This window comes from Peromyscus eremicus, chromosome 1 (assembly GCF_949786415.1).
Source record: "Peromyscus eremicus chromosome 1, PerEre_H2_v1, whole genome shotgun sequence".
Lineage (NCBI taxonomy): Eukaryota > Metazoa > Chordata > Mammalia > Rodentia > Cricetidae > Peromyscus > Peromyscus eremicus.
In genome coordinates this window covers 76,347,813-76,416,809 of record NC_081416.1, presented here as the reverse complement: position 1 = coordinate 76,416,809, position 68,997 = coordinate 76,347,813, and the positions used below count along the sequence as shown (strand labels likewise).

Sequence of the window (68,997 nt, the reverse complement as noted above, 5' to 3'; positions counted from 1 at the left end):
CAGCCTCCAGATTCCTGCCCCACTTGGGTTCCTGTCCTGACTTCCTTTGATGGTGAACTGTGATGTGGAAGAGTAAGGGAAATAAACCCTTTCCTCCCCAACTTGCTTTTGGTCATGATGTTTCATCAAAGCAATAGCAACCTTAACTAAGACGGCCACCATTACACTAGCATATCTTGCAGGCAGGACACAGTTACAGATGAGAGTGTTTGTGGCTGGGTTGGTATTTGTTTCTTCTTTGACACTGTGTGGAGTAGCTTCCTGTACAAAAGACACTAGCATGTAGGGGGAGGGCTCTATGGAGGCACCAGTTGACTTCTCCATGTTCAGTGAGTTGTGTAGAAGTTATCTTCAGCAAAGGGGCCTAACCATCAGTTTGTGGAGAGAAAACCATAGTCTTGGCAAGAGCCTAAGTTATTTGGGGATTCCCATGGGATCCCTTTGGCCAACAACTCAATGAGATGTAGCCCATTCCCAGTACTGAAAGCTTCATTTGGTGACGAGATGTCCAGTTGGGACTCTGTCTTCCCTGTTATTGGCAATTTCATTTAAATCACCTTCATATATGTATATATTTTACAAAGCTTCTACTGTATTAGGATTTATACTACCCCTCAAATGGCCCTTAATTTCAGCTGTCTCTTCCATATTCCCTTTCTCATCCCCCTCCTCATCCCGCCCATTTGATTCTCAGGTCCCAGTGTTTCACCATCCATCTATACTTATCTATTATTCTATTTCCCTTTCCTAGGGAGAGCTGTCTGCCCCGCCCCAACACACCCCATCCCTTAACCTATATCTAACTTCTGTGGTTCCACAAATTGTAGCTTGGTTATTATTGACTTAACAGCTAATATCTACATATAAGCTAATACCCATTTGCCTTTCTGGGTCTGGATTACCTCACTCAGGATTTTTTTCTAGTTCCTTCCATTTGCCTGCAATTTTTTCTTGCAGTAGATCAATTCCCATCTTCATGAGAAACCACCACACTGATTCCCATAGTGGCTGTGCAAGTCTGCACTCGACCAGCAATAGATGATTGTTTCCCTTACTCCACATCTTCACCAGCACCATCTATTACTTGTTTTATTGATCTTAGCCATTCTGACAGTGTAAGATGAAATCACAAAGTAGTTTTGATTTGTATTTTCCTAATGACTAAGAATATTGAACATTTCTTTAAGTGTTTCTCAGCCATTGGAGTTTCCTCTTTTGAGAATTCTGTTTAGATTTGTACTCCATTTCCAAACTGGGTTATTTGTTTTCTTGATATCTTTTTTTTTTTTTTTTTTAGTTCTTTATATATTTTGGATATTAGCTTTTTTTTTTTTTTTTTTTTTTGAGACGAGGTTTCTCTGCATAGCTTTGGAGCCTGTCCTGGAACTTACTCTGTAGCCCAGGCTGGCCTCGAACTCACAGAGATTCTCCTGGCTCTGCCTCCTGAGTGCTGGGATTAAAGACATGTGCCACCACCCACCACCCGGATATTAGCCTTTTACTGGACAGGTACCTGGTAGGTCTTCTTCTACTCTGTAGGCTGCTGCTCTGTCGTAGCAATGGTGTCCTTTGCTGTGCAGAAGATTTTCAGTTTCATGAGGTTCCGTTTATTAATTGTTGATCTTTGTGCCTATGCTAATGGTGTTCTGCTCAGAAAGTCTTTTCCTGCACCAGTGAGTTCAAGGCTATTTACCACTCTCTCTTCTTTCAGGTTCAGTGTACCTGGACTTATGTTCTGGTCTTTGATCCATTTGTGCAGGATAAATAAGAATCTATTTGGATTCCTCTACATGCAGATATCCAATTTGACTAGGACCATTTGTTGAAGATGCTCTTTTTTTCCCCCAGTGTATATTTCTGGTTTCTTTATCAAAATTCAGGTATCCATAGATGTATGGATTTATGTATGAATCTTCAATTTGATTCCATTGATCAATGATTATGTATTTATGTCAATGCCATGCTGTTTTTATTACTATAGCTCTGCAGTACAATTTGAGAGCAGGGATAGTGATACCACTAGCATTTCTTTTACTACTTATTCAGTATTATTTTAGCTATCCTGAGATTTTGTGTTTCCATATGAGGCTAAAAGTTGCCCTTTCAACATCTTCAAGGAATTGTGTTAGAATTTTGGTATGGGATTGCATTGAAACTCTAGATTGCTTTTGGTAGGATGGCCATTTTTACAATATTAATCCTATCAATCCATGAGCATGGTAGATCTTTCCATCTGATATCTTCCTCAGTTTCTTTCTTTAGTGTCTTAAATTTTTTGTTATACAAGTCTTTTACTTGCTTGGTTAGATTTACCCCAAAATATTCACAAGCTATTGTAAAGGGTGTTGTTTCTCTGATGTCTTTCTCAATCTCTTTGTTGTTTGTGTATAGGAAGACTACTGATTTTTGTGAGTTAATTTTGTATCCAGCTACTTTGCTGAAAGTGTTTATCAGCTGTAGGAATTTCCCAGTGAAATTTTTTGGTCACTTTGAAGTGTTGATCTAATTATTCTTTATCAATAAAAACTCGGGAATCAGATATCAGGGTAAGAACCTGAATGATTAGAGAAGAGCCAGAGAAGTGACCAGTGACCTCTTCTCTCTATTGTTCCTTGACCCAAAAAGGCCAAGACCCACTCTCAGCTCCACCCTACTACTTCCTCAGTCCTCCAAAACCTCTACGGTTAATTTTGGTCAGCTAGTTGCTAGCTCTGCCCTCTAATTCAAACCAAATTTTGCAGTCTTGGGAGCATCAGAATGCAGTTAAAATATCACATACATTTCCCCTTTTGTCTAAACAAAAAGAGAAGGTTTTAACTCTGATACAGAAAAACTATATATAATAGGAGCAATTATCAGGTAAGAATCACATTCACAATATCCAGTCCATTTGCATTTGACAAATTCATAGAAAATATTCCATTATCTATCCTATCATGGTGAGCCCAAGTTTTATACCTAATTCACTTTCTATCCTAACTTGTATTAGCAACCCAAAACTATTTTTTTAGACCTCAAAACATTTTCTTAAATAAACAATTTAAGCTTTTATGTCTATCAACCTTATACACTTTATACCTCTTTTGTGAGTTTCTTTTCTGAATTTGGAAAGAAGGAAAATTGTACCTACAACTATCTAGTCTTTAACTCCATCAGAAACCCAAGAAGGATATAATATTACCTGAGTAAACAGGAAGTGCAGAGCAAGCAAATTCCAAAACTATAGAAATGACAGAAACAGCTGGCTGCCTGGACAGTCACCCAAGGTTCCTCTGCAATGTTGGGGCATCCATCTTTGGCCTACAGGCCTAGAATAGCTGACAAACTTTTCTGTAAAGCAGGAATTTTGGGGCTGGAGAGATGGCTCAGAGGTTAAGAGCACCGACTGCCCTTCCAGAGGTCCTGAGTTCAATTCCCAGCAACCACATGGTGGCTCACAACCATCTGTAATGAGATCTGGCACCCTCTTCTGTGTACATAATAAATAAATAAATCTTAAAAAAAAAAGCAGGAATTTTGAAGGACTGTCCCATTTTTGTCTTGGAAAAGTTTGCCAGTCCTTTCTTTTGTGTCCTGCTTGTCCAATTAGGACAGCATACTTTCAGCAGTCAAGGCAAGAGCAGTTTCTTGCCCAGTGGCTAACTTTTGCCATAAAGAAAGCAAACTCTATATGGAGGTTCTTTGATGCCCATCATCTTCTCTGAAGCATGTTGGTGCTGCCAGGAGCAAATGTGTCTCACTGTCATGAAAAGCTTTACGTTATTAAAACATCTTAAATTCCATATTCTGTAGGTCTCTGAACTGTTTGAAGACCACCTGTCCATCTAAAATATAACTCTGTTTGATCTTGAAAACATACCTAATATAACTACAAGTTTGATTGTTATAGGTGACTAACTACTAACCTGCATTTCTTTGTTATTCTAAATAGTTTGTAATAATAACTTTCAAGGACTAGAAATTTACATTACCTTGTTAAGTGAGCTGTAAAGATACAATACCTTAAACAAGAGTAGAAACACATGAACAGTATGTTCTAACAAAAACAGCCTTAAATTTGTATCAATATACAAACATACCTTAAACAAGAGTAGAAACATATATGCAGTATAACAAAAATAATCTTAAATTTGCATCAGTATATAAAAATCCATACCAACGTAAAATATTTAAAACTGGTAGTTGCTTTTTTAGTTTAAAAGTATATTCAATAATCTACCCTTTTATCCTATCACTTCTAAATCTCCTCTTTTTCTTTGGAGAATGAGATTCCTAAATCTAATCTCAATTGTCCAGCTTTTTCCTGACTGTTACCAATAACTTGTAACCAACCCCCCTAAATGAGGACAAATATCCATAACCCATTGAATGACCAAAAACCACCCACCCCATCTCTTAGGAATATGGGTGTCATGTTCTCTAGATTGCTTTTGTTATCTGGGAGGTGATGGCATTTCTAGGAGATCCTGAGAATATTGAGATAATGGTCAAGTCCTGGGAGAACTAGCTGTATCATTTGTTGCCAGTCTCTGTGTAATGGGAAAGTGTAGGGCTTATCTGAAGTCCTGGCTGGAATAGTACATGAGGCTGGACCATATCATCTAGCCACCTTGAAATTGTCCTTAGTAGTTTGTAGTCCAAAGCTGATCTTTGGGTGGCATTTGTCAGCTTAGTGGCATTACTATAATCCAGGTGGAATCGTTGTTGTGGCTTCCCATCATCCTTTTGGAGACTTCAAAGGTTGCTGTTAAGCATGGTCATGGTTCACTGCAGAAAACTTAAATATTTAAAATGTCAGATCATGAAGAGGTTAAAGGACCATAATCCATTAAATACACTCTTCTACTTCTCTAGCACCTGTATGCCACCATGTCCCATCATGATGATAATGGACTAAACCTCTGAAACTGTGAGCCACCACAATTAAATATTTTTCTTTATAAGAGTTGCCGTGGTCATGGTGTCTCTTCACAGCAATAGAAACCCTAAGACAGTCATTAAATTAAGAACAAGCAAGGGTGGGATGCATGGGAAGGGATGGAAGGTAGAAATGATGTAATTATATTTTAATTTAAAAAAATAAAGACTTTAAAAAATAATGCAGTAATCCAGCCTTTGTGACACACACCTTTGATCCCAGCACTCAGGAGGCAGAGGCAGGAGGATCTCTGTGAGTTCTTGGCCAGCCTGGTCTACTTATTTAGCTCCCTGCTAGCTAAGGATACATAGTGATACCTTGTCTCAGAAAAATAATAGGACCATCCTTGTGCTCTCTGAAACTATCCTGTCATTGCTAATTATGTCAGTGGGCCTGCTTGGCGATGCTGGTCCATCGTGCTTAACGGTGAGTGAAGGCAGGGTCTTGACTGAGTTCCCAGCTCTGCCATCCACCAACAGTGTGAGCTTGAATAAGTAGTCACTTCACCTCTCTGCACCCCACTTTCTCATGTTACAAGTGAGAACAGCAGTGTCAACAACACTTCATGAGATGCTTGTAGGCCTGTGTGAGCTCATGGGAAAACGCCTTCGTAATAAATGTCACCTTTGATGGTGTTATTCAGATCTGGCCTTTGATCTTTTATATTGCATTATGCAGCAGGTCCCAGGCATTGGAGTGCTCCTAAGACTTGTTAAAATACAGATGTTCCTGGATGTGGTGGTGGTTTACACCTGTAATCCCAACACTCTCAGCACTTGGGAGGCTGAGGCAGGAGGAGGAACCTGGGCTACACAGCAAGATCCTGCCTCAGTCAAACAAAGAGCTGGAAAAACCATTCACTCCCCCCCACCCCCCGCCCTTTCTGAGCTCATCCCAAATCAGTAATTGCAGTGATGTAGGTACCAAAAATATACATTTCCATCATCCTTTGGTAAATTTTTGATTGTTTTGTTTTGTTTTTAACTGACTTAGGATCCTAAGAGGGGTATGACGAAACACACACATATGCACACAAAGCCACTATTACTGGAAGCACACTTTGAGAATTACTGAATTATGCTTTTCCTCCTTTAAAAGACTTATTTGGTTGATGTGTATGTGTCCAAGTGTATGGGCACCATGTGCATGCACTGCCTGTAGAGACCAGAAGAGCACAATGAATACCCTGGAACTGAAGTCACAGGCAGTTGTAAACCACCTATCTGGGTTCTGGGAATTGAACCTTGATCTTCTAGAAAAGGAGCAAGTCCTATTGACGACTGAACTATCTTTCTAGCCCTATGATTTTCCTTAAAAAAAAAAAAAGAAAGAAAACTTTATATATACATTATTTTTTTCTTTTCATGTCAACAAATATATACATATTGTCTTCAGGCCGAGAACTTTTAGGCAATGGGAAAAAATTCCCTCCTCTTCCTCCTTCTTTCTTTCTTCTTTTTCTTTTTCTTTTAAGAAAAGATCTCAGCTCCAATCTTTGTTCACTTCTTATTGCTGGAATTTCATATTCATTTCTTCTTGTTAGATGACCAAACTGGATGATGGTAGAGATGGTAAGCCGGCATTTACTCAGCCCTGCCCTGTTCCGCCCCAGGAGCGGACAAATTAACAACTGAGCAACTTTACCATCAGCATTTATTTGCTTAGTCCTTTTCACATGAGCCATCTATAAAAGCATTAAAAACAATATGTAGCTGGGCGGTGGTGGCGCATGCCTTTAATCCCAGCACTCAGGAGGCAGAGGCAGGCGGATCTCTGTGAGTTCGAGGCCAGCCTGGGCTACCAAGTGAGTTCCAGAGAAACCCTGTCTCGAAAAACCAAAAAAAAAAAAAAAAAAAACAATATGTATAGGATTTTAAGAGGTAACTTTAGGTAATACTATGGAGTATTTTTATAAAATTATAAAAGGAGGACCCTTTTTTATAGATCCCAAGGAACATGTTAATGCAACTTGCCGATTATTAACAGTGAGAAACAATTACCTGTATTTTATTTAGTGGAAAAATAATTTTTATAGGCTCTTTATCAGTAAGAGATCATTTTTATGAGCTTTTACCTAAGTAACCATACTTTCTAATAACTTAACAACTCATTCTGCTTTATAGATATAAATGTAGATGTAACTCATTCTGTGTTACATTTTTATAGAATTTAACCAAGAATTTCTAGAAAGCTACTTAAAAAGCAAAGCCAAATTTTCAGTAATAATAAACAGACAATAGCATACCCAATACTATAGTTAAAAACCATGAATTTTGTTCTTTTAGTTCATTTGCTATGAAAACTAAACATTCATTTAGACATTAGACAAATCAAGAGAAGAGAACATCCTCTATACAAGGAAAGACTAACATCTCTGGAAATTCAAACAGCATTGACTTAGTACCTTATGCCTTGACTGCAATTGTTTCTTACTATAAGTTGGGCTTGATTAAAATTTTTCCTTTCTCCCATGAAGGGACCATTGATAATGAGTTATTCCCACTATTAGGGAAAAATTAAAAAACATTCCCAATGGAAGGCTCTTTAATATTGAGTTATTCCCACTCAGAGGGAAAAGCAAGAAACATTTAAGCAAAAAGACAAGAAAATTCTAAGCTCTAGGCTCGCTGTGCTGGCTCAGGCTGCAGCAGTGAGGTCCCTGCTGTCATTCTTCATAATTCCGCTGCCACTGCTCTGTGCTGACAGGCCAAGTGAGGCCAGAGAGAGAGAGCTCTGAGTTTTGGTGATACTCGATTTTTTTTTAACTATTTATTTATCTTTATTTTATATGCATTGGCGTATGCATGTATGTCTGTGTGAGGGTGTCAGATCTTAGAGTTACAGACAGTTGTTAGCGGCCATGTGGGTGCTGGGAATTGAACCCGGGTCCTCTGGTAGAGCAGTTGGTGCTCTTAACCACTGAGCCATCACTCCAGCCCGGATACTCAATTTCTTATACCAGAAAGAACGTTTTTCCCCCCCTCTACTTTTACAGGGAAGAGGCTAGTTTTTTTGTTTGTTTGTTTGTTTACAGGGCCTTTTAACTTTTAGGCCTTGATTCAATATTTCCCCCTTTTTAAATTGGAAAATCCTTTTCTCTTGATTAAGCATTTCTCCCATTTCTATCGGGAAATTTCCTTTTCTTTCCTTTCCTTCCATCTGCTCTGTTATGAAGATTTTTTTTTTCTTCTCTTCCCTTTTCTCTACTTAGAAAGGGCCTTCTTCTTTGATTTATTGGCTCAGGGGCCATTTTATTTTTATCTTTAAAAATTGTGCAGTTACTGCTTTTTCTTTTAACAAGCATTTTAGCAATTATACATTTTGTTACTCCTGAGATGGGGAGTTTAAATTCCCCATGACCCTGCCAATCCTGGAGTCCTTTTACCCTGAGAGCAAACTTCCTCCAGTCCTTAAAAGTGTCCTGATCCTCTGTCCTGCAAGCCCCACATTGGGCACCAAAATGTTGTATATCTGGTGTGGGTTTTGAGGGTCCATGGAAAGATGGCACAGAGCACTCTAAGGATGATTTCCAGCCTTTCCAGCTGCAGGAGGACCAATATCTCCAGATTGACTCACTGTAGCTTAGCAAAGGGTCCTTTTATTGTTAAACAATCACACCTTTAGCTAGTCAATTCCGTATACCAAAACCTCTTATCTAAGTTCCCCAAAGGAACAATGCCAAATGCAAATTCTCAGTAAAGAAGTACCATAGTTTTCTGGGTTGTGCCTCAACTAAGACTACATATGCTTTTAACACCTAGGAAACTCAGATAAGACTTCAAACAGAAGGTAACAGATGTTAGCATTCAAGCATTTACACTGGCCTGCTCTCAGGGACCTAGCAGGACATGTCAGCAGCAGCAGCCATGATATGACACTGTAGCTAATACAGCCACTAAGTAGAGCATTGTCCTTATGCACATTTCCTAAGGCTGGCCTCAAACTCCCTAAATAGTTCATGATGACCTTGGAAATTTGATCCTCAGGCCTCGACCTCTCAAGTGCTGGGATTACAGGCATGAGCTACTAAGCTTTGGGATTTAGGGAGTGTTGTTTTTGAGACAGGGTCCTGCTATGTAGCCCAGGCTGGATCAGAACTTCCAATTCTCCTGCCTCAGCTTTCCAAGTGAGATCTTACATTCCTATACCACCACATCTGCTGGCAAATTTGCTTTAAAATGAAATTAATGGGTGTTTTTTTGTTTGTTTGTTTGAGACAGTGACTTACTATGTAGCTCTGGCTAGCCGGGAAGACTCTTAATGTAGACCAGGCTAGACTGGGATTCAGAGAAATCTGCATGCCTCTGCCTCTCAATGATTAGATCAGAGGTGCTATCAGCCATATCTGGCTTTCCTGTGGGTGCGGAGGCTGTGAACTCAGGTCCTCTTGCTCTCACAGCAAGTGCTCTCTCTCACCCCCGATCCATCTCTCCAGCCTCTCACGTTTGCCCCCTCCCCTGGAATGGCTGCCCCGTCCCGCACCCCCACCATCTGTACTCCACATCTTCAGCAGCACTTGCTGTCATCACTCTTCATTCTGAGAGGAGTGTGTCGATAGCTCTCTGGCTTAATTTGCATTTCTGTAACAGCCAATGATTAAAAAAAATAGCTAAGTCCCTTTTCATGAGAATATTTGCCACCTGTGGCATCAGTGAACAACAGTCTGTCCTTCAAACATGTTTAAACTAGACCACTCTAAACCAGATGAGACTTAATTCATGCGTTGGGAAGATCACTGTGGCTACATTTAAAATTAACTAAAGGGGCAATTAACTAATGTGACAGGGCAAGACAGTGCAGAGGTTCCTCTAACTTGTCTTCTTGCTGAGGCCATTTTAGGTTTAATTAGAATTTGATCTCCTTGATGGGAAACCCTGTGGAAAGTTAATCAACACTACTTGAGGAACCTAAGACCAAGACGCCTCAGCTAACGTAGCTTCAGTTAAACTGCCTGCTTGTGCAAACCCTCCAGCTAACTGCTTATCTTAGCTTCTGTTAAGCCAATTGTGCAAAACCTCTCCCTGCAGTTGAAGAGCACAGTAACAGGATGCAGTTTTTTGCTTTTAAAAGCCCCTTGCTCTGAAAGCTCAGTACTACACTTGGGTCCCTGAGTGTGGTCCCAGCCTGCTGGAGTAAAGACTTTCAGTTGGCTATACACTGTATCTAAGTGATCCATCATCTCTGGTGAGCCCCTGTATCACTAAAAGCCCACCAGTAGGCACATGGGGGCAGGGGAGGCGATGAGTTATCTTGCCAGTTCAGGAGAGGTGATGGGTACTACAACTGGGTGTTAGTGATCAAGAAATGAAGAACGCATCCTGGTATAAGTACATTGGCAAAGGTGAGTGACTGATCTCCCAGTTTAAGTGCCCCAATCCCTAGGCCCTAAGCCCCACAACACATCCTGTGCTCCCCTCCCTCCCATCTCAGCCCCAGCAGCCAGCCAGCAGGTAAGAGTCCTGTAGGCAGACTGCTACACCACCTCTGCCACCCACTGGACCCTGTAACCTACAAGACCCATCCTGCCGCCCCAAACCACCCAAAACCACCCAGCCTATCATCCTTCCCCTGGCCAACCATCCCTTGCAAAATCATCAGCCCCTAGAGGCACAAGCACCACCTGCACCAATTGGAAGAAGAGCAGCGCGCCATGAACAGCCCTCTCCAGCAATATCAGCAAATCCTATAGGCACAAACGCCACCCACACCGGTTGAAAGAACAGGCACAGGAAAACCTACACCAGTTGGAAGAACAGAGCCCATAGACATAAGTAAAGCCCACACCAGCCAGAAGAACTGGACAATATGCTAGATCTAGACACCCAAACCCCCACAAACCTCAGCTGAGACAACCCTACTGGACCTGACAAACAGCCAATCACCAGAACCCTTGGTCACTCAGGGCAAAAGACAATAGAGAAACAAAAGACCCACCCAACAAAGTCATCACAAGAATCAACATCTGTAACACCTGTACCTATAATTATCCCAAACCCAGATGGGTAACTGACAGTGTAAAAATACATTCAACAACACGAAGAACAATATGGCACCTCCAGAACTTAGTGATTTTACAACAGCAAGACCTAAACATCCCAACACAGATGAAGCAGAAGAAAACGACCTTAAAAATAACTTATGGCCGGGCGGTGGTGGTGCACACCTTTAGTCCCAGCACTTGGGAGGCAGAGCCAGGTGGATCTCTGTGAGTTTGAGATCCTTCTGGGCTACAGAGTGAGTTCCAGGAAAGGCTCCAAAGCTACACAGAGAAACCCTGTCTAGAAAAAAAACAAAAAAAAACAAAAACAAAAAAAAACACCCCACAACTTTATGGAAATGATAGCAGCTGTTAAAGAGGAAATGAAAAATTCCCTTAAAGAAGTGCTGGAGAGAGGGCTCAGAGGTTAAGAGCACTGGTTGCTCTTCCAGAGGTCCTGAGTTCAATTCCCAGCAACCACATGGTGGCTCACAACCATCTATAATGAGATCTGGTGCCCTCTTCTGGCCTGCAGGCATACATGCAGGCAGAACACTATATACAATAAATAAATAAATCTTTTTTTTTTTTTTAATTCCCTTAAAGAAATGGAAGAAAAGACAAAAAAATTGGAAGAAATCAATAAATCCCTTAAAGAAAGCCAAGAAAAAACAATCAAACAGGTGAAGGAAACAGCTCAAGACTTGAAAATTGAAATAGAGGCAATAAAGAAAACATAAACCGAGGGAATTATGGAAATGGAAAATCTGGGTAAACGAACAGGAACTATAGATGCAAGCATAACCAACAGAATACAAGAGATGGAAGAGAGAATCTCAGGCATTGAAGATACAATAGAGGAAACAGATTCATCAGTCAAAGAAAATGTTAAATCCAACAAATTCTTAACACAAAACATCCAGGAAATTTGGGACAGCATGAAAAGAACAAACCTAAGAATAATAGGGATAGAAGAAGGAGAAGAATTCCAGCTCAAAGGCACAGAAAATATATTCAATAGAATTATAGAAGAAAACTTTCCCAACCTAAATAAGGACATGCCTATGAAGGTACAAGAATCTTACAGAACACCAAATAGACTGGACCAGAAAAAAAAAAAGTCCCCTCACCACATAATAATCAAATCACCACTAAACATACAGAATAAAGAAAAAGTATTAAGAGCTGCAAATGGAAAGGGTCAAGTAACATATAAAGGCAGAACTATCAGAATAACACCCGACTTCTCAATGGAGACTTTGAAAGCCAGAAGGTCCTGGACAGATGTTTAGCAGACACTAAGAGACTGCGGATGTCAGCCCAGACTGCTATACCCAGCAAAGCTTTCAATCATCATAGATGGAGAAAACAAGATATTCCATGACAAAACCATATTTAAACAATACCTATCCATAAAGCCAGCCCCACAGAAAGTACTAGAAGGAAAACTCCAACCAAGGAAGTTAGCTGCACCCATGAAAACACAGGCAATAGATGACCTCACACCTGAAAAGCACAAAGAAAGGAAACACACACACACTACCACCACCACCAACAACAAATCCAAAAAAATAACAGGAATAACAATCACTGGTCAATAACATCTCTTACTATCAATGGCCTCAATTTGTCTATAAAAAGACACAGGCTAACAGAATGGTTATGAAAACAGGCTCCATCCTTCTGCTGCATACAAGAAACACACCTCAACTTCAAAGACAGACATTATCTTGGAGTAGAGAATTTGGAAAAGATTTTCCAATCAAATGGACCTAAGAAACAAGCTGGTGTAGTTATCCTAATATCTAACAAAACAGACTTCAAAGTAAAATTAAAGAGATGGAGAAGGACATTTCACATTCATCTCAGGAAAAATCCATTAAGATGAAGTCTCAATTCTGGAATTTGTATCCCAAATACAAGAACACCCACATTTGTAAAAGAAACATTACTGAAGCTTAAATCATACATCCAACCCCACACACTAATAGTGGGAGACTTCAACACCCCACTCTTACCAATGGACAGGTCTGCCAGACAGAAACTTAACAAAGAAATAAGGGAACTAAAAGAAATAAGGGAACTAACAGATGTTATGACTCAAAAGGACTTAGCAGACTTCTATAGAACATTTCACCCAAACAAAAGAACATACCATCTTCTCAGCACCTCACGGAACCTTCTCTAAAACTGACCACATACTCGGTCACAAAACAAATTTCAACAGATGCAAAAAAACTGGAATAACCCCCTGTATCTTATCAGATCACCATGGCTTAAAATTAGAATTCAATAACAACACAAATTGCAGAAAGCCTACAAACTCATGGAAACAACGCTCAACTGAATCACTGGGTCAAGGAAGAAATAAAGAAATTAAAGACTTCATAGAATTCAGTGAAAATGAATGCACAACATACCCAAACTTATGGGACACGATGAAAGCAGTGCTAAGAGGAAAGTTCATAGCACTAAGTGTCCACATAAAGAATCTGGAGAAATTTCACACTAGTGACTTAACAGCACACCTGAAAGCTCTAGAACAAAAAGATGCAAACTCACCCAGGAATAGAAGACAGTAAATAATCTGAGGGCTGAAATCAATAAAATAAAAATAAAAAGAACAATACAATGAATCAATGAAACAAAGAGTTCGTTCTTTGAGAAAATGAACAAGATAGACAAACCCTTATCCAAACTAACTAAAAGGCAGAGAGAGAATATCCAAAGATATTAACAAAATCAGAAACAAAAAGGGGGACATAATAACAGACACTGAGGAAATCCAGAGACTCATAAGGTCATACTTCAAAAACCTGTACTCCACAAAATTGGAAAATCTAAAAGAAATGGACAATTTTCTCAATAGGTACCACACACCAAAATTAAATCAAGATCAGATAAACAATTTAAATAGACCTATAACCCCTAAGGATATAGAAGCAGTCATTAAAAGTCTCCTGACCAAAAAAAGCCCAGGGTCAGATAGTTTCAGCGCAGAATTCTACCAGAATTTTAAAGAAGAGCTAATACCAATACTCCTCATATTGTTCCACACAATAGAAACAGAAGGAATATTGCCAAACTCCTTTTATGAGGCCACAGTTGATGCAAAAAAATGATCTACCATAATCAAGTAGATTCATCCCAGAGATGCAGGGGTGGTTCAATATATGAAAAATCTATCAATGTAACCCACCATATAAACAAACTGAAAGAAAAAAAACACACACGATCATCTCATTAGATGCTGAAAAAGCCTTTAACAAAATCCAACACCTCTTCATGATAAAGGTCTTGGAGATATCAGGAATACAAGGAACATACCTAAACATAATAAAAGTAATATACAGCAAGCTGACAGCCAACATGAAATTAAATGGAGAGAAACTCAAAGAGATTCCACTAAAATCAGGAACAAGACAAGGATGTCCACTGTCTCCATATCTATTCAATACAGTACTCGAAGTTCTAGCTAGAGCAATAAGACAACAAAGGGAGATCAAGGGGATACAAATTGGAAAGGAAGAAGTCAAACTTTGACTATTTGCAGATGATATGATAGTATACATAAGTGACCCCAAAAATTCTACCAGGGAACTCCTACAGCTGATAAACCCTTCAGTGATGTGGTGGGATACAAGATTAACTAAAACAAAGAATCAGAAGCCCTCCTATATACAAATGATAAATGGGCTGAGAGAGAAATCAGAGAAACATCACTCTTTACAATAGCCACAAATAATATAAAATACCTTGGGGTAACTCTAACCAAACAAGTGAAAGACTGTATGAGAAGAACTTTAAGTCTTTGAAGAAAGAAATTGGAGAAGATATCAGAAAATGGAAAGATCTCCCATGTTCTTGGATAGGTAGGATTAACATAGTAAAAATGGCAATCTTACCAAAAGCAATCTACAGATTCAATGCAATCCCCATCAAAATCCCAATGCAATTCTTCACAGACTTGGAAAGAACAATATTCAACTTCATATGGGGAAAAAAAAAACACAGAGAGCTAAAACAATCCTGTACAATAAAGGAACATCTGGAGGCATCGCCACCCCAACTTCAAGCTCTACTATAGAGCTACAGTAATAAAAATAGCTTGGTGTTGGCAAAAAAACAGACACATTGATCAATGGAATTGAATCGAAGACCCTGACATAAATCTACACACCTATGAACACCTAATTTTTTACAAAGCCAAAATCGTACAATGGAAAAAAGAAGGCATCTTCAACAAATGGTGCTGGCATACCTGGATGTCGACATGTAGAAGAATACAAATAGATCCATCTATTGCCCTGCACAAAACTCAAGTCCAAGTGGATCAAAGACCTCAACATAAATCCACTCACACTGAAACTGATAGAAGGGAAAGTAGGAAGTATCCTTGAACGCATTGGCACAGGAGACTACTTCCTGAATATAATACCATTAGCACAGACACTGAGAGTGACTATTAACAAATGGGACCTCAGGGCTGGAGAGAAGGCTCAGAGGTTAAGAGCACTGGCTGCTCCTCCAGAGGTCCTGAGTTCAATTCCCAGCAACCACATGGTGGCTCACAACCATCTGTAATGAGATCTGGTGCCCTCTTCTGGCATACAGGCATACATGCAGGCAGAACACTGTATACATAAATAAGTAAATCTTAAAAGATAATAATAATAATAAAATAAGTGGGACCTCCTGAAACTGAAAAGCTTCTGTAAGGCAAAGGACACTGTCAATATGACAAAATGGCAGCCTACAGAATGGGAAAAGATCTTCACCAACTCCACATCTGACAGAGGGCTGATCTCCAAAATATATGAAGAACTCAAGAAACTAGACATCAAAATACCAAATAATCCAGTTTTAAAATGGGGTACAGATCTAAACAGAGAATTCTCAACAGAAGAATCTCAAATGGCTAAAAGGCACTTAAGGAATTACTCAACATCTTTAGTCATCAGGGAAATGCAAAATAAAATGACTCTGAGATACCATCTTACACCTGTCAGAATGGCTAAGATCAAAAACACTGATGACAGTTTATGTTGGAGAGGATGTGGAGTAAGAACACTCCTCCACTGCTGGTGCGAGTGTAAACTTGTACAGCCACTCTGGATGTATGGCAGTTTCTCGGAAAACTAGGAATCAATCTACCTCAAGACCCATCAATACCACTATTGGGCATATACCAGAGGATGTTCAATCATACCATAAGGACACTGGCTCAACTATGTTCATAGCAACATTATTCGTAATAGCCAGAACCTGGAAACAATCTAGATGCCCCTCAACAGAAGAATGGATGAAGAAAATGTGGTAAATCACAATGGAGTATCACTCAGTGGTTAAAGAAAAAAATGACATAATGAAATCTGCAGGCAAATGGATGGAATTAGAATAAATCATCTTGAGTGAGGTAATCCAGACTCAGAAAGACAAACATGGTATGCACTCACTCATAAGTGGGTAGTAGATGTAAAGCAAAGGATAACCAGGCTAAAATCCACAGCCCTAGAGAAACTAGGTAACAAGGAGGACTCTAAGAAGGACGCATGGATCAGCCTGGGAAAGGGAAACGATGAGATCTCCTGGGTAAACTGAGATGGGGATAGGTGGTAGGGGAAAAAGGATCATGAGGGATCAGGATGGTCGAGCTGGAGAAGGGATGGAGAGGGAGAGCAACTTAAGAGACATCTTGATAGAGGAGGCCATTATGGGGTTAGGGACAAACCTGGTGCCAGGGAAAATTCCAGGAATCCACAAGGATGACCTCAGCTAAGACTCCTAGCAATAGTGGAGAGGGTGCCTTCTGTAATCAGATTGGTGACTACCCTAATTGTCATCATAGAACCTTCATCCAGTAAGTGATGGAAGCAGATGCAGAGATCCACCGCCAAGCACTGGGCCGAGCTCCAGGAGTCTGTTGAAGAGAGAAAGGAAGGATTGTAGGAGCCAGGGGTGTCAAGACGGGAACCCCAGAGACAGCTGATCAGAGCTCATGGGAGCTCAGGGACTCTAGGGAGCCTGCATGGGACCGACTTAAGCGCTCTGCATGTGGAAGACAGTTGTGTAGCTTGGTCTGTTTGTGGCCCCTAGCAGTGGGGACCAGGGTCCGCTCCTGGCATATGACCTGGCTTTTTGGAACCTATTCCCTATGGTGGGATGCCTGGCACAGTCTTGATGCTGAGGAGCGGGGAGGCGCTTAGTCCTGCCTCAACTTGATATGCTATGCCGTTATTGACTCCCATGGGAAGCCTTATCCTTTCTGAGTGAATGGGGGTGGGGGGTGTTTAGAAAGGAGGTGGGGGGTAAGGAACAGGAGGACAGAAGGGAGGGGAAACTGGTCGGTAAGTAAAAATAAAATTTAAAAACTTAATAATAAAAAATATTACAGATCTTTAGAAAAAAAAAATAACTACACTGGCGTTAGTTTACAGGACTTCCAAGTTCAAGCAAGCGTCCTTGAAAGAAAACCGGTTTGGAGGCAGGGGAATCCATTCTCTGTACTTGTTTGAATTGCTGTGACCCTCCAAAGCGAGAGGTCGTACATAATGAGAGATTGACCTAGACCCAGGCTGAAGAGGAAAGATTTACAGCTCTGGGAGTGGAGAAGGGGATTTGCAGGAAGCCGTATGGAAATGGGGGTGGAGACACGCAGGTCTCGCACCTCTCCACTGACTGCGCCAGGCTTCAGAACGCCGACCCAGCCCTGGCCGGCGGGGCGGAGGTGCTGGGAGGGCTGGGCAGCGCTTCGCTGTAACGCGAGCCGGGCTGCGGCGGAAGGGCGGCCGAGCGGAGGGAAGGGGGAGGCCGCGTCCTCCAGGGCTAAGGCCCGGCGTCCCAGGACGTAGGCTCGAGTGGAGTCTTAGGAGACACCAGGGAGGACTGCCGCAGATCCGGAGCCGTCGGGTCTTCCAGGAGGCGTGGAAGCGGGGGGAACGCGAGCACGCGGCCCGACAGAGGCGGGGCCCAAACCCCGCAGCCACTCGAACGCCTTCGGCGTCTCTCGGCACGACGCCCACCTCCACCTCCGCGGCCCCTTGGACCCGATCCGGAAACAGCCGAGCGGATCCGGAAACAACCGAGCGGACCCGGAAGCGGGAGTGCCATCACCAGAGAGTGCGGGAATCCGCCGTTTGGGCTGAGACGATGGCAGCAGCTGCGCCGGCAGCCCTAGGTGAGGACCGGCGGCGCGGGCGGCCAGGGGTCGGTGCGTGAGGGCGCCGCCATGCACGTGGGTAGCAGGAGGCTGGGGGCGGGGCCGAATGCGGCGGCTGGCGGCAGCCGGCCAGGCGGAGGCTTGGGAAGGGGGCGGGGCACAGCACCCGCCAGGGTGGGCGGGGTCCTGGCTAGTGGCCTGGGCGTGGCCTGAGGGTTGAACAGGTAAGAGGTGGGGAGGAGCGGGGAAGGGGGCGGGGCCACTGGGAGGAATTGGACAGTCGAGCTAATAAGTACACTACTAGAGGCGGGAAGGGGCCGGGCCAGTGGGTTGAGTGGGTTGAGGCGAGTGCAGATGAAGTCTGGGACCGGGTTACCGGATTGCTGGGTGGCCTGAAGTGTGAAGAGACCTGCGAACCGTGGGAAGAAAGGTTGGTCCCTGTCCCCCCACAGCGCTGCATCCCCAGCCCCAAGATGGGCAAAAGGACGCGTCCGAGTCAAGTGAGCTCGGACGGCTTCGTGCCGAACTGGCCAGTGCACTGGCAGAAATGGAAACCATGAAGGCTGTAGCGGAGGTGAGCGAGAGCACCAAGGCGGAGGCGGTGGCCGCAGTGCAGAGACAGTGCCAAGAGGAGGTGGCTTCCCTGCAGGCCATCCTGAAAGGTGAGGAACCCATCCCCAATACACCCACCTTCCCGACTGTCAACCTCTGTCCCTCTAACAGAGAATACAGAACGAGAAAGGCTTCAAGTGAGCTTCATGTAGCTCAGAAGAGAGAAGTCTGTTTGAGGAGAAACACAAGTGTTGTCACATCAGCTCTTGTCAGCCACAGCTAGGTGTAGCACTCACCTTTACGCATTTTCTCACGGTTGTCGTTTCTCGTCCTTGAGGATGTCAAACCAGCCCTGAATATGAGCCAGAAACTTGTCATTTCCCTCAGGGCCTCAGGGCTCTAGACTCAACCTGTTCTCTCTGAGTTTAGTCCTGTGGTTTCCTTCCAAAGCACCCGCTCAGCACCCTACACAAATACATGCATCTCCTTCCTTTTCTTCCTCTGCCTCATGGCCTCTGTGGATAGATAGACACCAGCTTTCTTGGTCCCAGGTTCCTCACCTTTTCCTATTCTCCACCCTTCTCTGGGCTGAGGCCAGAGTCCCTTCAAGGATGGCAGACCTGCCCTTACTCTGTGTCCTGCAGTAGTATTACTATGGCCAGTTCTATTGAACTACTGCCCCATCCTCTTATAGATCTCCCTCTGTGGTCTGCCCTTGACCTTGGCTTCCAGAGTAAACTGCCAAAAATTCTCATCTCACCCTACCAGGCATGGCAGTTTATCTGTAATCCCAGCTCTGGAGGTTGGAGATTGACATATCCCTAGAAGCTTGCTGGCCAGCCAGTCTAGCCAAGATGGAGAGCTCCAAAGTCAGTGGAGACCCTATCTCAAAAAATAAGGTAGAGAGCAACTAAAGAAAACACCTGATTTTGACCTCTGGCTTGTGTGAGTGTGCACACTGTAAATGTTCCAGCTGGGATGAAAAGGTATCCTGGCAGTCAGGAGCCAAGGAACACCACAAAGTCATTGTAAGCATAGCTGCTTACAGCTCTGCTCCAGGTAAAGGGTTCCCGGATGCAAGTGTAACAACTCTGCTCCAGCAGGGGAAGGTTTCCCCAGCAAAAGTTGTTACAGCTCTGCTGGAGCAGAGTCAACGGAAGTTGTTATAACTCAAGTTGTTATAACTCGGCTCAGGTGCCCTGAATGCAACAACTCTGCTCCACTAGAGGAAAGTATCCCTAGCAAAAGTGTTACAGTTCCGCTCTGCTCTGCTTCTGCAAAAATTGTTACAGCTCTGCTCCCCAAGGGAAAGTTTCCCCAGCGAAAGTGTTACAGTTCTGCTCTGCTCTGCCCCCATGAAAATTGTTACAGCTGGGCTCTGCTCCAGCAAAAATGTCACATTGCACAACAAACCTCACTCAAAAGATTTATTGGGAAGGTCGAATCCAGGAGGGTGGCTGCCTCCTGTAAGAACAGTAGCAAACTGAAGAGGGCCATAGACCTTATATAGGATGGGGGGGGGGTGTCCTTGGGATTAGTGGATTTTGTTTGTTTGTTTTTTTGTTTTGTTTTTGTTTTTGTTTTTGTTTTTCAAAACAGGGTTTCTCTGTGTAGTTTTGTGCCTTTCCTGGAACTCGCTTTGTAGACCAGGCTGGCCTCGAACTCACAGAGATCCGCCTGCCTCTGCCTCCCGAGTCCTGGGATTAAAGGCGTGCGCCACTACCACCTGGCAGGATTAGTGGATTTTTGTGGCCTGATTCCAGGACAAGCTCAGGGATTGGTGGGATTTCAGTCCCTGGTCCTGGGGTCAAGTCAGAGTCAGGGTGTTTTTTTTCCCTTGACTCCTTTTTATCCTACACACACACCAAAGAAAAAGGTATATCCTAAGTTATAACCATGGCTTCTCTTTATTCAGCACTTACTACATGCCAGACACAAAGCTAAATGCTCTATAATCTTTTTAGTTTCTTTTACTTTTATTAGTTAACTTTTTGAGACAAGGTCCAGGCTGGTTTCAAACTGTATGTAAACTTCTTCCTCTTTTTTTTTAATTTAAAATTAGGGGTGTGTGTGTGTGTGTGTGTGTGTGTGTGTGTGTTCCATGCTGGGCTACACATGTTGGCTCAGAGGACAACTTTATGGATTCAGTTCTCTCCTTCCACCTTTGTGTGGGTTCCAGATACTGAACTCGGGTCATCAGCCTTTCACGACAAGCGCCTTTAACCACTGAATCATCACGATGGCCTTCAGCCTGTGATCTCTCTTCTCCATGTGCTGGGATTAAGGCCTGCATTACCACTCCTGGTTTTATGCAGTACTGGGAATCTGACCCAGGGCTTTGTGTGTGCTGGGGAAGCACTCCACCCCCTGAGCCATATCCCCAGCCCTATTTTTTTTTTTTTTTTCCTGGCAGGATCTTACACTGTCACCCAAGCTAGCCCGGAATTCATTTTATAGTCCAGCATAGCCTTGAACTCAAGGCAACCCTCCTGCTTCAGCCTCCTAGGTACTAGAGTTCTGGGTAGGAGCTACCATCCTTGGCTGTGTTTAATCTTCTTAACAAACTCTTGGAAGCAGGAGTTAATATCTGACTGTTTTACAGAAAAAGCACAGAAACACAGACAGATTCACTTGCATGGAGTGATAGAGCCACATAGCAGCAGATGTGAACCCAGGCAGTCTGGCAACTTCTGTATCTAATGCTAGTTCATGTTAAGATAATGCCCTGGGGCCAGTGAGGTAGCTCTGTGGGTAAAGCTTGATGACTTGAGTACAGTCCCCGCAACCCACAAGGGGGAAGGAGAAAGTCAGCTCCTCAGGGTGTGCTCTGACCTCTGCCCCTTACAGCAGAAACCAGAGAACCTGCCTGAACATGGTAGAAGGCCATAAATAAATTCAGAATAAATAAAGGAGCCAGGCATGGTGGTACATGTCTTGAGTCCCAGTACTTGGGAAGCAGAGGCAGGGAGATATCTTTGAGTTCCAGGCTAACCTGGTCTATAGAGTGAATTCCAGAGCTACACAGTCAGACACTGTTTCAAGAAAATAAACATTGGCTCGGCATGGTAACACACACCTATAATCCTAGCAGTTAGGAAGCAGAGTCTGAAGGATCTCTGCTTTGAAAAAATAAATAAATAAATAAATAAATAAATAAATAAATAAATAAATAAATGAGTAAGTAACTGAGAAAAAACAAAATGTTAATGTCTACGTAACACCACCTCCAGATGCCAAAAATCTATAGCTTATTTTCAGACCTCTTGGTTTGGCTTTCAAAGCCTCCAGAGCCAGCCACGTGGTTTCACTTTTGCTCTCTTCCCTACATCCCTTGTGCACTCTTATGTTTGGGCTCTTCCGGTGTGCCAGCATGTCGAGACACAACAGCCCATGCTGACCCTGTTGTTCGGTCTTCCATCCCTTATCTCTAGCCAGCACCCCTTCCTGGCCAGGCTCACAGGACACCAGTCCTTCTGGGATCCATCGTTTGGAGAGTGGGCCTCCTCACCCCACATCCTTGCTATTGTCATGGTTATCTTCACTGAGCCGTGAGCACCGGGTGGTGGGCCTGTGTGATTAATTGCTGTATCTACAGAGCCTAAAGTAAATATTCATCACTATTATCAAATATTGATTGTTCGAGACGTGTTAATAGGAATATATATATAAGGTCTTCAGCATTGGTTATGCAAATAACTGGGCAGTCTCTGTTTCTGCAGATCAGATTTTTCCTTTTTTCTGTATGCGTTTGTACAAGTTTGTATGTGTGTACTTGTATACAGTTGTGCATACATGTGCACACTTCCATGTGAAAGCCAGAGGTCAGTGTAGGTGTCTCCTCAGTTGTTCTCCACCTTATTTTTACTTATTTATTTGTTGGTTTATTATTTTTGAGGCAGGGTCTCTTACTGAGTCTGGAGCTCACCATTCAGCTAGGCTGACCTGCCATTAAGCCCGACTCTGCCTCCTCACCACTTGGGTCACAGGCACGTGCTGTTGTGCATCTTTGGGTTTTTTTTTTAGCCTTTATTTATATTTTATGTGTATGGGTGTTTGGCCTGAATGTATATCTGTACTACTGCGCACAGGGCCGTCAGAGGCCACAAAAGGGTGTTGAATCCTTTGGAACTGAGTTACAGATGGTTGTGAGCAGCATGTGGGTGCTGGGAATTGAACCTGGAGTTCCCTAGAAGAGCAGCCACTGAGCTCTGTTTTGTTTTTTTTGTTTTTGTTTTTGTTTTTTTTTCTAAATGTGGATACCTGGGATTTGAACTTAGGACTTCATACTTACATGCTCAGTACTGTACCAACTGAGCCATCTTCAGCCCTACATTTGTGATATTTTTAGCTTAGTTTAGTTTTATTTGTTTGACACCAGGTCTCACTATGTATCTTAAGCTAGCCTCAATCTTAGAATCCTCCTGCCTCAACCTCCCAAACACCAAGATTCCTGCCCTACCATAAAGGTTTGTTGTTGTTGTTGTTTTATTTCTGTTTTGTTTTGTTTTTGAGACAGAATCTTTCTGCATAGCCCTAGCTGTCTTGGAACTCACTGTGTAGACCGTGCTGGCCTTCAACTCACAGAGATCCACCTGCCTCTGCCTTATGAATGATAGGATTAAAGGGTGTGCCACCATGCCCAGCTTTCGGCTACCATAATTGATTCTTCAGTGGTACAGTTTACCACTGCATAAGTCACAGAGAAAGTGACAATTTCCATAATAAGAATTCCAGCTTGCTGAGTGGTGGCACACAACTTTAATCACAGTAATCAGGAGGCAGAGGCAGGTAGATCTCTGTGAGTTCAAGGTCTACAGAGTGAATTCTAGGACAGCCATAGCTACACAGAGAAACCCTGTCTAAATAAATAAATAAATAGATAAGTAAATAAATAGAAATTCTAGCCCATACTGCAGTCAGAGTCTGCAGTTCCTGTCACAGGGTACATAAACAGGACTTTGAACTGTATTTGACTTGTCTTGGGGTCCAGGTCCTGTTTTAGCCACAAAATCAAGATAATATCACACTGTGCTTGAGAGGGAAGGTACACCCATCAGCCAGCTGTTGGCTATTTGGAAATTGTTGGTCACCATTCTACCCAAGTTGGCTATCTCAGAAGGCATCATTTAGCCAGCTCTCCCATTCACTCCGACCTGCAGGCTGTGTCTCGTGTCTCATGACATTCAATCTGTCCTTGGCTTTCACTATGTCTAAGCAAAACACGATGATCTGTTTCTTTGTGAGATTACCTCCTGGCAAAATGGAGGACTCACATTTGAGTGAATTTATGTATTATGAATGATGTGAAAGGAATACTTTCAGTTTTCTTTTCTGCATGTACCCAAACAGTCTCCGCTTGGGGGATTTGGGTTTGTTGTGTTTGCTGTGCTGGGACGGGAGTGGGTTCTGTTTTTGTTCTTAGCCCTTATGATATCTTACTTCCTTTGTTTTTACTAATAACAAGGCCTCATACTTGCCTGATTTTAGTAAAAATATCCTGGGGCCAGTTCTCAGTTGGAATGTATCTGAGCAACATACTGTGCAGTTGGTCCTTATGTATGTCAGATGGTTGACACCTTCCATAGATCGTCTCACTTCATCCTGAAAACCCCCGGGCTCAGACACACTCCCTCTTGCTCCTGAGGACACTAGCACACAGAGGTGCCAAGGTCCTGCCCAGGTCCATTTCTGCCCAGCTCACCGTGGTAACTGCTACAGTTGACCACCTTGGAGAGAGCAGACACCAAGCACCCACCCTTCCCTCCCACAGACTCCATCAGCAGCTACGAGACCCAGATAGCAGCCCTGAAACAGGAGCGGCAGCAGCAGCAGCAGGACTCTGAGGAGAAGGATCGAGAGCTGGGTCACCTCAAAAAGCTGCTGGCCCGGGCCCACCCCCTGGACTCCTTGGAGAAGCAAATGGAAAAGGTTGGGGTGGGATGGACTGCCTGTCCCTGGGGTTTGGAACAATAGTGATTGTTGGTGTCTCATAGCCTGTCATTGGACACAGTAATGACGCCAGGTAGACACTGAGCCTCTCCGTTGTTGAGTGCTTAGCAGGATCCTTGCTAGAAGTGACCAAGTTTATTTACCTCTATAAACAAGGTCAGTCACGTGGAGGGAGGGAACTAACCCTTTCTGTGCTGGACACTGCTGAGTGCTCAACAGTGTGAACTGTCCTTGTACTCGGTCCCTATGGTATAATGCCTCCTTTATTGTTTCTGTCATTAATAACAATAGGAAACTGGGTGTGGTGACAGGTACTGATAGTCCCAGCTCTTTGGGAGGCTGGGGCAGGAGGATGGCTTGAGCCCAGGGCTTCAAGACAGCTTGGATAACATAGTAAGAACCAGAATCTTGCTGTGTAGCCCAGGCTGGCCTTGAACTTGCCAAAGGCCTCCTGCTTCAGCTCCTAAGTGCTGGGATTTATAGGCATGGACACCCATAGCCAGTTAGAAACCTGAAAAAGAGGTGTGTGTGTGTGTGTGTGTGTGTGTGTGTGTGTGTACAAGTGTATATATATATATATACATATATATTCGTGCATGATAGGAAAGAACTCTCTATATTTTTAATACCTGCACGTGGTGGTACATACCTGTAATCCAGCCCTGGGGAACCTGGGCAGAAGAATTATGAGTTTGAGGCTAGCCTTGGGGTACGTAGTAACCCTTCCACCAAAGAGACAATGAAAACAATTAAATTCCAGGACGTGTATATTTCCATATGCTTCCTCTTACGAGCAGTATGCATTCTTACCTTATTTGATCTTTGCAGAAGCTCTGTGAGGCCGGTAATTAGATCCCAAGGAAACAAGAGCCAGAGTCCATCTCCCACTCTTGAAAACAAAGGTCAAACAGGAGCTCGGGGCCGGAGCTGTGGTCAGTCACTGGAGTGCCTGCCTAGCATGTGTGAAGCCCTGGGTTCAGTCCCGGGGCTGCCTAACACCGGGCACGGTGGACATGTCTGTGCTGGCACTGTGGAAGGATCAGAAGCTCAGGGTCAAAGCCAGCTGGGATGTGGGGCCCAGAAAAGGAAGTCTTTGACCTGCATGCAGCCTCCACTAGAGGTTGCTGTTCGCTTCCAGGCCTTCTGAGGACAGGGTATGGCTCAGTGGCAGCCCCAGGGACAGCAGAAGGAGCTTCAAGTCTGTCAGGCAGGTTCTGATGCTGCATTCAGCTGTGCCGTGTATTTCGCTGTACATAGAGCATGCATTCCAGGTCTTCAGACAACTTCAGACACCCTGTCTGTGACACGTGCAGTTAAATTAGTTTGTCTAAGGAGACTTTGGGGGATTCAAGAGGTCGAAATGAGCTGAGAGAGATGGTAACAGATGAAGTATGACTGGAGCACGTTGCCTGGAGCACGCGGCAGGGGGCAGGACTGTTTGTTTGTTTGTTTTGTGGTTTTTTGAGACAGGGTTTCACTGTGTAGTCCTGGCTGTCCTGAAACTCACTATGTAGACCAGGCTGGCCTGAAACTCAGAGATCTGCCTGCCTCTGCCTCCCGAGTGCTGGGATTAAAGGTGTGTGCCACTACCGCCCAGCAGGACTGTTTTTACTGACCCCATGCAGGATCCCAAGCTTAAAAGGAGATAGTGAAGAAATGATCAGCCTTCTGGTTGGGGTGGCAGGATGGGAAGACATGTCAGTTAAGATGAGGTTGGCTGCATGCAATCAGAGATACAAATCAGCAGTAGTTTAAATAAGATAGTTTTGTTTGTTTGCTTGTTTTATTTTTTTCTTTAAGATGAGGTTGGCTGCATGCAAACAGAGATACAAATCAGCAGTAGTTTAAATAAGATAGTTTTGTTTGTTTGCTTGTTTTATTTTTTTCTTTAAAGTCCATACTGATAGAACAGTCATTAGAAACCCAGACTTCTGGGACTGGAGAGAGGACTCGGCAGTTAAGAAAGAGTACTTGCTACTCTTCCAGAGGATCCAGGTTCAGTTCCCTGAACCTAGTTGATGGTTCACAACTGTCTGTAACTCTAGTTCCAGAGGACCAGACGCCCTCTTCTGGTTTCTGAATGTACCAGATGATGCACACGATGTATGTACATATGCCAGCAAAACATGCATAAACATAAGATAAAATACTTAAATTTTTTTTAAAAAAGAAAAGAAACCTAGGCTACTGTATTGCTGTTTGACTGTAGCTAGTAGATGGCCTCATGGTCCAAGATGATTGCTTGAATGCCAGGCATCATATCCACATTCAGTCAGCAGGAGTTATAAAGAAAGACACAGCTTCCTTTAAGGAATTGGCCTGTAAATTCACATATTACACATGTGCTTACATCTCATTAGCTAGAACTACGTTGTGTGATCACCTTTACTTCCAGACAAGCTGAGAGATGTAGATGGTAATAGAGAACTGAGACCACGTGCCCAGTTAAAAACCGGAGGAGGTCCTATGGTATAAAATGTGCATGTCGGGACGAAGAATGAGTGGACAAGAGGAAGCTAGTCACGGCCTTGGGCCCCTTTCCCTGGAAGCACTTAGAGCATGTGTTCTGGAATCTTGTGGGTGGGCGTAACCTTCAGGAGGATTAGAACAGTTGGTGGCCGTCATTCAGGAAGGAGGGGCTGTCACTGCCCAACGCCCCATCCCTCCAGGCTCATGAAGACTCGGAGAAGCTCCGGGAAATTGTGTTACCCATGGAGCAGGAGATCGCGGAGCTGAAACTGAAGCTGCTGAGGGCGGAAGAGCTGATCCAGGAGATCCAAGTGAGGGGAAGGGGGCACCCGGGGTGCTGAGGGCAGGAGGGGTGCCGGGGACGCTGGCTGCCAGCCGCTTCCCTCCCACTTTCCCTAGAGACGACCAAAGCAGCCTGCCTCCCTGCACGGCTCCACGGAGCTGCTCCCACTGTCAAGGAACCCCTCGCCTCCACTGGAACCCTCGGAGGAACCAGGTGGGGACGCAGGCTCAGCGGCAGAGGCCTTTGCCCACAACTGTGACGACAGTGCCTCCATCTCTTCCTTCTCCCTCGGTGGGGCGGCCAGTAGTGCCTCCCTACGAGGCACCCAGGGCCTAAGCCCTGAGCAGGAAGAGACAGCTTCTCTGGTGTCCACTGGCACTCTGGTCCCTGAGGGCATCTACCTACCCCCTCCTGGGTACCAACTTGTTCCAGATAGCCAGTGGGAGCAGCTGCAGGTAGAGGTGAGTGGATCCCTTGGTATGAACGAGGTCTGCACTAAAGCTCCAGTGGGGAGGCCAGTGTGGGGAGAAAGGTCCCCTCCAGGCAAAGGAAGTTGGGCAGAGCATGGGTAGGGATGCTGTAGAAGATAATGTTATGGTGAGAAATGCCCAGAACAAAACTGAAAAGGGGTGGGGTATGGCTCGGTGGTAGAGCACTTCCTAGCCTGTGCAAGACTCTGGATTCAGCCCACAGCACTGGGGGAAAAAAGAAGAAATTTTAAGTAGCCCAGGAGATGGCAGCAGAGATGGCAGGAAGTGAAATGTGTCTCTCCACTTTGGAGGCTCGGCGGGACCTCCTGAGGGATGATGGGGAAGGGAAGAATAGGCATAATCCCCTCCAGCAGAGCCAAAAGACAAGTCTGGGGTCTCTGTCTGGCAGGGGCGGCAGCTGCAGAAGGACCTGGAAAGTGTCAGCCGTGAACGGGATGAGCTGCAAGAGGGACTGAGGCGGAGCAATGAGGACTGTGCCAAGCAAGTAAGTTCAGCCTTGTTTCCTGGGGCCACCCGAGGCTCCTCCCCCCCACCCCCAACCCACATCCCTCTTATTTTACTGTCCTCCCTCCTTAGATGCAGGTGCTCCTGGCCCAGGTCCAGAACTCAGAGCAACTGCTTCGGACTCTGCAAGAGACCGTGAGCCAGGCCCAAGAACGTGTGCAGCTGCAGATGGTGAGTGCCTCGTCTGGGGTAAGAGGTCAGGAGCACTTGGGGCCCTGGAGGGCATGGAAAGCCAAGTATCAGCCCTGCCCCCCACCCAGCTGCTCTCACTAGGTGAGTGAAGGCCTTGGGGTGGCCTGACTGTGGCCAAAGCTATGTAATCTTGAACTAAGCCCACAACCTTAGAATGTACTCCTTACCCATCTGTAGACGGAGCTAATGTGATCCAGTCTGTAGAATTAGGACTGAAAGCAAATCACACACTGACCAGTTCCACCCAAAAGTGTGTGAGATCTGTGTGGTCAGACATCCTGCTTTTAAAGAGAAGCCAGAGATCTGGAAATGTGTATATTGCCTCCAAGTTTTAAGGTTGACAATTACATGGGGCTGGAGAGATGGCTCAGAGGTTAAGAGCACTGGCTGCTCTTCCATAGGTCCTGAGTTCAAGTCCCAGCAACCACATGGTGACTCACAACCATCTGTAGTGGGATCTGATGCCCTCTTCTGGTATAAAGGCATACATGCAGATTGAACACTCATACACATAAAGATAGATAGATAGATAGATAGATAGATAGATAGATAGATAGATAGATATTTAAAAAATTAAATAAAGTTGGCAATTACTTTGGCACTTAAAAAAGCATGTTTGAGGGGCTAGCAAGATGGTTTAAGCCAGGCGGTGGTGGCACTCAGGAGGCAGAGCCAGGTGGATCTCTGTGAGTTCGAGGCCAGCCTGGGCTACAGAGTGAGTTCCAGGAAAGGTACAAAGCTATACAGAGAAACCCTGTCTCTAAAAAAAACAAAAAAAAAACAAAACAAAAAAAAGATGGTTCAAGTGGGTAAAAGCACTTGCCACAAAGCCTAACAACCTGAGTCTGATCTCCAGGACCCATGTGGAATGAGAGAACCGACTTGGCAAGTTGACCTCTGACCTCCAAGTCAGGTGCAAGCCCAGCAGGCAGGAGTTTGGGACAGGAGGATCATGAGTTTGAGGTTAGCCTGGATGATACACTACACAACACACACACACACACACAATGTAATAAAAATAAATTTTAAAAACACATTGCAGAACTGTGCTTGTCTGGCATGCACAGAGTCCTGGGTTCAATGTCCAGCACCATGTAAACAGACCAGGTATAGTGGCACATGCATGTAATGCCAGTACTCGGGAGGTGGAGGTAGAAGGGCCTGGAGATATAGCTCAGTAGTTAAGAATGTTTGTTTGTCTTCCAGAAGACCTAGGTCCAGTTCCCAGTAGCTTCATGGTGGCTCATGTCTATCTGTAACTCCTGATTCAGGGTATCCAACGCTTCTTGTGGCCTCCTCAGACACCAGGACACACATGATACATATACCACATGAAGGCAAATGTTCATGCTCATGTTCATAAGCTTTTTTAAAAAGAAGTTTAAAGCCATCCTTGTCTGCCAGCAAGTTTGAGGCCAGCCTGGACTTAAAAAAAAAAAAAAAAATGTATTGTGGCCAGATGTAGCACATACCTGTCCTAGCACTCAGGAGACTGAGACAAAAGATCACCTGTTCAGGCCAACCTGAAACACATAGTGAGACTCCATCTCTAAAAGGGGAGGGGGCAGCTGGAGAGATGGTTTAGTGGCTAAAAGCATTGGTTGGTTGCTCCTTTCCCGGGACCCAAGTTTAGTTCTCTGCACCCATGTGGCAGCTCACAACCATCTGTAACCACAGTTCCAAGAGATCTGACCTCCCCTTCTGGCCTCCATGGGCACCAAGCACACATGTCTCGTATGGATGTACATACATATATGTAGGCAGACACTCATACACTTGAAATAAATCCTTTTTTTTTTTTTTTGGTTTTTTGAGACAGGGTTTCTCAATGTAACAGGCCTGGCTGTCCTGGTACTCGCTTTGTAGACCAGGCTGGCCTCGAACTCACAGAGATCCACCTGCCTCTGCCTCCCAAGTATTGGAATTAAAGATGTACACCACCACACCCGGCTGAAATAAATCTTTTTTTAAAAAATATACCATCTAGGGCTGGAGAGATGGCTCAGAGGTTAAGAGCACAGGCTGCTCTTCCAGAGGTCCAGAGTTCAATTCCCAGCAACCACATGATGGCTCACAACCATCTATGAGATCTGGTGCCCTCTTCTGGCATGCAGGCATACATGCAAGCAGAACACTGTATATATAATAAATAAATCTTTAAAAAAATAAAAAATAAAAAATAAAAAATAAAAAAAAAATAAAAAATATACCATCTAAATGACATACCCACGGTGGGCTGTGGATGCCAGTGTGCCAGCAGGGACAGAATCTGAAGAGGTTAGAGCCAGAGAAGGCAATAAAGAGTTTCTTCTTGGGCCAGTCAGTGATGGTACATGCCTTTAATCCCAGCACTCAGGGGGCAGAGGCAGGCAGTGAGTTTGAGGCCAGCCTGGTCTACAGAGTGAGTTCCAGGACAGTCAGGACTACACAGAGAAAAAGGTTTTGTTTTTTCTCACCAGGTCAGGCGGCCGGGGCTTTCTAGATAGCAGTCTAGCATTGGGGCTCTGGGTTTAGCCTCAGGGACTAGAGAGGCCAGTCCCTCTAATTGCCTTGTACTTTGTATGTCCCCAGGCAGAGCTGGCCACTTCTCACAGATGCCTGCACCTTGAGGTTAAGAGACTGAATGAAGAAAACCAAGGGCTCCGGGCTGAGCAGCCGCCCTCCTCCGCCCTCCAGGGCCCGGAGCCGTGGGAGAACGAGGGTGAGGCTCTGCCCAACTCCATCCAGGTAAATGGCACCCGAATGCCTGATGCCAACCCCTCTCCAAGGACACTTGAGGACAGACCCTGGCTCTCATGAATTGGCCGTGTCTAAGACTTATTTTCTCCATCTGATAAATGGACCCATACCATCTCCCCAGGGTTGGCATGAAGAGAAAGAATTAAAAAGTGCTGGCCACAAGCGAAGGGAGCGGTGATTGTGTTTGCCATCTGACTATACCCGGTGCTGTTCCCATTGTCCTCCCTGCAGGGGTAACCACAGTCCCCCGCGGGCTGGATAAGCCTGTCCCACTGAGCCATGCTCTGAGCCCTTTTTCTTTTCTTCCTTTCTTTTTCTTTCTTTTTTTTTTTTTTTTTTTTTTTTTTTTGGCGACAGGTCTCTCTTTGAGACAGGCTGGCCTCCTGAGTGTGGAGTCATAGGCCCCAAACCACACCAGGTGCTGTTTGCTATTTTTAAGTGACATCAGGACCTTAAGATTGAATTCTTCAGAACCTTTGAACCAATCCTCCATGATGGTCCGTGTTGATTATAAACAATTTGTTGGTGAACTTATAGGTCACCTGGTTGTTCTTTCTTTCCTGAGAATTACTGCCAGCATCCACTTCACTGTGACCGCATAGTCTTTAGTCTCGATTTCCTGTTCTTTTTTGTTGGTTTGTGTATGTGTGTGTTGTTTTGTTTTGTTGAGACGGTCTCCTATAGTCTAGGCTGGCCTGGAACTCCCTGTATAGCCAAGGATGTCTTGAACTTCTGACCTCACTGCTTCCACCTCAGGAGTGCTGGGATTACAGTCCCACACTACCATCTCTCCTCAGTTTTTTTGTGTTTGGTTGGTTGGTTTGGTTTAGTTTTTTGCTTGTTTGTTTTTTTGATTTTCAAGACAGGGTTTCTCTGTGTATCCCTGGCTGTCCTGGATCTCACTCTGTAGACCAGGCTGGCCTGGAACTCACAGAGATCCGCCAGCCTCTGCCTCCCGAGTGATGGGATTAAAGGTGTGTGCCCGGCTTAGTTTAGTGTTTTTTTTTAATGGGATTCCTGAGTGTGTGAACAAGTAGGTCTTTGCACCTCGGTCAGTTTCTTGTGCCTTTTCTTGGACGACTTTCCTTCTGCTTGTTCTGTCCTATTCTGGTGTGTTAGTTTTTGTTTTATCTTATTATATTATACTATATCATATCACATCATATCATATCATAATCTCTTAGAAGCCTGTTTGTTTTCTTTTTCTTTTCTTTCTGCTTTGGTTTTTCGAGTCAGGGTTTCTCTGTGTAGTGCTGGCTGGCCTGGAACTCACAGAGATCCGCCAGCCTCTGCCTCCCGAGTGCTGGGATTAAAGGTGTGTGCCACCAGCACTCCAGCACTGTCCCCAGTTTTTATATAGTGCTGGGGATCAAACCTGGGGCTTATGCCTGCTAGGCCAGCACCCTGTCAGCTGAGCATCCCCAGGCTTCCCTGCTCTCCTTTAGTGTTGTTTTCATCATGTACATAATGGAGCCTTAGCTTGAGTTGTTTGGAAACTTACAGATATTCTGGAACTTTGCACACTGTTCTTGGAAGCCCTCCATACCATGTGACAGTCATGGTCTCCCACTTCTTCATCCCACTATGAGTCTGCAGCTGGCTTTACCACTCTGACAGTGGCATCTGGCGTCCTCTGTTTTAACGCCCTCCTCCCTCCCTTCCCTCCTTCCACACTCGGCATCTGGCCAGTGGTTCCTGCCCTCCTCTGCTGCCCTGTGCCTGGCAGACCCCTTGTGTCTCTCGCAGGAGCTCCATCTGCTGGTGCGGCACACCCAGCAACAGGCGCGGGCCAGGCAACAGGCGCAGGAGCATGAGGCTGAGCGCCTGCGCATTGAAATCGTGAAGCTGCGCGAGGCACTAGAGGAGGAAACAGCGGCCAGGGCCAGCCTGGAGGGACAGCTGAGGGCGCAACGAGAAGAGACAGGTGGGGGAAGAGCAAGCCACCGCAGGGTCCTCTGGGTCAGGCACGGGTGGAGGAGGTGCAGGGAGATCCAGCCTTGACCTCTCTCTCTCTCTCTCTCTCTTGATCCCACAGATGTGCTCGAGGGTGAGTAGGGTCAGCACCTTGTGGAGGGCCACACCGGTAGGACTGGGACCGTGTGGGCCTGACTCCCACTCTCCTTGACTTCCCAGCCTCCCTGTGTAGCCTGAGGATAGAGACAGAGCGAGTCCAGCAAGAGCAATGCAAGGTGAGTGGCACCCGGTGGCATGGCATGGGTAACACATCTGTGTGGTTATGTCCCACCTCACACCCTTCCTGTCTCCCTCAGACCAGGTAGCAGGAAGCCCTGCATCAGCCACCTGGCTTGAGCCAAAGGAAGCCAGAGTCTGGTGGTATTGAAGGGACACCATTGCGGGTCATCCCGTGGCTCTGGCCACCCACCTAGCCAAAGATGAGTCAGGCCCCAGCTCCACATCTTGTCCCCGCAGGCCCAGCTCACAGACCTCCTCTCGGAACAGAGGGCCAAGGCACTGCGGCTGCAGGCCGAGCTGGAGACCAGTGAACAGGTGCAGAGGGACTTCGTTCGGCTCTCCCAGGCCCTACAGGTATGGTGGCTCTGAGTGACTTGTCCTGGGTCTCACAGAGGTAGCCCCCAATTAGGAAAGGTCCTTTTTCTAGGCCTGGCATGGTCTCTGCTCCTGAACTATTGCCCAGAAACATGGATGTTCTCTTGCACACCTCAGCTGCATGCCAGCTTCATGCTGTCATCCCCATCAATGGCCAGCAACACCCAGACTTCCTCGGGCCAACCTCCTGGGACCTATTCCTTCCCTCGACCCCATCTGAACACAGATTGCCTCTGCAGAGCTGACCCAAGAGGCTGGCTGGTCAGGCAGGGGCTGTTTCCTCAGCAGGGCTTTCCATATCCCCCACCCAACCACACAGGTACGCCTAGAGCGGATTCGCCAAGCAGAGACTCTGGAGCAAGTGCACAGCATCCTGGATGAGGCACCCCTCAGGGATATCAAGGACATCAAGGACTCCTGAGGGGCCAGGCGAGAGGCTTCCCTGCTGGGGAAGCCACCCCTTTCTCTACCAGAACTGTGAGACACGGACTGCAGGTCTCAGAATGGAGCCCACCCACTCCAAGCCTGGATGGTAGTGTCACCAGGGCCCCTGCTCCCACCCAGGGTGGCTGGGCCTGTTCTCAGGGATGATGCCTGGAGGAGGGTCCCAGCCTCCTTCCAGAACCAAAGTACAGGCTGAGCCCTGTGGCTCCCAGGCTGCCATGCTGCCTCATGGACCCTGCCCTCCTGCCCTGCCACCTCTAGCCAGCAGCCAGTCCCCCTCCGAGACACGTCCAGCTTGTGGCGAGAAGCTGTTGGCATCAGTGGTTTCCTCCTAGGCCCCGGGACATGCAGCTGCTTTCTGGACTGTATGACACTAAGGTATTTGTCCACAGGCACCGGAAATAGGCCTCAAGATATATGGAGGCAAGGCCAGACTTTTCTGTCATTTATTTTCAATAAATAAGCAGCTCAGCTCAGTCAGTCGCCTTGTCCCCGCCAGCCCCGCGAGGTTGGGAAGGGGATTTACAAGGTTCAGAGGGAGGGCAGGTTGCTGAAGGGGACAGAGGGGCAGGGAACTTTGTTTATAAACAGAATTGGGGGAGAAGAAGGGTCTGTGTCTCAGCTCTGGCTGAAGATGCGGTGCTATTAGGGTGGGGAAGACAGGGCGAAAGGGCTGGTCACTTCCTTCTTTCATCTTCTGGATCTGGAAGAAGAAAGGAAGCGGGTAGAGCAGGTGGGCACAGGAGGGAGAGCTGCATCTCCGCGTGCATCTCCATCACACTCACCTGGAGGGGCCTGTGGCCCCCTTCCCTACTCACCTGCCGTGTGCCAGACCCCAGCCCGCCCCCAGCCACCACAGCCCCCGCAGCAGAGACAGCCAGCGCGACGACGCAGCGCAGCCCAGCAGCCTGGAAGGCCAGGACGCAGCCTCACAGCTGCCAGTGCCCACAGGAAGGGCACGGCCCTCGCGTGGAAGCGGGCAACAGCAGCAGCGGCCGGCTCCGGGGAGAGCTGCGAGCGCAAGTGACCGCAGGGGTGCGCGTGGGCTGGTGGGCGAGCGGCAGGGTACAGCAGCTGGGGCAGGGTGTGTAGGGAAATACCTGTGACACGTTCAAAGACATGGAGGAGGGGGGCGGTTATCCTATGGCCAGAGAGGACAGAGAGAGGCCGTTATCGAGGGGGAAGGAGGCCCACAGGGCTGAGCAGGCTGGGGGGAAACCCCACCAGTCATGGCTGGAGTGGGGACAGGGCTTGGGCTGCCCTCCCTGGGGACACTGGTCCCGCCAGGGCCAAAAGGAACTTACCCACCTGCAAAGGAAGAGGGGAGTGAGGTGTGGCACGGATTCGCGGCGCAGAGGGCGGGGGCTGCGCTCAGGACTGAGGACTAGGGAAGAGGGATGTCCCTTACCCTCCAGATAGTTCCGAGCAATGAACTTGAGAAGCTCGTCTAGGCCAATGACCGGAAGTGAGATCTTGAGGACCATGAGCCACTGGGTAAAGTCCAGGGCCCGGAGCTTGAAGATCATCTGGGGTGGAGACAGCAGCCATCAGGAAAGTGTTTTCTCAGGAAGAAAAGAAGGAGCAGGGTGCTGTGAACTACCCTCCTCTGTGAGCACCCTATGGCCCCAGGCGTGGACTGACTCCCTGGAGTCGGGGACAGGGGACAGCAGAAGGCTCACCGGCAGGGGGTCAACATAGAGGATGAGGAAGTGGAGGGACATGGACAGGCAGATGGAACCCAGCAGCCAGATGTTCACCCAGGGTGGCATCCGTAGTAGAGACTGGTTCTCAGACAGGCTGTGGCAAAGGCCAGGCAGATGGAGGGATAGACAGGAAGATGTGGTGAGGCAGAGTAGCGGGAGGAGAGGTGGAGGGCAGGAGAACAGGCTCAAGAAGGCACATCAGGGCCCACCCAAGTGGAAAGGACCTACCTATTGAGAGCATTGCACATCTCAATGGTCACCAACACAGACAAGGCCATAGTCATGGGCTCAGGGGCCTCAAAGACCTCACAGTCCAGGCCATCAAATTCAGGGTTGTGCTCAGTGCACTGCATAAAGTGAGTCTATAAAAGAAGAGACAGCAGTCTGAGATCCACAAAAGCCTTCAAGATGCCTCCCAGTGCCCACTGCCCCATCCTCCTACCAGCTGGTGGTAGCTGACATGAGGCCCGTCTTCTGCATACAAGAACCACCAGGCAGCTGCCCCCACAGTGGCTGCACCCACGTAGCCTGTGGAGGCGAGAAAGGGAGTTCAGGTCAGGGCTGAAGAGATAACACAGCTGGAGACAGCTGGTTGAGGAAGAGGTGCCTTTGGGCAGCTTGACTTGGGAGAGGTTAGCATCAGGGACAAAGGTCAGTCCCAGGGGCTCGGAAGGGTTGTTGAGTCCCTTCCTGCTCACCCCCAATTGCCATGTAGCGGAAAAAGAGCCAGCCGCTGATGAGAGGCTCCTTGGGACTCCTGGGGGGACGGTCCATGATGTCCAGGTCAGGTGGGTTGAATCCCAGAGCCGTAGCAGGGAGCCCATCGGTCACCAAGTTCACCCAGAGCAGCTGCACAGGGATCAGGGCCTCGGGCAGCCCCAAGGCGGCTGTCAGGAAGATACTGCCGAAGGAAGGAGGTCATACACTGATCCTGCCCCAAGTCCCATGATCACCCCTTTCAGCCCTGGTTTTTGTTTTTGTTTTTGTTTCTGGATGCCCGCCCTGGCTACTCACCAGACCACCTCGCCCACGTTGGAGGAAATGAGGTAGCGGATGAACTGCTTCATGTTGTTGTAGATGGCTCGGCCCTCCTCCACGGCAGCCACAATAGTGGAGAAGTTGTCGTCAGCTAGTACCATCTCAGAGGCTGTCTTAGCCACAGCAGTACCAGATCCCATGGCAATGCCAATCTCGGCCTTCTTCAGGGCAGGGGCATCATTGACACCATCCCCTGTCTGAAGGCAGAAGGAAGGAGAAAGTGAGAAACTCAAAGTTCCAGACACCTTATGCCCCTCCCTCAGACTCCAGGCAGAAACTGAATCCCTCTCCCCTGTGCATGTCACTGGGGCCTCTGAGCATGCCTGGGGACACTCAGAGCCTTGACCCAGGCAGCCCTCTGGAGCTGCTCACCATGGCTGTGATCTCATCATAGGACTGCAGGTACTCCACAATCTTGGACTTGTGTGAGGGTTCCACACGGGCGAAGCAGCAGGCGCGTCTGCAGGCTTCCCGCTGCTCAGCCAGGGGCAGATCATCAAACTCACGGCCAGTGTAGGCCCGATCTGTCACCTCCTCATTCTCCGAAAAGATGCCAATCCGTCGGCAGATAGCAATGGCTGTACCCTTGTTGTCCCCAGTGATCATGATCACTCGGATCCCAGCATCACGGCACAGCTGGATAGAGCCTGTGACCTCCTTGCGGGGTGGATCCAACATGCCCACAACACCAACAAACGTCAGGTCCATCTGGAAAAGACGTGGGTGGCCACCGGTTAAGGAGTGATCTGGTACAAACAGGAGGAAGTTCAGAGGAAGATGGGCGGTGATGCTGGGGAGGCTGGAGCATGCTGCCGTGGGGCCTGGTGTTAGACATCTACACAGGAAGCACAGGCACGAAACATTTCTCATATTCCTTATAATGCCTGCGTACTCTGCAGTGCCGAGGCCTGCTGCAAAAAGGAGAGCTGAAGCTGGGTGTGGTGGGTACACCTGGGATTCCAGCCCTCAGGAGGTAAAGAGAAGATCATGAGTGTGAGTTCAGGGCCAGCCCCGGCTACATAACAAGACCATCTCAACAACAACAACAAGAAAAAATAAGTAAAAATAAGAAGAAAAGAAAAGCTACATGTTAGCATGGTAGTGTCTCCTTAGCAGACCTGTCACTAGTCCATCCCTCTGAGCACATCCTGTCACCTAGCAGGCTATAATCTGCCCCCATAATGCAGGCAGTGAGCTTTTGGGGCTGCTCAGAGCCCACAGCAAGCGGGAAGCCTGTATCAGGAAATACATTAATCACCTCAAAACAAGCTCAGACACTGCACTGGGTGACAAGGATTCCCTTCTGGAATGCAACATCACCAGTCCCCAGAGCACAGTTAATGTAGATGGTGGCTGCAGGTGCAGCTCGGGCATCGCACACCTGCCTGTCCCCAGGTTCCAGCCCCAGCACCACACGCAAAGCAGTACTGGACTAAATCATCTTCCCTTGGCTTTTGTTTTTGTGGTTGTTTTTTGAAACAGGGTCTTTTTCTTTTTTCTTTTTTGGTTTTTCGAGACAGAGTTTCTCTGTGTAGCTTTGCACCTTTCCTGGAACTCACTCTGTAGCCCAGGCTGGCCTAGAACTCACAGAGATCCCCCTGCCTCTGCCTCCTGAGTGCTGGGATTAAAGGCGTGTGCCACCACCGCCCGGCTGAAACAGGGTCTTGCCTGTGTAGTTGAGGCTGGCCTACCTCAGTTTCCTGAGGGCTAGGTTAGATCTAGCTGGGTTAGATGATTCATAAACCTGCCACCCCTTAATGCCCTGTGATTTGAGGATTCATAGTGCACAGTCATTGACTTGATGCAGTAGGGAATGACAAGCGGTGGCCGGGAAGATGGAGCCATCGGGAAAACTGCCTCAACACAATTCCCAAAACAGAGTCCTTCGCTGGCTCACCTCATACTCCATGAACTTGGCTGAGTCATCCAGAACCATCTCCTCTCGTTTGGGCGGTGTGTCCCGGGTGGCCAGGGCCAGGCATCGTAGGGTGTCCCGACCAGTGCCCCACTCCTTGATCACTGACATGATCTTTTCCTTCACGGGGCCTGTCAACGGCACACGGGTTGTGCCCACACGCACGTAATTACAGCGGTCGATGACTCCCTCAGGGGCACCCTAGAAAACCAGAACAGCATTCAGAGACTCTTGCCTGCCTTCCAGGGTACCGAGGGCAGGCACTGGAAAGGGCCCCAATGCTAACAGAAAGCTTCTGACCTTGACAAACATCTTGTTTCCTACAGCAGCCCGAGACGACTTAGCCGGGGAACAGTAGACAGACATAGACTTTCTGTCTCGGGAGAATTCCAGGGTGAATTCCTTCTTCATCAGTTGGCGGATCACCTGGGAGGTAAAGACCAGATCCCTTTAAAGCAGTCTGAAAGGATCTGGATGTCAGAGTAGACCCCGTGCTGGGGCTGAGTCTAAGGCAAAGCCGTTACCCACAAGACAAATGCAGAAACTCCAGGGCTGGCGCATACCATTTCCACCGTGGGCTGATTTTCAGTTTTGTAGTACTGAGGATAGACCTCATGGCTCACACATGCTAGGCAAGTGTTCTACCACCGAGCCACTCCCCAAGTTCAAGTGTCCAGTTTAAAGCACGAGAGAAACAGAGTGGCCTTGCATGCTGCTACCCAACAGCACATTCAGTAACCGAAGACATGTAGCCTGCACCGTCCAATGTGGTGTCAGTGGGGAACAGAGCCAGTATGACCAAGACTCTGAGACAGGGTCTCTCACTATAGTCCGGGTTGGTGTTGAACTTACAGTAATTCTCCTGCCTCTGCTTCCCTAGCACACAATGAAAAATGAATGAGAGCCGTGGCCAAGCATGATGAGTTATGCCTATAATCCCAGCACTTGCAGACTAAAGCTGGAGTACTGGCGTGAGTTTAAGACCAATCTGGGCTGTGCAGCAAGGCTTTATCTTAAACCAAAATGAAAATAGTAATAATAATAATAATAATATAATAATAATAATAATAATAATTAGCCTTTATTTACCAACTACATCACAGATGGGGCTAAGGCTTTACTTGGCGGTAAAGCACCAACCTAGCATGTGAGAGGCGTGGGGCTCAATCCCAGCACCATATACAAATAAAAAAACCATCCACAGACCCAAATAAAAATAACAAGAGCTTGGGAGGTGGCGGTGGAGGCATTTGCCCAGAGTTGTGAAGCCTCAAACTCCGCTTGTTTGTTACATTAAATAAAGCAGAGCAGAGAGGACTCAGTGGGTAAAATCACTTGATGGCCACACAAGCCTGATGGCCACACAAGCCTGATGGCCACACAAGCCTGATGGCCACACAAGCCTGAGTTTGATTCCAGAACCCATGGTGAAAGACAAGAACCAACTCCCCACCACACACAAAGAAATAATAATAAAAAAGCAGTAGTGTGTATCTTGCACATACAAGAGAGGAAAAACTTACAGAAGTAATATTTTCTTTAAAAAAGGAAAGAAATTTGCCTAGTACATATAAGTTCTGCGTTCCATTTCCTAGTACCAATGAAGAAGTATAGGAAGAGACAGAGGAAAGCCAGCCACAGTGGTGCACACTGTTAATGCCAACACTTGGGAGACTGAGGCAGGAGGATGTCAAGAAAGAGAGCTGTAAGTAACATGATAACTCAGAAACCAGCAAGCGTTCACAGCTGGAGTCCAGTGAGTGCCAGCACTGGATGTGTCCTGGAGAAGACCTCACCGTGTGGGATCAATGGCTGCACAAGCCAGACCCCACACCAAAGACCTGAGAGCTGATGGAAACCAATGTGCTGTGGCTGAACTCAGGGCCAACCCAGCAGGTGGCACCATGGTTTCCATCCAGCTCTGTCCAACTCTGGGTCACAAGAGGAAGTGACCTTCCAGGGTATTGAGCCATATCACTATAGGGAAAAGGAGTTTCACCAGAGCTCAGCCTGGCTTGGAAAAGCTGTGGATGAAGCCACTGCCTACCTAGTTGGGGTCCCAGCACAGATACAAGGCTTTGTCTGTCTGGGTCTGCCCAGATCTTGGGTCTAGGCCTGTGGAGGGCGCCCTGACTCACCGAGTTGCAGGCGTTAGCCCTCTCCACTTTAGAGAGGCTCCTCACTTCAGTGTTGAACACATTCATCTTCTCCACCAAGGTGGTGAGGGCTGTCTCCGTGGCCTCGCCCACCTTCTCATAGACACCTTTGGTCTGAAATGGACAGAGGAGGGAGAGGAAGTGTGTGCCCGGATCTCCTGTCCTCACCCAACACACCCATCTTCATCTGGGTGGGACAAGAAGAAGCCAAGCACTCCCCTTGCATTTACGTTTGCTCCCTAAGACCCCTTCCTCCTGGAACACCCAGGAGGCACAGACTCTGAGCTGCGGGAACGGAACGGGGAGCTTTGGGGGTGGAAGGTTACCTCATTAAAGTCCAAGGAGGAGTCATTGCAGAGGGCACAGATGGTGGCCAGCTCCACCAGCCCATCATACTGCCCTGCTCGGATTGGCTTATCATTCTTCAAGCTGGCAGCAAGGTGGGAAGGAAGACAGGAGAGAAATGGAGGAGAACGGAGCATGAGATGCAGAGAGCACAGAGAAGCAGACAGGCATCGGGAGGGAGAGGAGACAGTAATGAACTTGGAGGTGGAGGGTCGGAGAGAAGATGGTTGGGAAAAAAGGGAGTGGAAAAGGAAGGGGAAAGTAGGAGGAGATCCCAAGTAAAGGAGGTGGGGGGTCTGCACACAGCCCTGAGGAGACTCCTGGATGACTTACACCTCTCCCTCGGGCGCATAGGTGGAGCCGGTGATGGAGAATTCATTCAGTGAGCAGACATCCCCATCCACCTTGTCAATGATGAACATCTGCAGGGGAGAAGGGCCACACAGATATTCCACATGCCCATCCCTGAGCGCAGGCATCCTGAAGTTCAGACTAAGCAAATTTCCCAGCATTTCCCCCCAATTCTCTCCTCCTTGACCTATACTGCTCCCTGTCACTCCAGGGTTTTGCAAGAATTCTCCATGTTCCTTGTCAGAGGCCTTAAAATCCAGTTACTGAGGGCTATGCTAGGCCTTCTCCAGATCAGTTCATAGATGTGTACAACAGAGTGTGATGGAGACTGGGGCCAAGTGTACCCCAGCTTGGGGTACTGCAAGTGAACAGCAGCTCCATCCTCAGCTCCAGTGCTGATGCTGGAGCTTCCTGCAGGAAGAGCTGAAAATGTGAATCCTTTTCCTATGGCATTGTCCTTAATTCATTTTTATAGGGGAGCAAGAGCCATGTCCTACAAGCCTGTGTTCTGGCTGTGAAGCCCATGTGTTAGAGATAGGTAGAGGGCGTGATGCTCAGGATAGCAACTCACTCTGCCCACGCTGTCCACTTCATCTTTTTGGTTTTTTCTTTCTTTTTGGTTCTTCAAGACAGGGTTTCTCTGTGTAGCCCTGGCTGTCCTGGATCTCATTCTCACAGAGATCCACCTGCCTCTGCCTCCAGAGTGCTGGGAAGTAAAGGTGTGCACCACCACCACCGGGCATGTTCACTTCATCTTGATCCTACTACAAACTCTTTGTTCTTCAGAGAACCATTTTTAAAATTTTATTTATTTACTTATTATTGTTCATTTAATTTTTTTTGGCGGGGGCAGTTTCAAGACAGAGTATCTCAGTGTAGCTCTGGCTGTCCCCACTCTGTAGCCCAGGCTGGCCTCAAACTCAGAACTCAGAGATCCGCCTGCTTCTGCCTCCCAAGTGCTGGAATTAAAGGCGTGTGCCACCACTGCCCAGCGTTCATTTACTTTTTGAAACAAGATCTCACTCTATGGCCCAGGCTCTCCTGGAACTCACAAGGCCGGCCTTAAACTCCTGGCAATCCTCCTATGTCAGGCCTAATTGTTTATACCAGGCTTTCATCCATTTACTCATTCATTCATTCATTCATTCATCCCTATGTGCTGGGGCTAGAAGACAGGCCTGTGCATGCTAGGCTAGCACTCTGCACTGAACTATGTCCTCAGTCCTACAGAAAAGCCATTTTTATGTCAAAGGCACAATATTCCACAGAACTCTGTTTAGGGCAGGTGGGGTATCAGCGGCTAACACCTAAAAGAGCCCATGAAGCTAAGTGTGGTAGCATCAGCCTGCAATCCAGGCTCTTGAGAGTCGGAGGGAGGCAGGAGAATCAGGAGTTCAATGCCAGCCTCAGCCTGGGTTACATGAGATCCTACCCCGGGAAGAGAGAGAAAGAGAGAGGCAGACATTCTTAGACGAGAAAGAAAACAAATTCAAATCTCTTATTTTTTTGTGACATGAAGCATTTTCTTCCAGTTATGAACACAGTGGATGGATCACATCAGAATTAGCACCACCTGGGGCTTTGGGTTGAGTGGGGTGGCACAGACCCGTAGGCTCAGCTATTGGCAGCCAAAAGTGGGTGGATCATTTGAGGCCGACAGTTCAAGATAAGCCTGGAAAAACCCTGACAAAAAAACAAAAAACCTCTAAACCAAGGTGTGGCTTTGTAGGACAGGACCACGGATGCCTGTCTGTCACCCTGCTTTCCAGAGCACCTCACACTCAGCAGCTCTTGGACACTCTACCCACTGCTGGAGCTTATTCTGAATAAATAAGTAGATGTTGCTAAATTACACATTTGCTTTAAAATTTTTTTGAGAGCTGTATTTCAATCAATGGCTTATTTTTGTTTTTTAAAAAGAATACTGGGTAGGTGTGGTGGTGCACACCTTTAGTCCTAGCACTCAGGAGGCAGAGGCAGGAAGCTCTGTGAGTTCGAGGCCAGCTGGGACCACATAGAAAGTTCCAGGCCAGTCAAGGCTATATAAAGAGACTGTCTTGAAAAGGGAAAAGGGCTGGCTGGCTGTTTAGGGGTCAGTGAAATGGCTCAGTGGGTAAAGGCACTTGCCACCAAGCTTGATGATCTGAGTTCAATCCCCGAAACATACATGGTGAAAGAAGTAAAAGAATAACATTCACTCTTTCTGAAATAAATAAATAATTTTAAATTTTTTAAAGAAATGCTGCTTAGGACCTATGCCAGCCTCACTGGCCTTGTCATGAAGTGGTCACTCTAGGGGTATGGGCTTGCACAAACAGAAACTACTGAGCCACAAGTACTTGGGTTTGGAACTCAATTCTGCTGCTTTTTTTTTTTTTTTTTTTTTTTTTTTTGATACAAAATGTCACTGTTGCTAGACTGGCCTTGAACTCTTCAGTGGAAGTGATCCTTGTACCCTACCCTCCCAAGTAGTTGACACTCTAGATACAGGAGGCAGGGCCTAGCTAGCCTTTAAGCACATAGCTAAGGCAGTCCTCACATTCACAATGCCCTGCCTTTACCTCTTGAGTACAAGGATAACAGGCAGGAACCATTATGCCCGGCTCTGCTATTTATAAGTTTTGTATCTTTCAGTGAACCCCTAAATCTCCCTAAGCCTCAGTTTACTTTCTAGAAAAGTGGGGTTAAAGAGAAGGTCCCTGAATGGGCTAGTGTAGAGGATCAGAGATACACACAGGCCAGGGGTAAGGCTTGGGGTGGCTGTTCTGTTTTTGTTGTTGTTGTTGTTGTTGTTGTTGCTAACCTGACACAATTAGAGTTACCTAGGAAGACAGAAACTGAGGACCTGCCTCCATCAGATTAGCCTGTCGGGACATTTTCTTGATCATGACTGATGTGGAAAGGCCCAGCCCACCACAGGCAGGTGGTCCTGGGGTGTATAGGAAAGCAGACTGAACAAGTCACAGGGAGCGAGCCAGTGAGCAGCACTCCTCTGTTCCTCCATGGGGCTTGTTTTAAGCTCCTAGCTTGAGCTTCTGCCTTGGCTTCCCTCAACGATGGCTGTAAGCTCTAAGATGAAATAAAGCATCTTCTCCCAGAGCTGCTTTTGGTCATGGTGTTGATCACAGCAACAGAAAGCAAGCCGGTAAGCAGCTTCCTCCATGGTTCCGGCCTCTGCCCCTGCTTGAGTTCCAGCCCTGACTTCCCCCAATGATGGACTGTGATTGGGACACAGAAGCCAAATAAACCCTCTCCTCCCCAGGTTGGTTTTAGTCAAGTTTTATAAAAGGAACAGAAAACAAACTAATACGGCCCTTTCCTTGATCTAGGGGTGGCACTTAATCTACCCTTGAGTATTTCCCAGGCCACACTGAGAAGCCACTAGTACAGAAGCCCATCTTCAGAGGGCTCATGTCACCCCACCCCCACCCCCATGCTTCTCCTGACCTTGCAAACTGACATCTGGTTGGTGGTGAGGGTCCCTGTTTTGTCGGAACAGATGACAGAGGTACAGCCCAGAGTCTCCACAGAGGGCAAGCTCCTCACGATGGCGTTCTTCTTTGCCATCCGGCGGGTACCCAAGGCCAAGCAGGTGGTGATGACAGCAGGTAGCCCTAAGGGGATAGAGATGGTGTGAGCAAAGGAACCAGGAGAAGGGAGACCTAGTGTGGTTGCTACATAACAGCCACCAAAGCTGTCAGGACCTTCTCACGGGACCTGTCATGGTTACTTTATCTGGAGCTATTTTTGCCAAGGAGAGAGCCGATGTCTCACCTTCTGGGATGGCTGCCACAGCCAAGGCCACAGCAATCTTGAAGTAGTAAATGGCTCCCCGGAACCAGGAGCCCCCATGGACAGGGTCGTTGAAATGTCCAATGTTGATAAGCCAGACGGCCACACAGATGAGGGAGATGACCTTGGACAGCTGCTCCCCAAACTCATCAAGTTTCTGCTGCAGTGGGGTCTTGTCCTGCTCAGTGGCAGCCATTTGGTCTCGGATCTTGCCAATCTCAGTGCTCACACCAGTGGTGGCCACGATGCCCACGGCCTTGCCGGCTGCAATGTTGGTACCCTGGGAAGGTGAGGAAAGAGAGGGTCAGGCAAGTGGTAGGCCTCATGCCACAGGCCAGGGGCCTCATCTCTTCCTCCACTGCCGTGCTCCCCTCCACAGCCAGCTCCTCTGCCTGGTCATGTGACTGCTTACTGAGAAGAGCATGTTCTTCTTGTCCTGGTTGACAGCTCGGGGGTCAGGGACAGGGTCTGTGTGCTTGATGACGGATACAGACTCTCCTGTGGAGAAAGGACCGAAGAGTTTTCAGGCGACAGCACGTCTCTGTCCCTAACATTCTGACACTTTGCAATCAGCAAGCCAACACTCCGGCAGTCTTGCCTCTGGAGGAAGGTGACTGGGGCCAGTAGGAAGCCCATTGCCTTAGAGTTAAAGGACACTGACCAAGCCTAGTGTGTGACTTTGATCGCTTAACTTCCATTTGCTCCTCGTGTCCTGGTGAAAGTCAAATAAATCGGTGGACGTGAAGCATCTGTCAGCTGCATAGCACACTCCTGGGAGACTACCAGTATGGCCTCCCCACCAAGGACAGAGGCTCAGGTCCTCCTGCTGTGGGCCCAGTTTACACTGTTTCCCAGAGTTTAAAGTGTGTCCAAAGTCCCCACCCTATCCTAGAATCCCTCATTTGAGGACTTTTCGGGATGTTGGAGAGGACAGAACAATTTGACAGAGGTGAGTTCTTTCTTTCTTTCTTTCTTTCTTTCTTTCTTTCTTTATTTATTTATTTATTTATTTATTTTTGGTTTTTTGAGACAGGGTTTCTCTGTAGCTTTGGAGCCTGTCCTGGACTAGCTCTGTAGCCCAGGCTGGTCTCAAACTCACAGAGCTCCACCTGCCTCTGCCTCCCGAGTGCTGGGATTACAGGCGTGCGCCACCACCACCCGGCGGAGGTGAGTTCTTATGTCCACATAGAAGATGTAGGGCAAAGACTATATGGAAAACGGTCACAAACATCCTCTCCCATGCCCCTTGTGACAGAATGAAGGCTGAACCACACCAAGGATGCTACCTCAGAGCTAAAGAGGTCCTACTGTGGGATGCTCCACTTCATCCACCTAAACCTTTTTCTCTGTCTACCTAGCCCCTCCCTCACTACGCCCTCCTACCTGAGCCAGCCTACCTGTCAAGATGGACTGGTCAACCCGGAGAGTGGTGGATTTGATGGAGAGGATGCGGATGTCTGCCGGGACTTTGTCCCCCACTGTAGAGAAAGGAGTGAGTTCAGCTGGGAATGGAGCTTTCTTTCTTCCCAATCTCTGACTCCCTCACACCACCATCCTTCAAACCCTACAGCATCCAGCCATTCACAGGCCTTCAGCACAAGAGTCCCAGTCCATCCCCACCCCAGAGATACTATCCTGTTGTCCCCCACGGAATGCTTCTCTTCCCACTGGCTGCAAGCCTGAGAAGGGATGCTCACAGATCCCTGGAGTGTGGTGTGTGCGCATTAAATGTATTCTGAATGTAACTGAAAGGAAAAAGCTGGGGACCAGCCAGCAAAAACCGAGAGAGGGAAACAAGAGAAAGGTAAAGAAGGAAACGTAATGATGTAACGCAGAGAAGAGAGGGTGCCTCGGAGGATCGGAGAACAAGGTGGGTGCCGAGAAAACCCAGGCCAATCGAGAGAGAAAGTGGAGCATGGCGCTGAGCAGGATGCACAGAAGGAAGTGTGAGGGAGCATTCCTGACTGGGGCTCAGGTCTTCACAGGGGAAGTGGGAAGCCGGACTGTGGAAGCACCTTGGCAGGGGCTGAGGAAGACACTGCCAGACTCGAGATCTTTTGGGGGACACACACCCCTCCTCAGGCCTCCGCCTAAAGCCACCTTGGTCCCACGGGTGGAACTGGGATGAAGCTCACTTGCTTCCCTTTCTCTTGGTTTCTAAGGTCCCTCCTCCAGTGCCAGAGGAAGCCGGAGGAGAGAGGGAGGTCAGCAATGGGGTCAGGCAGACGCCCTCGTCACCAAAGCCCAAGTGGTATTTATAGACATTCATGGCACTGACCCCAAACTGTCACCATAGCAGGACTGCCCTGTGATGGAGCTAGGGGGCCTTCAGCCCACCAACTTTCCACCCCATGCTTCTCCTGGTGGTGACATGGTATAGACGGTGACATGGTTTGAGGGAAGGAAGCTTAGAAACACACATTCCCCAAACTAGGTACCTAAAGTGGTGGAAAGGCCTGCTCAGGGCAAATATAAAAAGCGCTGAAGGGGGCAGAATCCCAGTAATCTTAGCTACCCAGCCCCACCCCTCCCTGAGCCGGCATTAAGTGTCCCTGAGGGGGCAGGGCCCTCCTTGAGCGCCCTCCTCTTAGGTCCCGTGCTCCTAGCTCCTAGAGGACTAGGAGTTACCCTTACATGGTGGTGGGGAGTGGGGGTAGTCATCAGTCCCCCTCCCACCCCACCCCTTCTCCCTTCTACTCTCATCCCTTCCCCTTTGAGAGGCCTCAAGGGCACAGAGCGGTCAAGACTGAAAGCTGACCAAGCTTGTGGTGGGTGGAAGGAGAGGGGAGCCAGGATCGGGAAGGGGTGGAGATGAGGCCATTGGCAGGAACTGGCTTCCACCTGTTGCTTGCAAGTGTTGGCTGACAGGAGGGGGGACAGGGGGTCTGTCTACTGCCTGAGGGACAGGACTAGCTGTTCCTATTGAGACTCTAGTGGGGAGGGGTGCTGTGGCCTGAATGTCCTGGAGTGACCCCTGAGGAGTCTGGGAAGGAGAAGCAAAGACGCCACCATCCTCACAGATACAGAAACAGGACTGGCAGGCCCCCGGCTCCCTTCTTGGCCTCAGACCCAAGGTTTCCCTCCTAGACCATCCATCCCAGCACTTACCAGCCACCTCTACAATATCCCCAGGGACGATGTCCCTGGCCTTGATCCTTTGCACTGACTTTCGGTCAGCCCGATAGACCTTCCCCATCTCGGGTTCATATTCTTTCAGAGCCTCGATGGCATTCTCTGCATTCCGTTCCTGAGGAAGAGAGCAGACGAGAGGGAGGAAGTCCTGGACCCGCAGGAGGCTGGTCTGAGTACACGCAGGAAGGGTGAGGGACATGCAGAGGGAGGAACAGGGATCAATCAGGGATCAATCGGGACCCCAACAGAGAGAAGGACATTGTGGAAAAGGGCTGGCACACGAGGTGGACAGAACCCCACACCGCAGCAGGGGTGCATTTGTTGTACAAAATATCCCCAGTGGCTAAAAACGAGAAGGAAGGTTTTGGACCAAGAGGAAAGGAATTTAAAAAGTAAAAACAAAACAAACAAACAAAAAACAGAGAGCAAGGGGCAAGGAAAGTAAACTGGTAATGTCGGGGAAGAAGGAAATCAGACTAGTACTTATTGAGTGCCTACTACGTGCCATGCATGAACTTTCAGGTTCTTTTCAACTGTATCAGGCCTGAGGAACACAGTTATCGGTCTTGTTTTTCTTTTCTTTTCTTGTTCTATTTCTTTCTTTCTTTCATTTTTTTTTTTAAAAACAAAACAAAAACCCAGGGGCTCACTATGTAGCCCTGTCTGGCCTGGAATCCTCTCTGTAGCCAGGCTAGCTTCAAACTCACAGAGACCCACCAGCCTCTACCCCTGCAACTGTGGGACTGAATAAGTGTGTGTCACCACATCTGACATCGACCCCTTTCCTTCCTCCTCGTAGTGGGATTTAAGTGTGCTCATCCTTGCACAGCTTTTTTTTTTTGCAGACAGAATTTCACATTGTAGTCCAGGCTAGCCTAGAACTCGAGTCTCCTGACTCCGCCTCTGGAGTGCTGTAGGTGTGTGCCAGCACACCTAGCTTACTAGCCCTATTTCCAGGTGAGGAGACAGGCTTAGGGAATGGAGAATGTCCTCAGGGTCACACAGTAAGCATGTGAGTTGTTCCAGCTTTTTCTAACACTCCCTACCAGTCCTGAATGAGAAGACCAGAGGAGCGGGCAAAGCTGGAGGAGATGATGGAGGAGGAGGAAACTGGAAGGAGGCCTGGCCCCTTGCCCGGGGTTGAGACCGCAGTGGGGAGAAGGGGTCAACACTAACCTGCCAAACCCCGACAATGGCGTTGGCGATGAGGATCAAGAGAATGACAAAAGGTTCCACAAAGGCGGTGACAGTCTCCTCGCCCTCCTCAAACCAGGCCAGCACCTGAGAGGGGAAGGGAGAGTCAGCAGGTGCTGACAAGGCCCCCCCCGTGACTGGAGAAGGGGACGGGAAGGCTTTTGAAGACCGCTGCAGAGGTCAGACAGGGTGTAGGAGTGTGAGGCTCTCCACACTGCAGAGCTCCAAGCACCCACACACCCAGCCCGCCTTGTGACGCCGTGCAGATACGCCGCGCAGACACCACACGTGGGGGATTCACTGGGAATGCCCTCAGGTATCCCTGACCAAACCGCTGGCTTGTAAGCAAACCTTGCCAGGACATCCAGGGTCAACTACCCCTACAGCCACATCCATCCCACAGGGACCCAAGCCCAGTAGGAAAATCCCTATGGTCCTCGAAGGGCCCAGCCCACCCACAGCCCTCCCTTCCCGCCAAGGCATGGAAGCTCCAATTTCATGAGAGAACAGGAGGGGAGTAGGGTTACAGGGCCCCCAGCACCCACCCCACCCCACCCCAGCTGTTGCCTCTGCCGGGCAGCAGCCACAGACAAATGTCAAGGAGCAAATCTGAGGAGAGAGGAGGGAGGCTGCCAGCTTAGGCCCAGGGTGCACGGGGCCTAAGATGTTTGACGTGTTTTGCCTCCTAGGCCTTATTTCCCAGCTAAGATGCTAAAGAAACTCTAAAATACAAGACGGACTGCTGGGACAGTGGGTGACAGGAGCCAGCAGCAGGGGCTGTGAACACTGGAGATGTCACAAGGAGAAGGGATAGCTAAGGCTCTGAGGGGGCTGGAGACACCGAGAGGTAAGGATGACGCAGGCTGGGTCAGAGAAGTAGGCGCCAAGTGCCAGCCCCTAATGGAAGCGGGATGTGGTGGAGGCTGGGGACAGTTGAGGTGGGGGGTGTGGAGGGTTGGAGGGGCTGGACGGCACACAGCAGTTACTGTGGTACCAGCAGCACCTTCCCCACATCTCCGAACAAGTCTTTCTTGTGGCCGATCAGCATCACAAGTCGGAGAGGGCAGGGCAGGACTGGTGAAGCAAAGTGGGAACCAACCAGGACAGGAAGGGAGCGGTAGTGGCCCCCACAGTGGACACTGCAGCCCACATCGAAGCTGGGAGCCCTGTGCTTAGGGGGTAACCTGAGCCCTTGAAACCCTTGAAGCTGGGAGGGTGGCTTAGCTTCAGTGTTTTGGCTGAGAACACTCTCAGGGCTTAAAATAAAACCTCTCTGCCGGGGAGGAAGCAAATCAGCACCCCACCCCCAGCTCCAGCATGGAAAATAGGGTGCTTAGGGCTTGGATGAGGGCATCTAGGATGGTAGGTAGGTAGCCAGAAGCAGATCACACGCCCCACACTGTTCTTCAGACAGTCCCCCTGCCCTCGGCACTTACGAAGGAAATGCAGGCGGCCAGCAGAAGGATGCGTACCAGCAGGTCTTCAAACTGCTCTACCACCAACTCCCACAGGGACTTGCCTGGGGAAGAGGTGAGAAGAGGAGTCCCAGGGGTTAAGATCCAAAGGATGAAGGTCTGTGGCTCTGGAGGGTTAGCGTCCAGAGTCTAGAGTGCCCTGGACCTCTAGGTTGATGGGCACCCAGCTTGACATGACAGAAAGAGATAAAACACCCCCAAAGACTCTTCAAATCTGTTGCAATTGTTCAAGGGCGGGAAGTCTCAAGGAAAAAGCATCTGGAGATGTCTGACGCTAAGCTTTGGAGAAGAATATCTGCCCTTTGGATAAGGGCTGTGGGTCTCGGAAAGGAGAAGGCGGGGAGCCGGGAATGGGGCACATAAGAGGGGTGTCATTCAGGAGGGCTCAAGGCTCAGGTAACTTACCTTCCTCAGCAGGGAGTTCTACCCAGGGAAAAAGAAGAAAAGGACAAATTTAGTAGGGGTCCAGCCTCATGCCCTCCACACCCCGAACTTGGTGGCTAAGAGAATCAGGCTATCAAAAGGGCATCTGAAGTTCAAGGTCACCCCATAAAACCTCCTCAAACTCCAGATCTTAAAACGGTTTTCTTTAGTATCCTCCTCCTCCTGCAAGAAGCAGGCAACTGTCCTGAGGAAAAAGACCCCGGAGGAAGCATTCCCACTAGCGGGGTTAGAGGGCAGCCATGCCGTCCTGCTCATCCCTACAGACCCCGGAGGAAGCATTCCCACTAGCGGGGTTGGAGGGCAGCCATGCCATCCTGCTCATCCCTACAGACCCCCGAGGAAGCATTCCCACTAGCGGGGTTGGAGGGCAGCCATACCAGCCTGTCCTCGGAGGGATACTTACCATTGGGGCCGTATTTTTCCAGATGCCGCTTTACTTGGTCTGGGGTAAGGCCTGTGGTCTCGCTCACCCCAAAATAGGACAAACATTCCTCTGTGGACTTGGAGTGTGCGGCCTCCATTGTGCTCCCTTCTTGGGGGCCAGGGGGCAATGTATTCCTTCTTAGGGGCCTCTCACTGGAGGGGGGACTTCTTCAGCGTGTCCACCTGTCTGTCGATCTGGGCTCCTTCCTTTTCCTTGCCTGCCCCCCCCAGATTCTTCCTCCTTCCACAAAGTTCTGACCCCGGTCTCACTTGCAGCAGCCGGCCACCCCCCCAGCCCCCAGCTGGTCCTTATGAGGGAGTGGGGGGGCTGGCTCCCCCTTCCCCCAGATCAGGGATTGGCTGGCTGAGACCCCAGCAGGAGGGGTCAGAAGAGAGAGAGATTTCTGCTGACAGAGAAGAACAGTGGGGCTGCAGCCTGAGATGTCACTCACAAGGGTGGCCCCAGCCCTGGGGGGGGGCAGGGAAAAAATCATTTTCTATTATCTGCTACGGACCCTGCCCCCCCCCCCGCCTCAACTTCCCCAGTTACACTAAATGCCCAATTCCAAGCTCATCCCAACCACCCCTCTTTGCCCTTAGGCCTCATGGCCCCTCAGCCCTCTCCTGTCTTGACCACCCTGAGCCCCGTCCCACAGTCACTCTCCTCCCCTGCCTATGTGTTCAGAGAACGGGGTGGGGGGGGTTATTCCAAGTCTTTGGGGGATCAAAGGAGAAGGGAGAGCATCTTTGGGGGACAGAGGAAGTGGCTCCCGAGAGATAAGGGGAAGTAGGGAAGGGAGATGATCTGTCAGGGGACGGGGCAAATGGTAACCTTACCCCAGGGAGGGCGGCTGCAGCCATCAACAAGGGATTTAGTGTCCAGGCCCTGGTAAGCAAGGCCAGGACTGTCTGCGTCTCCTCAGCTCCCCCCGCCACGACCGCTGTAGCTCAGCCTCTGGGAACACAGCCTTCAGCTCCCCTTGAAACTGGCAGGGAATCCCCCCCCCTGAGGAAAATGGGACACCCAGGTAACCCAAGAGGCTACAGAATGTGCTGATGGCAGAGGCGGAGGGATAAGTGTTTCAGGGTGAGGCAGGGGAATGAGAATTTCCTCATCCCACGCTGGCCTTTAATCCCAGGGGCCTCGTGGTTGACCCCAAAGGTGTGGGGGTCTCAGCAGCTCTGGCCCTGACGCAGCAGCCCACAGATAGAGTGGGGATCAGGCCTGGTTTGGGAGTGCTTTGGAGCTGGGCCTGCCCCCCCCCCCCCCCCCCCCCCCCCCCCCCCCCCGTGCCAGAGCTCCCGAGGACGGGACCCCTGAAGCGAGCGGGAGGGAGGGGTGTGGTCATGAAGGAATGAGGACAGAACCAAGGCAGCAGCAGAGGAGACAGCAGAGACTCTCCTCAGTCTGAGGAGAAGAGGGAAAAGAAACAGCAGGGTCCTGGCAGTGCAGCCTGGGGGGCGGGGCCCCGGGGGCTGGGTGCAAAGCCACAAGTTGTCACCGAAGGGCTGGCCTGGGTGTCAGCTTCCTCCAAAGAACAGCTGCTCTGAGCCACCCTTCCCGACCCCGATTCACCGTGGGGGCATTTTTGGTCTCCACCAAGGCAGCTGCTGGAGGAGCAGACATGGTACATGGGCCAGGATGCAAGGAGGGAGGAAACTGAGGCAGAGACGTTTCCATGGGAGTGAGATGAAAAGGTCAGTGAGGGTACTGCGGCCCTGGAGCACAGGTCCCACTTCTACGCAGGCCTCAGTTTCCCTGCAAAGAACCACGACGGACTTCCCGCACCAGGGTTCCAGCACACGGACTGAATGATACAGCAGCAGAGCCCAGCAGAAGAAGAAGGCCCACTTGTGAGGGGTGAGGGGTGGCCAACACGGACAGACAGAAATGAAGGGCTGAGCCTCAGATGCATCCTGCCTTCTGCCCAGACTTAGGGGAGGGTGAAGTGAGGACAAGGTGTTCCTTCCCGCCCTCTTTTCACAGTTCCCACAAACCCCTCCCTTCAAGTAGAGTCCTGCTGTGACCTAAGGTGGAGGGGCTTAGACAATGGAGTAGGAATGTAGGGGGTCACATAAAAAGGCATCTCCACCTGGCCCAGGACCCTGCATCTCGGGGCCAGAGGCAGGCTGAACAGCCACTGAGGCTTGGGCCCTCACTGGCTTCTCCCCAGGAGCATCTGGAGGAGTGACAGGGCCACTGTCTTCCCGCAGCAGGAATGTCCAAACATGGAGAGGGGGAATAGGGACATGAGAGCTTCAGAGAAGTTGAGTGAGGGAAGAAGGCAGGGCTTTGCAGGACGCTCCTGCCAAGAGGCTCTCTGAGGGTATCACTTCTACCTCTTGCAGCTTCCCAGATAGACAAATGAAGGCCAGAGAGGAAGCTACCAGCCCAGAGCTGCAGGGAAACCTCTGCACTGTGATCTGCGGTGGGAGAAGGCCGATGAGGCAATTTCAGACCACTTCCCACTACACCAAGATTGAAGGTGTTCTTGCTCCTGAGTTCGGAGGCTGAGGAAACGAGAGGGCAGGTTGTGAAGGGCATGAAGGCAGAGCCGGGGCCATCCCTGTCCAGTTCCACATCCTTACAGGGAATCTCACTGTCTCTTGGGCTCTTCTAGCCAGGACATGGTAATCTGGGGGTGTCTTTCTGCCCACCCCAGGATGGCAAGTCCCTGAAGGTGTCGAGGCATGGGGGAGGGCAGCCTTTGAGCACCAGTTGCCATGAGATTAGGAGAGGATCAGGCCTTCCCACTCTGAGGTGTTACAGCCCTCACTGGCCATTGGCCGTCTAACAATCTCACTTGGAGAACACAGCACCCAGGTCTAAAGCTGCCCTCCACCCAACCTCCACAACAGGGCCAATCCAATCCCTAGTCAAGGCCAAGATTTGGGGAGCCCCAGGGATAAGGTAAAACAAGAGCCAGCAGGCTTCCCCCAACCAACCCCCACCCTAGATAGCCTATGAGCTCAGCTGTCTGCTGTCCATCTCCCCACAGAACCAACACGGCTCAGAATAGCAAGGTCATGAGTGTGGGTAGGGCCTCTTGGAGGTGGGGCAGAGGCTGAGGGACAGAAGATCGGCCACTCCACTTCCCTAGGGGAGGGGGTGAGACAGTGGTAAGGTGGGAGGGTAACAGTCTACAGATCCTGCTTGCCTTCTAGCACCCAGGCCCTCACCTCTAAACTGGGAAGCCAGGGCACCCCTGCTGGAGGTCATGGATGCAGATGTATTCAGGGAAGGGTCTGTATTTAAAAACAGGAGTTTGGTGAGGGTGGGGGTGGTTGTAAACCCCATGCCAACAGCCGAGACCTCAGGGAAGTCAGCTGGTAGGATGGGCAAGGTGTAGGAGCTGGACCCAGACAACTGCAACTTGCGATTTTGGTTCTTTTTTTCTTTTTTGGTTTTTTGAACAGGGTTTCTCTGTGTAGTCCTGGCTGTCCCAGAACTCACTCTGTAGACCAGGCTGCCCTCGAACTCAGAGATCCACCTGCCTCTGTCTCCCAAGTGCTGGGATTAAATGTGTGTGCCACCACTGCCCGGCTTGGAACTTGTGACTTTCAAGGGAAGCCTTGAGACATGTGTATAAACTCAGACAGAGAAACATTTAGCCAAATCATGTCAGGAGCACCAACTAAGATGGAATTTCACATTTCACAGAGTTGCTTGCCTTGCCCTAATTCCATATAGCAAATGAGAGGCAGCACCAGGACTTGGAGCTAGTACTGTCATCCAGTCTCTGACAAAGGGACAATTAGCCTGGCCTTGGGCCCCTCTGCAGTCAGACCTGGACTGCTACAGTAAGTCTCCTCCAACTCTAACTCTAGCATCTCCTGCCTACTTTCTTCCTAGGATAAGAAGCTCACTCAGAAAGTTCAGCAAAGCAAAGGCCTTTGGAGATCATGATCCCATCTTTCAGTGTCTTGTCCCATTAGAAGAGCAAGCTGGCAGGGTGTAGCAGTATAATCCCTTCAGCACACAGGAGGCTGAGGCGGGAGGGTCACACGTTCTGCTTACATAAGACACTGTCTTCAAAGAAACCCTCACCCTGAAAAACCAAACATGCTGGAACCCCCAAGAAGCACGGCTGAGTTCTGCATTTCAATACTCAGCAACCCAGTGGACTCGGAGGAGAGGTGACTCCGAAGGCCTTGGACTAGAGGTGGAAAGGACTGGATCCAGGCCAGCTCTTTGGTCTCTGAGCTCAGAAAACAGCTTTAACCACCCGAGACAGACTTATCTGCCGTCCCAAGCCCACTCCAAACACTAGCCACAGCCATCGTGATGGAACTAAGATAAACCCTTTATTTATTTATGCTTTTCCATTTTGTTTAAAACAACAACAACAACCTTAATATAACTGACAGCCCTTCCCCCTCACCCTTGCTTGGGTTGGGGGGTTATTAGTGGGGAAGTAGCCCCCAAGGATGGGGCTGACCATAAGAGCCCCTCAGGGAGGTAATGGAGCCCAAGTCCTTGGCCTCGAGGCAAGGGCACCTGTAGTGTAGTAACTGGGGACTTAACAGGGCTCTTGAACCTCTACTTGTACCAACATACATGCCCTTGGCTGACAAGGGTCAGGAAGCATGTGGGGAGGGGACTCCCACTTTCCTCGGTGTCCCTACCCAGCCCAGTCTCATAACTTAAGGCCAGGAGCAGGAAAATGGAGGGTGGGCAGGTATCTCACACAAAGGAGTACTGGTTATTAATGGCTCGGGGGTGGCCCCCTTCTTCTCCGTTGCCCCCTAGTGGTAGCTGCTGGAGCTGCACCATTAGGGACACCCCCAAGTCCCCACCAGTGCCAGCACCACCCTGAGCCTCAGTGTCTGGTGCTATGGCCTCTTCCAATTCAACCATGGGGACCAGCTCAGCCACGGGGACCAGCTCTTCCTGGATCCCTCCACTGCCCGCTTTCTCTTTCTCTTGCCTCTCTTTGGCTGCTGCGGCTGTGGTGGCCGCCACTTCTGGCGCCCCCGACGCCTCTTCTGCCCCAGGATGTGGGGTATCTGTCCATGGAGGGGGTTCAGGGGGCTGGGTTGGGTCACGGGAGGTGTTCCGTTCTGGACAGGAATGGTAAGAAGACACGTTGATTGTGGAAGGAAGTGTGATCTTGTGCTGGCCTCCCCAAGGAGCCATGTGCTATCTCCCCCATATCCCGTCTCCTGAGTAACCCCCCTCCATGGAAGATGGATCATGGGCGGTGGTGAGAGGACCACACTTACACACAGTCACTCGCTCCGAAGGGCAGGAGGGTGGAGGAGGCATCGGGGTAGCACCGGTCGCCCTCACACACCCCTGCATGGCTCCCAGCCTGCTCCCGGCCTGGGGGGAGGGGCAACGTGGGGACAGATGGGATGGTGGGGCGGGGAAAGTGAGAGATCAGACAGGGACATCAGACATCAAGGGAGGAAGGAGGGGGTCAGACCACGAACCCCCAAACGATCAAAGACGAGGCCAAGGAGGATGGGTCCAGGAGACAGACAATGATGGAGCGGAGGATCCGATGGAATGGGAATGCACCACCCCACTCTCCACTACCCCAGGCAGGCCCCATGAGGAGCCTCTGCCTGCCTGCATCCTATCAGCCTTCTGCAGTCCCTTTTAGGCCCCTGCCCAGGTACCTTGACTGCCCTGTTCCCCACTAACAGGGCCTCTCCTCCAACCCCCCGCCCCGTCTTCCTGGCACACACACCTCACTTCTCGGGTGCACGGGCACCTCCTCCCCTGCAGACCTGCTCTGCTCACCCTGCTGCCGCTGGGAGGGCACATAGCTGACAAGGACAACGTCACTGGAGCCTCCAGACTCCAGAGGGATGGGGTGCACCCGGAAGTGCTCGAGCATATCGAAAATGGACTGGAACCACAGATGCTGGACCCGGCACTGACCCTCCTCATTCAGGGACAACCGCAGGTGCTGAAGGCAGGATGAGCAGGTAGAAGCCAGTCCAGTTATCAACCCCTCCTCCCCGGACAGCGCAATTCCCAGATCCACCCCAACACTGCCCAGTGGAGCTCTCCAGGACCACTCACCTTGGCCTTGCCCTGGAAGTTGAAAGTGAGGACATATTCACCACGTCTTGTCTCACTCTGACGTACCAGGAAGACACCATGGGAGCCAGTGCCTCCTTCTAGCACTAACTGGGCAGCCTTGAGTCGAGAGAGCATGCCGTGGAACCAAGGATATCCTGAGAGGGGCTGATCCCCCTCACCTCCCTCTGACTCCCCCTGGAACAGGAAGGACCCTTGAGGAAGGAGAGAGAAGGGAAACCAGAGTGTCAGAGGCTTCTCCCAGCCAGGTCACTGGTTCCTCCTGGGTTTGACCCCTCCAGCTCCAATATAGGACCACAAACCAAAGACAGATATGCATGCACCCAGTACCTGTGGCTGCTTCTGGAGTATCCAGGGGAGGGTAGGGGGTTGAGAGGGGATGAACTGTCCCTGCTGGGGGCCCCTCCTCAATGGGAATGCGAGGGGGCAATTCTGGAGGAAGCAGTTCCATTGAGTCAAAGTGGGAGGCAGCAATGGAGGCCGAGCTAGGGGAGAAGGATGCTGAGGGCCGGTCAGAGAGGCCCCCATACGCCCCTGAAAGAAAACGGAGGAGGACAAACTTGAGACCACCACAGGCCCCTCTCCTAGACGCCTGGGCTCCTGCCATCTCCCCGGTGGCTGTCCACCTGTGTGCCCAGCCCCCACACACCTCTGGAGGACTGACCCTGATCGACTTTTACGATGGTTCTGGTTCTGACTTACACCGCTTGCACTGCTGAGGACCACGGTTATTTCGAGGAGGTCCTAGAATCCAAATGTCCCTATGTCTTTTCTGAATCAACAGCTGAAAGATTATTGCAATGGTTGGTGGGGTGAGGGATAGAAACCTTGAAAAATGTCCACATTAGAAAGGAGCCCTCTCCAGGCGGCAGTGGCACACGCCTTTAATCCCAGCACTCGAGAGGCAGAGCCAGGTGGATCTCTGTGAGTTCGAAGCCAGCCTGGTCTACAGAGCGAGATCCAGGACAGGCACCAAAACTACAGAGATAATCCTGTCTCAAAAAACAAAAAAGGAGAAAGGAGCCCTCTGTTTAGACTAGAAAGGAAAACCACCAATGTGAAGTGAAGCCCATCAAAAATTCTTGTCAGGAGGTACATTCCTGTACCAAGCACTCAGAAGGCCAAGGCTGGAGGCTTGCAGGTTAGCCTAAAGCACACAAAGAGCTGGAACAGACTTCAGTGTTTGCCTACCAAGAGAGCAAGGCCCTGGGTTCAATCATCAGAGACAAAGGAAAAACAAATCTTCCGCTTTCCTATTAACCCTTTAGGCCAAATCGACTGGCTCTTTACGCTGACCACAGCGGGAGTTCTTCCGTTGTCACTCTAGCCCGCCCTCTTCCCATACATCCTGGCACTCCTACCGCAGGGTCGGCAGGGTCGGCAGGGTCGGCGAGGGCCCTGGCCTCCCTGAAGCCACTCTCTTCCCTCCTCTGTGCAGCATTCTGTCTATCCTATCTCCCCTGTTCCCTTCCTCCTGAGTTCCCAAGATGCTCCCTGCTTGGGCTGCTCAGAGGACACTAAGCAGAACCCCATTTTGGAGACCTGCTTTTTATTGGGAATAATGTCTTACCAATTCAACAACAGTGAACCCAAGGAGACCAAGGAGCCATCTGAAACATCTGAGTTCCCTATCCACCTCAGAGCCTAGCATGCAGCTAGTGATATACGAGGGCCTGACTGAACATCTGTCAAACCTCAGGCCTAGGCCAGTAGACATATCACCACACCGCTTAGAAAACAGGCATGGCAGGAACTAGGTTAGCATAGCCCATCTTTGTCAGAAACCTCAGGAAATCCATTTCCTCCCTGTGGTCTTGGCTACTTGCAATCTGATGTAAGGTCTAGGCTCGCTCTAACAATCCCAGTCTGGGAAAGCTCTTCTGTTGATTGAAATGCAGCCTGTACACCAGGCACTGTGAAGCTCAAACTCAGAACCAAGGGTCAGGAGAAAAGGGCAGAGTGGAAGCAGAGGCTAGAAGGAGAGTCGGGCCAGACAGACATGTATCTTTCTCAGTATATGAGTGGTACGTCAGACCAAAAGAAAAAGTGCAAAGGCTACTGACATATGCTGAGATGCATGACAAGACTAAACAAAGATGTCCACACAAACTCTGGAAGCTCGCAGAAGAGAACTATTCCACACACAGTGATATTCTATAGGCGTACAGAAAAAGTAACAGGGCTGAGGTGAAAGGTTCGATAGGAGTTTGGTGGAGCCCATGCAGGGTGGCGACAGTAAGGATTCTAAACAGCAAGCCGTGACCTAAGAGCACATGGTATGTTCAGAGACAAAAACAAGCAATCAGCAGATTGTAGGTAGAGCAGCTAGGGATAAGAACCTGGCCCAGCAGCTCTGGAAGGTTCTACCTTACCCTGCGACAGGCGGTCGTTACTCTCGCTGGGTCCCAGCAGCAGGTCCTGGCTGGGCAGACTCTCTGAATGGTTCAGGCAGGGCAACTCCAGGCTGTCTGTGTTATCCTTTGTGAGGAAGGAGGTCCCAGGGGCCAGGGGAAGGGTCATGGGACGGGGGCTGATAGCAGGGCAGGGTCTACAAAGACAGGGAGAATGGTGCTGGGGAGAAAATCACCAGGAGAAAGACCCAAGGCTGCTCCCCACCCGCCTCCAGATCCCCTCAAGAACAGAGGCAAGCTTCTTACCCTGGGCTTAGGCACTCCTGGATGTCAGATACCCAGGCCTTCACATGAAGTGCATCAGTTGTCTCCAGAATGTACTCTGAAGGGCCTTCCACCTACAGGGCCAAGAGGCTGGGCTTCAGCCAAGACGGGGTACCAGGCCTACAGGCCATACCCAACAGCCCCAGGGACAGACTCTAAGCCTGTCCCGACATATACTCATCCTGCTGCCTAAATCTATCAAGCGCATTCTCTCAAGCAGAGGCACTCTCTGGGGGCAGAGCCTGGAGCTCCTACCTTAACCACAAACGTGTTCTCCCTGTCAGGCATCTCTAGGGCCGTGGCTGTGCGGACATCAGTGATGGTGGAACAGGGGATGCTGAGTCTGGGCCGGGATGCCTAGGTGGGAAAGGGAGTACGAATCAGTCCTTTGGTGTGCCAGGACCAGCTGTCTGTCTGTCCGTCCGTCCGTCCGTCCGTCCCTCCGTCCCTCCCTCCCTCCTTCCCCCTTTCCTTCCTAGGTGAGATGAAACAGGAATAGCTCTTTGGTCTCATAGTCAATGGCAAATGAAAGCCCACAGCAAGCGCTGAACCCAGACACCAACACTGCGTACAAGGGCTGTCTTACAGGGCTGCACTACCTCTTCAGCCGCTGTCACTTCCAGCTACCCCCTCCTGTGGGCTCACCTTGGGTGGTACGAAGAACTCCAAGCGACTTCCTCCTCCTCCTTCTCCTTCACTTCGGAGCAGCAGGCGACACTTCTGCCACTGAGGCTGCCCTCCCCCCGCTGAGGTCAGCCCAGCCGCCCCTCCTCCACGACCCACTCCTGCTGGGTCAGGGGCAGCCTCTTCAGCCCCCATGAAACTGAGCAACTCTTCTCTCTGCACCATCCCTGCTCCGTCCTTCAGGGTTCCCCCTCCACGACTCAGTCTCAGCCTCTCAAAGCGGTGAGTCCATCTCTCCCCAGGGGATGTGCCATCACTAGCCAATCCCCTACCAACTGTCCCGGCACCACCAGAGGAGTTGGAGTTGCTGTTTCCACCTAGAACTGGAGGGCCCGATGTGGTCTCCAGAGGCCCAGCTGGGGAGGAAGAGTCAACGGCCCCCCGCCACTGCAGGATGCCTCGTACAGAACCTCTGACTGAGCGACCCACTGAACGGAGGGAAAAGCGTTTCTTGAGCTTCGGCTTTGAGGACGTTGTAGAGGAGGAAGAGACTGAGGAAGGAAGGGGGCCAGCTAGGTCCTCAGAAGAGCGAGATGGGCCCAGCACAGCCAGGGGCCCACCCACCCTGCAGCTTTCAAGGGACAAGTCATGTGGTGGTGCAATCTCCACACCAGGGCTCAGTGGGGCCAAGACAGGTGGGGAGAGTGAGCCTGAGGCCCGGGCCACCTCAGCTTCGAAGTGCTGCAGAAACAGCTCAGCAAAACGGCCCGAAAAGGCAGCTTCTGCTCCAGGCTCTGCATATTGTGGGTGCGAGGCCAGGTAGAGGCGAAAACGGCGGGCAAGATCCAGGGCAGCAGCCCTCGCATGGGACTCACAGAACTCTTGCCAACTTGGGGGAGGGGGTGGTGGCAGTGCTGGCGGAGAAGGGAAGGCCCCATCCTCTGGGGAAGGGGCACCATTCATGATGGGCCCCAGGAGGAGGACAGGGGGAGCCTGTGAGGAGGGGCAGCAAAGAAGGAAGCGGCCAGAAGACACGGGGTGAGCGGCAACAGCTGTGGGAGGAAGAAAGAGGTATACACATCAAGTCACTGCAGAGGGGAGACTGGGGTGTGTCCCAGACCAAGCCAGGGACTCCCATCCAGATCCCTCAGGGGCACCAGGGGAAGAGAACTGAACTGCTTTGCCCTCTTCAAGATCCACACCCCACATAGACCGCAGGGATAGGGATGCCCGGCCAGTGTTCACACTGCATCTTTCCTCTGCCTTTGCAGCTGCTCTCCCTGTGTGGGATCCAGGAGAGAGGGGGCCTCGAAGCATCTTACGCCACAGAGGACTCTTCCAGACCATCACTGTCCCTTCTCAAAGCAAAGCCTTCCTAAGTACCACACACTTTCCATATTCTTTCCATAGGCCATTCCAGTGGGTTCCATAGGTCATTTTACCTTTCCTTAGAAAACTTAATAACTTCTTCGGATAGGAAGCAGAGATTTCAAACAAATTCCAGAATTCAGAGTCTACTGTGTTTTCCACTGCATAGTTCTAGTCTCCAGGGACTGGCTGGACCAGCCTCAACCACAGCTCCTACTGCTCTGGTCTCAGGGGGCCAAAAGGGTGACGGGATTACAGAGTTTAGAGCCCTTGCTTCATAGGCCCGATGAGAGGATGATGGACTGAAGGATCAGCTGTCTTAGAAGCTGATTTTTCAACCCAGCACTTAAGCCCCGTGTGGAGATTGGCCAAAGACCAATCTCTGGGTTGCCCCCTTTTGTCTAGGGCTGACTGGAGCAGCCCTAGAGAAAAGGAGATGGTGTGCTGGGTCAGGGCAAGTCTTTACTGGCCACATAAGTAAGACATCACAAGGAGCTAGGGCTCAAGACTTCTCTCTCCCTGGGGAGTATGCCCTAAAGCCTGTGAGACTTGGACCAAAGCCCCAGCTCAGCCCACCTGTTAGCTGTGTGAGCCCAGCTTTTGTGTCTGTGAAACACAGTTAACAATCTCTACCTGCTACAGTTGTCAGGAAAAATGAAATGACAAGGTACATGTCTGTGCTTGACACAAAGTAAGCACACAAGACATGACTGCCATCTTCACTATTTACATGGGGGAGAATAGTATTATGGGGTCCTGTCTGCTCTTGCTCTAAGAGAGACCAGAGAGAAGAGCTTCTGATGGTGTCACAACTCTAAGTCACAATTAGAAAGTGTCAGAGCTCGGCATGTAATTTACAAACAGCAGCTCTTTGGTGAGTGGTCCTGCCCTACGATACAAGGCAAGGTGAATGCCCAGGACAGCTCAGGAAAGTCTCCCCACACTATCAGTGATGTCAGCCTCCTCATCAAACCTACAACCCGGCTGTAAGTCAGAGACCCGCCTCCCCTTCCTCCTCAGCCTAAGCCCTACACCCTCCGATGGCCCCAACCACAGGGACAACTCCAAACCATGGAGACGCTGCCAGGAGATGCGGGAGTCACAGAGCACAGGGGAACCCGGCCAAGAGGTACAGGCACACAGCAGAGATGGTCCCCAGCCAGAGGCTACCTCGGCTCACACAGGCCCACCCAGCCCTCAGCACCACTGGCCGACCCAGCCCCCTTCAGGCCCGCTGACCCTGCGGTTCCTGGATTGGTGACTCAGTTTCTCTTCTGCCAAGAAGGCTCAGTCACAATTTCCCGGTGCACCTGCCTCTTGGCTTAGTTCTGACATTCCAGAAGGGCGGGTGGTGGAGGGTGCAGGCTGCGCTCCAGGTTCGGACCCTCCAGGCCCCGTGGCCAATCACTCGGACCCGATCCTAATCGCTGGACACCCTCCACATGCCCCGAGGCCCGAGCCTCCGGGGGACCAGCCCTATCTGCTGCCCTCTCGGGAGCCAAGCACCCCTCCAGCCCCGAGCTCTCACACCCACCCCCGCCCAGGCTCCCCAGACGCCAGGATCGAGTCCCGGAGAGGATAGAGGCACTTAAAGAGGGGGGTTCCGGTTCCGGTCCCACCTGCATCTCGGTCCCCGCGCTCAGCTCCGGCGGCGGCGGCGGCGGCAGCTGCGGCGGCGGCAGCTCCCGCTCCCTGTGCCCCCCGCCTCCGCGACGAGCTCCCAGCACGCGCCTCTGCGCAGGCGCCAGGACGGGTTTTCTCGACGCGGAAGGAAGCGACCATAGAGAAGAAAAGTAAGAGGGAGGGCACCTTCGTACTCACTTCCGCCATCGTTCTCCGCGCGGAGCTTTCTGGAGCTAGGCTGGCGGGAGTCTCACTGAACTCCCGTGGCTTCTGCAGTTGTACCTAAAAGGGACCACTGAGACAACTGTGGGAAGGAGTTGGGTCCCAGACGAGCGTCCTCCGAAGCGAATTCGAGACAAAGGCGAGGAGTCAACCATAGAGAAGGCACCTGAGCGGAGAGAGAAGCCGCCCAGTCCGGGAAATCAGCGAGATGATAAAGCTCTTTGAAGAGCTGGCTGCAGCCTAGAGCGCCTGGCCCTGCACGGAGGGGGACACGGACACCGCCCCCGGGGAGTTAGTTGGGCGAGCGAAGGATCGGTGACCTTGGGAAGCCGAATGAGCGGGTGGAGCCTGAACTTACGACCTTGGCTTTTCCGAGGAAAGGGACAGGGTGGTCCCGGAGGGCTCTACCTTAGACAGGAACTAAAGATGGGGCAGCAATAGCGAGGTCAGTTTCGGACATGCTTGGGGGACATCAGGAGGTACATGGATATAGAACTCGAAGATTAAGAGAGGCTTCTAGGCAAGTTACAGGGATGAAGAACAGAAGGTACAAAACGCCGTTGAAACCTTGCGCACAAATATCCTCTAGCAATTCAGGCTCGCATTGATCCAGCTTCATTCACTACGGCTTAAGTAATTGAAAAGGCCAGAGTAAATTGCGATTGTTGACCGGAGCCAGAAGATACTGCTCATCTGTAGCTCACCATCTGTGGTTATACTTTTCTCGTGCATTTGCCTTCACCCACAGACGGGCTCTTGTCTCTTGGTGGCAAGATAGCTTTTTGTCCATATTTAAATAAGTTCTAATAGATTAGTAACTCAGTGGAAGGAGCATCCCTCTTTTCTGAGACCGCCAATAAAATATCCAGAACCAGGCTAGTGAGATGACTCAGGGGGTAAAAGTGCTTGAGTTTGCTATGCAAGCCTCATGACCAGAGTTCCATCCCCAGAACCCACTATGGAAAGAGTTGTCTTCTGACCTCCAACATGCCGCACATGCTTGTGCCCCCCCCCATCATATACACATATACACAATAGTAATAATAAAATTTAAATTTAAATTACGGGACTGGGAAGAGAACCCAGGTTCAGTTCCCAGCACCCACATGGTGGTTCAGAACTCACTGTAACTCCAGTTCCAGGGGATCCAATGCCCTCTTCTGACCTCCACAGGGATACACAGGCAGGAAAAACACACACATAAACTAAAATAAATAATATTAATTAAAAAAAATTAAGCAGGGCAGTGGTGGCCCATACCTTTAATCTCAGCACTTGGGAGGCAAGGGCAGGTGGATCACTGAGTTGGAGGCCAGCCTGGTCTATAGATCGAGTTTTGGGACAGTCAGGGCTACAGAGAGAAACTCTGTCTTGAAAAAAATAATTTAAAATTTCCAGAGTCAGCTAGCTGGCTAACTCAAGTGCCATCCTGGAACCCAGAGGCCAGTGACCCAGAATATGGAGATGGATAAATGACTTGTCTCACATAAAGAATGTTTGTCATAGGAGCTAGAGAGATGGCTCAGTGGCTAAGAGTACCAGTTGCTCTTCCGAAGTACCCAGGTTCAATTCGTACCACCCACATGGCAGCTCACAACTGTCTGTAACTCCAATTCTAGGGGCTCTGACTCGCTCACACAGATATACTGCAAGCAAAACACCAATGCACCAAAAAAAAAAAAAAAAGTTTGTTTAAGGGTGCCACCCCACCCCCATGGAGTTAGAAAAACTTAGAAAGAAAAAGCAAGTTTGGGGGCTCTTCTCCTCCTCCTCCTCCTCCTTTGTTGTTTGTTTGTTTGTTTCATTTGTTTGTTTTTTCGAGACGGGGTTTCTCTTTATAACCCTGGCTGTGCTAGAACTTGGTCTGTCAACCAGACCTGCCTTGAACTCACAGAGATCCACCTGCCTCTGCCTCCCCCACCCCCGCATGGCTTTTGTTTTTTAAAAAAAGCAAATCAGTCTTTTGTTTTTAAAAAATTTTTAAAAATTGTTGTTATGTATATGTGTGGTTTATCTGCATACACGTACAGTGCCCTCAGAGACCAAAAAAGGACATCAGATCCCCAGGAACTGGAGTTACTCATGGATTTGAACCAACATGTGGGTTCCAGTAATCAAACCTGGGTCCTCTGCAAGAGCAGCAAGTGCTCTTAACTGCTGAACTTTCTCTCCAGCCCATGGCTTAGCCAGTCTTAAATCACCCAGGCTGTAACCCATAGCATCAGCTCACAGAGACCTTTGTTGAGGTCTTCATTACAGCATTATCTAACTCTTAACCACTTCAAAGGAAGAGCAAATGAAGGGATCCCTTTCCTGTGGTCGGCCGCCCATATCCTCTCTCACTCCCAGTAGCTTACCTATCCATCATCCAGGACACGTGGTTCAAGAATACAGAAGGGCAAAGGACTATTGATCAATTTGGATGTTGTTTAGTTACGTTGTGTCTAAACTGTCTAGCCTTTTGTAGGGGGTGCCAGGAGGTAAAACTCAGGGCCTGGAACATACTAGATATCTTAAGTTACTCCCAACACCCAATTAAATTTCCAAAATGACTGAAATAGTCTGATATTATAGTCATTTGGTCACAGGCTTGGTTGGTGTGATCAATAAACTGAAGTGGTTTTTTTGTTTTTGTTTTTGTTTTTGTTTTTTTATATTGGCGAGACCCTGAAACAAAAACAAAAAACTGGAAACAAAATATAGTTACCTGTGGTTAGGGCTACTCTATAAGTCAGGAGTAGTCCTTCTGTAACTAAATGGAGCTGTCTACTAGTGATGGGGTCCCAGTCGGAGTTGCACAAAGTAGTGTGGTGATCAGACATTGGACATGAAAGAGACTGGACCTAGGGCCTCTGTAGAACAGGAAACGTTTAACAGGTAGTCACAGAAGGAGAAGAAAGAGCTGGGTCCTGTTTCCCAGGAACATTCGAGATGAGATCTGTCTGATTTGTTGAAAGAGGAAGAGGGGCAAATGAGACCCCCCCCCCAAGAAAAAAAATGCTACTAGAAGAAACCAGGAGGGAGCCAGGTAAGCATGAGGTACCAGTGAGTGGATAGTTGATTTGCTTCCCATAAGAGAATATAGGATATCAATTCTTCCTCAGATCTGTCCAGCCATAGGAGAGCTAGGCCTTTTACAAATCAACCTCCCTGAGCCACAGACCCAAGGCTGCCCTGGAAGGTGTCCATTTCTGGGCCCTTATGCTAAGGCAGAGGCTCCAGTAGCATGACTGTGTCCCTCAAAATACACGAATAATATAAATTGAGCCAGGCAAGATGACTCATGCCTCTTATCCTGGCTCTGGGGAGGCTGGTATAGAAAGAAACGAGTGAGTCTGAGGCCAGCCAGGGCTACACAGTGAAACCCTGTTTTCAAAAAGTAAAGCCAGGCATAGTGGCATACAGCTTTAATCCTGGAATTCTGGAGGCAGAGGCAGTTAGGTCTCTGTGAGTTAGAGGCCGACCTGAGCACACAGAAATTTCTGGGTCAACCGGAGGTCCATAGTAAGACCATCTCAAAACTAACTAAATTAGGAGGCTGGGGAGATGTCTCAGCAGTTAAGAGCACTGGCTGCTCTTTCAGAGCACCCAGGTTCAATCCCCTAGTACCTGTATAACAGCTCACAATTGTCTGTAAGTCCAGTTCCAGGTGATCTGGCACCCTCACACACAGATGTACATGCAAAACACCAATGCACATAAAATAAAAATAAACAAATTTTAAAAAGAAACTAACTAAATTAGATGGTTTGGTGGCTCACACCTTTAATCCAGCACTCAGGAGGCAGAGGCAGCCTCTCTGTGAGTTTAAGGCCAACCTGGTCTACAGAGGCAACCTCTCTGTGAGTTTGAGGCCAACCTGGTCTACAGAGCGAGTTCCAGATAGCCAGAGCTACACAGAGAAACCCTGTCTTGACAAAAACAAACCAAACAACAACAACAACAACAACAAAAATAGCTAAATAAATAAGGCTGGAAAGATGGCTCAAAAATCGAGTAGTTGCTTTTCTTGCAGAGGACTTGGGTTCAATTCCAAGCATCCACAAGGTGGCTCACGACCAGTTCTACAGCAATTCCAGTTCTATGTACATACACATGGGCACACATACATATACACATAAAATAAATATTGAAAAACTAAACAGCCATGTGTGATGGTACACATCTCTAATCCCAGCAGAGACAGAGGCAAGCAGATGGCTGGTTGGTTTGTTTTTGGTGTG

At 49.1% G+C, this 68,997-nt stretch overlaps 3 protein-coding genes across 11 annotated transcripts; 1 reads left to right on the top strand and 2 right to left on the bottom strand.

Annotated features, from left to right (window-relative positions):
• Window positions 1–17,839: 17,839 nt before the first annotated feature.
• Window positions 17,840–34,721, top strand: Rabep2 (rabaptin, RAB GTPase binding effector protein 2). Of its 2 annotated transcripts, none has more exons than XM_059267153.1 (13): window positions 17,840–18,072; window positions 18,507–18,716; window positions 24,377–24,534; window positions 27,225–27,335; window positions 27,424–27,768; window positions 28,187–28,282; window positions 28,375–28,473; window positions 31,066–31,221; window positions 32,980–33,157; window positions 33,269–33,280; window positions 33,367–33,422; window positions 33,664–33,780; window positions 34,121–34,721. In XM_059267153.1, the coding sequence occupies exons 1-13, from the start codon at window positions 18,045–18,047 to the stop codon at window positions 34,220–34,222; spliced, it is 1,668 nt and encodes a 555-aa protein (XP_059123136.1). In that variant the 5' UTR covers window positions 17,840–18,044; the 3' UTR covers window positions 34,223–34,721. The 2 variants fall into 2 exon arrangements, with proteins under 2 accessions (XP_059123136.1, XP_059123125.1); XM_059267142.1 differs by having other exon boundaries at window positions 17,975–18,105.
• Window positions 34,722–34,922: 201 nt separating this feature from the next.
• Atp2a1 (ATPase sarcoplasmic/endoplasmic reticulum Ca2+ transporting 1) lies at window positions 34,923–52,311 on the bottom strand. 3 transcript variants are annotated; one of them, XM_059267131.1, is made up of 22 exons: window positions 52,194–52,311; window positions 51,752–51,769; window positions 51,308–51,390; window positions 49,854–49,958; window positions 48,654–48,792; window positions 46,943–47,023; window positions 45,958–46,043; window positions 45,528–45,825; window positions 45,201–45,367; window positions 41,736–41,824; window positions 41,384–41,486; window positions 41,040–41,171; window positions 39,202–39,327; window positions 38,884–39,102; window positions 37,359–37,694; window positions 36,963–37,183; window positions 36,647–36,849; window positions 36,391–36,476; window positions 36,177–36,310; window positions 35,925–36,042; window positions 35,654–35,771; window positions 34,923–34,948 (listed from the first exon to the last, which is right to left on the bottom strand). In XM_059267131.1, the coding sequence occupies exons 1-22, from the start codon at window positions 52,309–52,311 to the stop codon at window positions 34,923–34,925; spliced, it is 3,006 nt and encodes a 1,001-aa protein (XP_059123114.1). The 3 variants fall into 3 exon arrangements, with proteins under 3 accessions (XP_059123114.1, XP_059123099.1, XP_059123105.1); XM_059267116.1 differs by lacking the exon at window positions 34,923–34,948 and having other exon boundaries at window positions 35,297–35,771; XM_059267122.1 differs by lacking the exons at window positions 34,923–34,948; window positions 49,854–49,958 and having other exon boundaries at window positions 35,297–35,771.
• Window positions 52,312–56,496: 4,185 nt separating this feature from the next.
• Sh2b1 (SH2B adaptor protein 1) lies at window positions 56,497–64,982 on the bottom strand. 6 transcript variants are annotated; one of them, XM_059267105.1, is made up of 10 exons: window positions 64,549–64,678; window positions 61,583–62,613; window positions 61,193–61,294; window positions 60,920–61,011; window positions 60,635–60,810; window positions 58,593–58,796; window positions 58,245–58,456; window positions 57,960–58,128; window positions 57,437–57,536; window positions 57,146–57,274 (listed from the first exon to the last, which is right to left on the bottom strand). In XM_059267105.1, exons 2-10 carry the CDS (start codon window positions 62,522–62,524, stop codon window positions 57,256–57,258), a joined length of 2,016 nt encoding a protein of 671 aa, XP_059123088.1. In that variant the 5' UTR covers window positions 62,525–62,613; window positions 64,549–64,678; the 3' UTR covers window positions 57,146–57,255. The 6 variants fall into 6 exon arrangements, with proteins under 6 accessions (XP_059123074.1, XP_059123058.1, XP_059123080.1 ...); XM_059267085.1 differs by having other exon boundaries at window positions 57,161–57,274; window positions 57,907–58,128; XM_059267091.1 differs by lacking the exons at window positions 57,437–57,536; window positions 64,549–64,678 and adding an exon at window positions 64,751–64,982 and having other exon boundaries at window positions 56,497–57,274.
• Between the last annotated feature and the right edge of the window lie 4,015 nt (window positions 64,983–68,997).

What these genes read in the sequence shown, in the direction of transcription:
- Rabep2 (XM_059267142.1), top strand. Translation starts at nt 18,045, where the DNA reads ATGGCAGCAGCTGCGCCGGCAGCCCTAGGTGAGGACCGGCGGCGCGGG. An exon ending in AACGTGTGCAGCTGCAGATG is followed by an intron (nt 28,474 to 31,065) that starts GTGAGTGCCTCG and finishes GTATGTCCCCAG; the next exon opens with GCAGAGCTGGCCACTTCTCA. An exon ending in TCCAGCAAGAGCAATGCAAG is followed by an intron (nt 33,423 to 33,663) that starts GTGAGTGGCACC and finishes TTGTCCCCGCAG; the next exon opens with GCCCAGCTCACAGACCTCCT.
- Atp2a1 (XM_059267116.1), bottom strand. Translation starts at nt 52,311, where the DNA reads ATGGAGGCCGCACACTCCAAGTCCACAGAGGAATGTTTGTCCTATTTT. An exon ending in TGGCCGCCTGCATTTCCTTC is followed by an intron (nt 49,959 to 51,307) that starts GTAAGTGCCGAG and finishes TTCCCCTCTCAG; the next exon opens with GTGCTGGCCTGGTTTGAGGA. An exon ending in TGACCAGTCCATCTTGACAG is followed by an intron (nt 46,044 to 46,942) that starts GTAGGCTGGCTC and finishes CTTTCTCCACAG; the next exon opens with GAGAGTCTGTATCCGTCATC.
- Sh2b1 (XM_059267091.1), bottom strand. Translation starts at nt 62,524, where the DNA reads ATGAATGGTGCCCCTTCCCCAGAGGATGGGGCCTTCCCTTCTCCGCCA. An exon ending in AGTTCTTCGTACCACCCAAG is followed by an intron (nt 61,295 to 61,582) that starts GTGAGCCCACAG and finishes TTTCCCACCTAG; the next exon opens with GCATCCCGGCCCAGACTCAG. An exon ending in TAACGACCGCCTGTCGCAGG is followed by an intron (nt 58,797 to 60,634) that starts GTAAGGTAGAAC and finishes GTTTTCTTTCAG; the next exon opens with GGGCGTATGGGGGCCTCTCT.